At 38.9% G+C, this 72,089-nt stretch overlaps 4 protein-coding genes across 6 annotated transcripts; 2 read left to right on the forward strand and 2 right to left on the reverse strand.

Moving 5' to 3' along the window:
* Positions 1–4,382: 4,382 nt before the first annotated feature.
* Positions 4,383–55,601, reverse strand: LOC117292501 (transcription factor IIIB 90 kDa subunit-like). The gene is made up of 18 exons (XM_033774570.1): positions 55,182–55,601; positions 53,539–53,739; positions 52,611–52,688; positions 47,395–47,568; positions 40,373–40,404; positions 37,778–37,850; positions 31,141–31,290; positions 30,650–30,743; positions 28,513–28,639; positions 24,960–25,062; positions 18,791–19,333; positions 17,553–17,614; positions 13,762–13,843; positions 12,179–12,237; positions 10,887–11,019; positions 8,910–9,040; positions 8,230–8,428; positions 4,383–5,825 (listed from the first exon to the last, which is right to left on the reverse strand). Exons 2-18 carry the CDS (start codon positions 53,729–53,731, stop codon positions 5,779–5,781), a joined length of 2,280 nt encoding a protein of 759 aa, XP_033630461.1. The 5' UTR covers positions 53,732–53,739; positions 55,182–55,601; the 3' UTR covers positions 4,383–5,778.
* On the forward strand, positions 32,023–37,033 carry LOC117292511 (BTB/POZ domain-containing protein 6-B-like). 3 transcript variants are annotated; one of them, XM_033774583.1, is made up of 3 exons: positions 32,023–32,128; positions 33,218–33,848; positions 34,871–37,033. In XM_033774583.1, exons 2-3 carry the CDS (start codon positions 33,346–33,348, stop codon positions 35,901–35,903), a joined length of 1,536 nt encoding a protein of 511 aa, XP_033630474.1. In that variant the 5' UTR covers positions 32,023–32,128; positions 33,218–33,345; the 3' UTR covers positions 35,904–37,033. The 3 variants fall into 3 exon arrangements, with proteins under 3 accessions (XP_033630474.1, XP_033630490.1, XP_033630481.1); XM_033774599.1 differs by lacking the exon at positions 32,023–32,128 and adding an exon at positions 32,175–32,224; XM_033774590.1 differs by lacking the exon at positions 32,023–32,128 and adding an exon at positions 32,234–32,378.
* A 1,325-nt stretch (positions 55,602–56,926) lies between the features above and the next one.
* On the forward strand, positions 56,927–61,265 carry LOC117292528 (sodium/calcium exchanger regulatory protein 1-like). Its single transcript, XM_033774612.1, has one exon. It carries the CDS (start codon positions 57,558–57,560, stop codon positions 57,981–57,983), a length of 426 nt encoding a protein of 141 aa, XP_033630503.1. The 5' UTR covers positions 56,927–57,557; the 3' UTR covers positions 57,984–61,265.
* Positions 61,266–68,758: 7,493 nt separating this feature from the next.
* On the reverse strand, positions 68,759–70,869 carry LOC117307251 (fatty acid-binding protein, brain-like). The gene is made up of 2 exons (XM_033791983.1): positions 70,481–70,869; positions 68,759–70,111 (listed from the first exon to the last, which is right to left on the reverse strand). The coding sequence occupies exon 2, from the start codon at positions 70,063–70,065 to the stop codon at positions 69,658–69,660; it is 408 nt and encodes a 135-aa protein (XP_033647874.1). The 5' UTR covers positions 70,066–70,111; positions 70,481–70,869; the 3' UTR covers positions 68,759–69,657.
* Between the last annotated feature and the right edge of the window lie 1,220 nt (positions 70,870–72,089).

The raw sequence follows: 72,089 nt of genomic DNA on the forward strand, positions 1-72,089 counted from the left end.
TGAAAATGGGAGGGTAGTAAATGACTATTTTGGGCTTCCAGCCTCAGTTCGATCACAAGTGTTGTATGGGGGGAAAATCAAGATGATGGCATTTTGATAATATCGGTTGGGATAACTGCTGGACCATTGTAGCTTTTCTGAAGTCCATGCACAAAATAAAACATCTTCACCTTGCACATAGGAAATGAGTATTTCACATTTAGATTAAAAATGCACTTTGCATTGGGTTTGGGAATTAAAGGGAAAACATTTGACTGCGGTCTTCGCTAACTTTTCTATACATGATATAAGTACTGCTTGTGTATGTACAAAACTTATTGTAAATAATTTTCGAAAAAGATGCAAGAAATTATACCCATTGAAATCTTGACGTATAAATACAATAAATGGAAGGATGATTTCCAACATGAAGACAGACATTCGAGAATACAGTCTAGTTTATATTTCGGAGTATTTGTTTACTGCCATTTATTGACTTTTCATAATCATTTAGATTATGTACACAATCAGGGTCCAACATCAAAAGGATTTATAATCATAAAATACTTTGTTCCAATCCTGATACGAGAGTGAATGCCAATACCAATCCTCCAAAGAAATATTTCCATCAGATACCCACAGTAAGTGGAGAGCTCTGGCATTCCAACTGGCATAGGATTTGATCCAAACACCAACGTAAGGAAAATGTTAGCCAATACTCCAGTATTAAATGAAAAGCAAAAACAATTTGTTGAGATCTCAGTAATGCAATGTTTTTATAAAACACACTTTTTATTCATAATGTTAAATTCTATTTTACACTTTATCAACAAATATTTACACCTTTTAAATAGATGGAATACATTTACAAAACAGTTCACTAACAAGTCAGGTGGTCACCTGCTTGACAGAAAAAGTCATATCCACTTCCAGGGAAAGAAGTAATCTGAAAATTTTGTGACAAAATTTATAAATAAATTCTTCCCAACAAAGCGTAAGGTTGAACCAAGACACTGGACACGTTTGGTAATTGAACTCAAGTCAAAGTTGTGAGATAATAATGAAAGGAAAAAACACCCAAGTCTTTTTTCTAGGATAATTGAGGAATTTCCTTTACCATCATAGTTTAATAAAATACAAAGTAACTGTGTTTTTCCTCCTAGGATGGTTGAGGCATTTCCTTAACCATCCTAGGTATAAAAAATGCATAGTTAGTGTGTGTGTTTCCTAGGATAGTTGAGCCATTTCCTTAACCATCCTTGAATAAAAAAGACTAAGTGTGTTTTTTTCTCCTAAGATGTTTGAGGCATTTCCTGGAATATCACAGGATGTTTTTCTCATAATAGTTGATGCATGCTTTCCCTTTTTACCAATTACCAACAGTGTCCACTGTTGGTAATTGTCAAAGACCAGTCTTCTTACTTGCTGTATCTCAACATATGCATAAAATAACAAACCTGTGACAATTTGAACTCAATTGGTTGTCAAAGATGCGAGATAATAATGAAAGAAAAAACACCCTTGTTACACGAAGTTGTGTGCTTTCAGATCCTTGATTTCGAGACCTCAAAATCTTACTCAAAAATTTTCTTAAAATCCATTTCGTGGAAAAAAATTCTTTCTCTAAAAAAACTACATTACTTCAGACGGAATGTTACTATCAACAGCTCCACATAACTCGTTACCTAGTAAGTTTTTATGCCAACAATTATTTTGAGTAATTACCGACAGTGTCCTGAGCCTTTAAGAAAAACAGCCGTAACTTTCAGCAAAAGAAATAAAACTATCAGGGAAGGTCTACATTTTCAGAATTAAAAATCAATCACACTTTTCATGATTTTAATGGAAATAATCCTGAGCAAATTTTCTAGTGTAGTTTTAAACAGAAAACCCCAAGCCTATACCCAGTGGTGCTACTCTAGCATATTCACACAGACTGCCTAAGGCCAGATTCATACTTCCTGCGAACGTGAATGCAAAGCGAATTTGACGTCACAAATTCTCATGAACAATTCACAAGAGTTGCCCTGTTTCATTGTTTATAAAGGCCTTATGATTGGCAACTTCCATTAAAAACCTTTAAACAAAAACTTACTATTTATTTAACCTCTTTTCCCTGGTGGAGTCAAACAAAAGCAATGAAATTCAGAAATTGAGAAAAGGGGAAGTTTTTGTGATGTGTTTTCAGTTTTGTAGCTGTACTCAACTCATGCTAAACCTTCCCAGCTGTGATGTTAAATTCCCTTTGCATGAAGCATCAGAGGAACTATGAACCAGGCTTTACTTTAGAATTGACTACCTTTAAACTGCTTCCCTGCCTCTTACAACTTGTCTCAATTCAAATGCAATACTAACGGTCATCTTCCTACTCCTTCATGTCCTCTTTGCAAAAATTATATCAAACATTTTTTTGTTAAACCTGATTTTAATGTACCTGTTTTTTCCTAGTGAAGTCAAACAAAAGTAATGATATTCAGCAATTGTGAAAAAAAAGCCCTACATGGAAAATGTGGTGATAAGTTTGGAGTTCTTCTATAGCACTGCGCAAGGCAATAAAATAAAAAAACATAATTACAAAATTGTCGGCCGAGGAAATATATACCTATCACTTCCTCACAAACTTTTCTCTTCAACAAGATATAGGGTTACATCAAGTGAAAGGGTTCGATAACCGTTCATATCTAGTGCACATTGTCCGTCCAACATTACTCCTCAACTCTTACATTCATTAACCCATATCTCATCCTCTCTGTGGCTCACTCCCCCTCCCCCCCCCCCCTTCACTAAGAGCAAGCGATGCCCGGTCTTTCACCCCCTCTTCTCTGAGACTACCCAGGCAAGAAAAAAGAAAAAAATGACAAAAAATCTCCCCTGTCATCATCGTGCCGAGGGACTTCATGTTTAGAATGGAGATGACAAGCTCGCAATGTAACCCATTGTAATGTATACTAATGAACTAGTGCTAACATACATGAGGCTGATTCACTGGTGGTAGGGAGGGGGGATTATCTCATGTGATGCAATCTATATTCACTCAGCGAGCAACCCCGGTTTCCTCAAAATTAGGCCACTGGGCCAGTGTGTATACACGGTGACTCATCCCTCTCTTTATTTGGTTTCTTTTTCATCCCCCACCCTCTACCCGTCTACAAACCCCTTAAAGGCACTGGACATGTTTGGTTATTGTCAAAGTATTCTCACTTGGTGTTAAACCCAACATACATGTATGCATAAAATAACAAATCTGTGAAAATTTTGACTCAATTGGTTATCGAAGTTGCAAGAAAATAATGAAAGAAAAAAACACCATAGTTGCACAAATTGTGTGCTTTCAGATGCTTCAGGTCTGAAGTACTTTAAATCTAATATTTTAATTTGAGTTTGAAATTACCCCTTTTTCAAAAACTACGCTACTTCAGAGGGAGCCGTTTCTTGCAGTGTTTTATACACTCAACAGCTCTTCATTGCTTGTTACCAAGTAAGTTTTGATGTTAGGAAATTATTTAAAGTAATCACCAATAGTGGCCTTTAACTTTGGGTGCACAAACCCCCTGGGCTCCCTTTCTGAGTAGATTTATTCTTAATTTCTTTTGAGCTGGTACAGTTTCTCTTTAGTGATTAGTGGCGCTTTCTAGGGTAGATTGGTTGATTTAGTGGTCGGATCTGTCTAGCCGATGTCAATTCGTTATACGCACTGTCTGGATCATATAACTCATATCACATTCGATCAGGTTTTTAGAATAATGGATTCATAGCACTTGGCTTAGTGCCAGAGATAATATCAACTAGAAAACCCACTGCCCCCCCCCCCAAAAAAAAAAAAACCATGAAGAAATAAATAATATAATACAATAATACAAACAAAGACAAAATGACAAAATAATTAACACAGGATATAGTGGGGGATTTGGATTGTGGTTCAACGACATCAAGCACGGGGAAAATGTAAATAAAATGCAGAAATTGTTTTTCCTGGGGTCATCGAATATCCTAACTAAACATAAAGTTAACCATTGCAGCTTGGTTGGGCTTTTCTGGAAAGATATACCAAAACAAATCGATCGGCAAAACAACTTTTCAACAAGAAAAGTGAATGTAATGTTCATGAATTTGTTTGCTACCTTCCCTCCTAAGAAAATGAATAAGACATGAACTTGTTCATTTAACATGAATGACTCTCATTCACCACGGAGGGGTTCCTGCGTGGCTAGAGATGGTTGATGTGAACGATTAGCAATATCAGGGATGAGAGTCATTACTAACAAAAAAGTCTGAAAATTTGATACAAATTCAAAGGTATGTTGAAATGATGTCATTTCTACCGTTTGGTAACCCTTGGAAACAGTATCCAAAGCACTAGAGAATAAACCAATGAGCAGGATTTCTTTATTTGTGGAAAAAAATATTGTTTGATTTTCTTCACCAGGCAGACATAAAAAGTCTGAATTCAGCCAAAAGTCTGAACAATCTCATCCCTGCAATATGTCTGCCAATTTGGTTGCCGGTGTTGCATACTCCAAAGGTGTTGAGATGTTTTCTGGAATGCTTAAGGCCCAATGAACAGGGTTAATAGTCAAAGCAGTTTGATACAATGTGTAATGATGAATTCCTATTACTATTTATAAGGTAAATGGATAGCGTTGCATACATTATTTCTCCTCAGCCGCTTCAGGAAAATAGGTTAAAGGAGGGGGGGGGGGAAGTGGAAAAAAGAAAGCAAAACAACCTCTGGCTATCAATTTCAGAAAAGTAGAATGTATGAATAAATTCAAAATTATCCTAAAAAGGCTTGTTTGGTGCTCATAGCCACAAGTGTATTGGCACACTAGCGTGCAAATTTAAGTGTAAGGCAATCAATACCTACACATACGCGATGTAAACGCTATTAGCACGCACGTACAACCGTTGAGCCTTTATAGGACGCAAGGACTTAACAGAAATTTAAGCCTACAAAACAAATTTGCCTACATTATTAGGCTTTTTAACAAAATGGGAATAACAGAATAGTGACTCAGTCTTAAACAGCTGTTTAAAACCTTTCAGGGTCGTGGTCATGCGATTAAGGACCTTTCGGCTCGGTCCTTGTAGCCTACTACTCCCTTACTCAAAGAACAAACAAATTCAATTCTTATTTTGTTCTAAGTCAATCAATCTGAGGTTTAATTTCATCAAAACTGTCTTAGGACCTCTGTAAACTTTTGGACAGGCTTTGTCTGATCTGCAAAATTTGATCTTCCACTATGCCCTTTGAGGGGCCAAGTTCATACAGCCGTACAGTGCATGTCATAAAATATTGACATGGCAAAATTGTTGAGGCAGTATTATGAGAATGGTTTACATACGCACACTTTTGGCTCAACACAGAAAAAGCTGGCTTCACAAAGAAAAACAGGCAATCTACCAAACATGATTCTGCTCAGCACAGAAGAATTTTGCTCAGCAGAAATAACAGGCAACCAACCCATACAACCATGTGTTGGCCATGTGTGCTACATACTGCAGCACGACCTGCCTACTCCCCAGAGAGCTGAGATGGTTTATAGGATGAAACTTGGTGGGTATCCATGCTCTACAAATGTCCTTTAGTATTAAGGGAGCAAATACAAGATGCCTTATGTTTACTCAATAAAATAAGGTGGGGTTTCTTCTTCATCGCACCAGGCCTCAAGATGACGATGGCTGGCCCAGCGTTACGATGGATGGACTTCAATGGATGATGATTCATCACAGTGTCTGCACCTGGTCCAACTTCGGCGGCTGTGCAACAAGCCATTATTGGAATGGATGTCTCGCTGGCCGTTATTCCAAATCATCCACGTCATACGAGTCATGGAAGTCATCAATACCTGTGAGATAAATAAAAAGTGGGTTCTTCATCATCAGAGAGTTACATTAATAAACACTCGGGGTGCTAATAATCTGAACGGTAATCAGCGGCAGCGTGCCGTGACTACATCAAACATTCCGAAATGTGGGAATCCCACAGAGGCAAGTTTTAAGATGACATAGTGTTGATATTAATCCGCTGGAGGATCTGATACATACGGGAGTGCATCCATCTCCGGTGTATTTCCAGTGGTTATTAATCTTTAACGTGTTTTCATAATTTACATTCCTGGTACTGTTTGATCATTTCGGATATGACGTAAGCCTGACTACAAAAATATTCTAACAATTGACCGCTATGATTGAAACCAAATAAACACTACCTTGCCAATATAATACATCATGAAAACATGACCCCTTTGACTCTTATTCCCATCTGATATTCCTTATTGCATGTTACCGTTTTAATGAAAGAAAAAGCTATATATACGTGTATATACATCTATAAACAACAATAAAAATAATAAAAATAATAATAGGTTTTTATATAGCGCTGTATTACACACCTAAGGACATATCAAAGCACTCATATTTTGTCATGCAAGATATGTAGAGCTCAGTTTTTGAAATATGAGACCTATTCAATGCATGTACCTCAAAATATATTTTGTTACAACATTAACAATACTGTACATCCTGTTTCCCATCTCGATTACCCCTACTCCCAGACAATCAATAAGAACATAAGACTCTAAAAACAAGTGTCCTTTCTCATTAAACAATTCAAAAGACACATGATTCCCTCCACATACAAGATGCTTTCCCACCCCCCTCCGGCGACCCCGCCCCCATCCTCTTCTCTAGTAATAAGAAGTGATGTTGAGCCACTCGCATCCTGTCTTGTACTCCCCCTCAGGGAGTATGTGTTTCCCAAACCCTAATGGAACTGATACACCTGTCGGACAGTGAGACACTAGGTGAGCATTGACGAGGAGAGAAGATTCATTAATATTGTCTGTGGTAGATACGTCACGGTGGGACGCTTAAAGAGGAGACAGGGGATGAGAGAGGGAGAGAGGGAGAGAGAAAGAGGGGAACTCTTGGCACTGGATGGCCGGGGTCGTTCGAAGTAGAGCACTGCGATCCAGTTTAATAAAAGGAGGCAGTATTTCATTGACTGCTGCTTCAGGAATCTGAATAAAAGAGAGAGCTGCAATGGCATAAATCAAAGTGATGGAGATCCAAATGTGCTTGGATGATGAACTCCAAGGGTGCACAGTGGTTTTTCATGGCTGGTTATTTTGTCATGAAGTCAATCATAAATAAGACACATTATAAGATATTTATAGCAATAATAATAATAACAGCATATTCCCAGCGGTTGCAAAGTGTACAACAAAACAAATGAAAACCACAGAGGCAAAATATTTTGAAAAAACAAGAAAACAAAACATTTTATACCAGGAAAATTACACGGAGCAAAGTAGATATACACAGAGCAAAGTAGATATGGTGTTGACACAGGCCAAATTCTATGAAGACACATTGTATTTGCTTTTTATTGAACAAAAGCAACAAATAAATGGTGATTAACACACTAAGACTACAAGGGTGTTATTATCTATGGCATTTGGCAACAGTTATTACACAATAAAATATCAGTTATTACAGAATTCTTAGTTATAGGATGCAAGATATCATTTCTCTTTCATCCAATATTGACCATCAACAGAACAATAAAAACAATGATATTGATGTAAGCACAAAACAATAAATTCATTCAAAGCTACAGGTTTCTTTGCCTCTTGTCTCAGTTGTCAGCAAGTTTAGGCAGAGGATTTCTCCTAATAGCAACCGATGTAAATTCCTTCAAGATCCTAATTATCAAAAAAGATACACCATGAATGTATAATGCACTGTATACATGAATGTACAAGTAAATGAAGCTCCCTGCGCCCTGCGTTGAGGGTTATTAACTCCATGGTCTCGTAGTGAAGACACCTGCTCTAGAATGTGCAAGGTTACAATAATAATAATAAAACTATTAGGCATCTATAGACAGAGCACTCTTACCACAGCGCTGTATAAGAAACTAAACAATGAGCAAAAAATAATGGCACTATTAATAATGGGAAAATAGTTCGACAAAGCAATCAATCATTGCGAAGAAAAGTTTTGAGATGTTTCTTGAAAACGTCAAGGGTCTCTGCGAAATGAATTTGATTAAGGGTACAGTTCCAAAGGCACGGAGCATGTGCGTAAAAAGCATGATCCCACACAAGGTAACGGGCTGGCTCCACACTTCTAGTGCATCAGTGCCTGTGGACATTTTGAAAAGAACTTCAAAAAAGAGTACAGTTAGTACAAAAAAGGCGAAAGAAAATGTTTTTTTCATTTTTTTTTTTCTTCGGTAACTTGGATTACCTCCTCGTCCCATGAGCTGTGCAGCACTTTGCAGAGTAGATTCTTCCTCATAGTATTCCCCTCCCACACCTTCTATGCAATCAGGCGTCCCCATGGCTGAAGCATATTCCACTGGACCGGACTCTACCACTATGTTGGACGGGGCGAGGCTCTCCGGTTGGACTCCCAAATCGAGCTTGATGTGCTTGATTGCTGGCATCTAAGTCAATGAAAGTTTAACAGGAAATAAAAGATATCAAAAAATAAACCATAATGGAAAACGACTTGTATTTTTTTTTATGCTTTGGGTTGAGCAAAGGATTTTTTTTCCTCTGAAATAAAGTTGTATCCTCTGAAGACCATCCCTGGCTGCCGCTTCCCAGGTTGTATCATCAACTCAGGTGTGATCCCTGGCTACACGGCAATTAACTTTTTACTTCTGACTGGAACCCTGAACAAAGAGATGTTGAAAAAATATGGAGATCGCCAACATATGACTAGATACATGTACCTCAGTTGGTAGAGCGCTGGCATGTTAATCTGGAGGTCATTGGTTCAAATCCCACTCTAGTAATTTGTCTTTGTTCAAGCTCAAATCATTTAAGAAACCAAAAGAGTTGTTCCAATGAATGAACCACAACACTACCCGGCTGATAACAAGGGGTTCTCATCAATTGGTGATGAAAAGCTGTAAGTTTTACCTTGCTCTTGGCCGAGGCACCCAGAAGTGGTCTGACTCTCTTGTTGGCAGATACTACCGGTCTCAGCGGCAGTACATTCTTGATGGGACTGTCCAGGACTGTCGGCGTGGTCGGAGTGGCTGGTTGCTGGACTGAGGGGTGAAAAGACACGACAGTGGTTTGTAATGAGTGGATGGTACAACTTAGTGAATAATAAAGCCTGTAAATACACCAACTTGCTTAGCACAGAAAAGTATTGCTTGTAACAGAAATAGGCTACCAGCCAAAATTACATTCAGTTAACATTGTTGTGACTGGTGCCCCACGCAAATTGTGCTTAGTAAAGAAATTCGTCCACAGTATTTTCTGCTTTTAAACAACTTTATAAAATTGGCCCCTGTGCACTATTATTGATCTATGAATGTTTCCTAACAGTAAGATACACAGAAACACAAGCAGAATATATATATATTGACTAGAGCGCTAACTTGCTCTGCGTTTAGAAGCCACCCGGGGTGCAGGTGTGTTGCGTAACTACGGAACGGTATTAATTTTAAGAGAACAAACATTGCCGCGTTTGTTTTTACCGTGTGCGCTTTTACGTATGCGACTGCCCCTTTGCTTAAGTCCATGCTGCCTAAAAGTTTGTGCTAACAAAAAAATAAGGCATCTCATGAGAAATCAACTACGTTTATTTCTATAATACTAAAATAGTAACTATAACAACTTGGTTACAGCTTTATGAAATTGGGCCCTGATTAATTTAGTTAAGCATTTGCATATTTAACAGCAAAAAGTTTAGGCGGCCATTATTTCACCTAGGCTAATTGAATTGATACCGTAAACCGTAAGTTCGACTTGAATGACGTACTAAAAAAAGTATACGCGCCTCATGACGCTTGCAGTTTTGTACGCTCATCAGCAGATTGTGCGTTCACATTTGCAGCATTTTTTTGTTCGATGACACAAAGAAAAGAACAAACGCACTATCATGCAAATAGCCGTACATTTGCCGAACAAAATTTCAATTTTTTTATTTGTTTGTACATAAACATGGATGCGCCCACACCGCTTCAAAACCTTAGTGCGTGTATAATGGGGTGTTAGCGCTCTAGTCAATATATTATACAAATATTGACTGCTTCGAGTGCTATGGGTAAAACTATGACTCCCGAGGTGATCCCCGGAGCGTTCTATTTTCCCGAGGCGAAAATGCCCCAAACATTTCTAAATACTGTACAGACTTTACAGACCTCACCTGAATGCTAAAATCCACGGACGAAGCGAATACAGATTTCAAAAACTTTTCACTGTGCTCTGCATGTAGTGTCATGTAATCCGAAATGGTTACAGACTATTAATTTATAATCCTCGTACACGCAACGGACGTCTGGGTACTGCACGCTGTGTGCTAGTCTTTCAGACTAGCGCACGGCAAACCGATGCGCTATCACACGGCCGTCGTCTAGCAAAACTAAGACATATCATGTGACGCGCTCTAAACCAATGAAACGGCAGAATATTGGTGAGGGGTGTTATAAATAGCTCTGTGGTTAAACTACACATTCTGATAAACAAGGTCAACACATGTAGATTTGATCAAAACGGTCGCAAAGCTGAGCCAATGTGAGAAATAAGGCATTAATTTTAGAAGTGTGGGTAGCTACATCACACCTAGGTGTGATGTACTGTAAGTGTTATGGAAGTCAGTGTACAACAAAATTAACAATATCAGTATTATACTCTTCCATGATGTGCTCCAGTTCCCTCTCTATGCACCTCCTAATCCATAAGTACACAGGACCTTCGATCTTAATGTAACATCTTAAAGGATGCTAAACTACTCTTGTAATGAAATTAAGTACAATTCACATTTTGATAAACAAGGTCAACACATGTAGATTTGATCAGACCTGTCAGAAATAAGGCGTTAGTCTTAGAAGTGTGGGAAGTTACTTCACACCATAGGCTTGGTCTCGGGATAGTGGAGTGTCTCACCTGATGTTCTATTTAGATCCCTCAGAACTTCGTAATTGATTTTGCTGGATATCTTCTTCTCTATAAGAAGTTTCTCGATGGCTTCTCCAGCGGTGCTGGCCTGGATTTGTGGCTTCCGGACATGTTTCTTCCTCTTCAATGAACAACAATAAATAATTTACCGTACCCGCTGATAAGAATATTGGATTAAAAAATGTCTCTAGCTACCGCGCAAGCTCAGTGGTCTCGTGGTAAGGCATCTTCTGTGGAATGACAACTTAGGTTGTTGGTTTGAATCCCACCCGAGTGATATATCTGTGGAGTTTTTACAAAGGACTTGGGAAAGTATACTATTAAGTAGGCCCCCTATACAGTGTGGTGTATGAGAAAGAGGAAAAAAACCAATTAATATAAAAGCAGTACTTGCAATATGAATCAAACATTTCTCAAAGTAGAATAAAAAGCAACAGTAACAAAACAAGTATTAGTTTGAACTGAATATATAATGCATGATCGACATGTAGAGGACACTCATTAAATTACATGTAATACAAACGAGACATCAGTTTTGGTGAAAATGTGTCAGCTTCACAAATAATAGCAGGATACCAGTCACAGAAGTTCATTCTTTTGAAGGGGTTCGGGCGGGGGAGTGATCGGCCATGACTTGGGCAACACTGAGGCAAATGTCCAATGACAAAGTAACACAATAAACTCAAATAGATAAGTACCTTTATGTAAGATACATGTATGATAGTTAATGTACAAATAAAGAATTTTACAGCACTTCACAATTTTATATTTAATATACAGTCAATAGAACAATTAAAACAAACATTAAGACAGAGTGAACAAGGCAAGAACAAACTTCAAGAAGTACATTCAATTGTGAGCCAAATAGACAAAAGGAACAATTCTCATTTGTGAGAAGTGACAGTGAATACACAAATCATGAATATATTGCAGCATTATACAATCTGTGACTGGTCTTATACCATGTACGTACATGTACATATGAAAGTCAAGTGCAGTTATCAGACAACAGCCTGACTATCACTGGGAGACTTTTGGGGACTCTAGGTGGCAGAAGACTTACATGGTAAATCCACTGTTCTTGGAAATATGAGCATGCTCAGAATGACGTAAACAATGAAAGTTTACCTTGGAATGTCTGCTGTTAACTAGCATTCAAAAGTCTCAGATTGATCGCAGAAATGTAAAGTATTGTAAACCAACCTCATGCACCAATAATTGCAAAAATGAAATCTTGATGCAGACTCCATCCTCCACAAATGTTTCATAACATGTTTTACCTTCTTGGGTTCTTTGGTTATCCCTTGCTCTTTCTCTAAGGCTTCTTTTTCCTCTCTTTCTACAAGAAAGAATTTAAATTGAAAATATTTAATGAAAAGAGCTAACATAACGACATGGCATTTCACAATTCACTGTTTCTATATCTTCATTTATATCCAGACATTACCAGACACAACTTGCCGACTGTTGCCTTTTACAATCAAGCAGATTAAACTAGACAGACATTCAGTGTTCTCAAAAAAGAAAACTACAAAGTACCACCAACATATTATGAGCACTCATGGGCGCCCAGTTTCCTCCAAGTACTTAATACACCACCCACGCCTTCCCCCTCCGAACACCCACATTCCACTTACATACATGTATGTTTGTAAAAAAAAAAAAAAAAAAAAACTTTGGACTTGGGAAAAAATCAATATTTCTTTGAAATACCATTGTAGACTCGCTTCTTACAGAGCCAGACGAACCCATGACATTTATCATTCAATAAGTTCTTCTGATGCATACTCTAGCTTCATTTCCTCACAATCCAAATGCAATAAATGCTTCAGATTGAAAAAGTCTGATTGCATTAGTACTTCCCCCCACCTACTTTCTTTTTACTAACCATAAAAGCCAACAGTGTGGCGATACACTTATTCAAAACAAATACCCCGGTCTACTCACTGAGCACTCAATGGAACCATGAATGTAGCAGTAGAAATGACCGGTGGGATAACGCGGAGAAGGTTAAACTCGGCGAGATGGGGGCAAATTACAGGCTTAATTTGTTCTTGTTTTTATCCCTGCGGGTTGTTTATCCCCCAGGCTCATTCTAACATTTGAGTCAACAATGTTTAAATGTCACTGAATAATCTGAGCATTAAGCAGAGCTACTGTGCTGAACTGGAACTAGTTTTTAAAAGAGGTATGATGCTGCACTGGACAGGCATGATAGTACTGACATGTTTTGGAATCAGGATATCGAATCAATGTCTTAACTCAAAACCAAATCTAAAAGCTGACAATGTTAACCAACTCTCATATTTAAGTTGTGTATTAAGTAAAATTATATTTAGGAGATTCAAAATTAAATCAAAGAGATCACATACAGAACACGCATTTCACCACAGGAAACACCGAGTTTCATAAACATTTCTGAATCCCTTGTCTTGATCATTTATATATAATTACAATTTTTTTTTTTTTAAAGCAATCAGATCAATGGCAGCAGTTTACGCCAACATGATCAAAGCTGTACCTTATCTTTGTTCATGGCAGGTATAATAAGGGTACCAGTTGCAGCAGGTTTGTCAATACCACCAAAGCTGTACATTGTCTTTATTTATGTCAGGTACTACTTGCAGCAGTTTTGCTAACGTTACCAACATCGGTGCCATCTCTTGATTTCAAATACAAACTTTGCAATTACCCAATAACTACCAATGATATTCCGAGCCCACGCCATCCCGCTACCACCCACCACTTATCATCTAAAAGCAATCTAGCCCAACATCAAAAGCACCGCCAATATAAAAACGTCTCTACAAGTACTAGGGAAATGTGATACTACTCATTTAAATTTGCTACATGCAAGTTTTACCTTTCATGATCTTGATGTATTCGGCATTCTCTTTGGTCCAGATGGCCGTCTTGATGGCAACTTCCTGGGGGCTTAGTATAAACTGTGAGCAGATAACGTAAATACACATTAATGGGTCATGTGTCTTAGAGAAACATCCCCCCTTTCGTATGTCTCCATGCAACCCTGTCCCTCATTTGCAACTCTCTTTAAAGGCACTGGACACGTTTGGTAATTACTCAAAATATATATTAGCATAAAAACTTACTTGGTAATAAGCAACCGGGACCCCTTCTGAAGTTACTTAATTTTTGAGAACGGAGGTAATTGCCTCTCACTAAAATTAATTGCCTCTCATCTAAGAAAGGCTTCAGGCTGCAAGGGTGTTTTTTTTCTTACTTTTTTTCTTACAACTTCAACAACCATTTTCGCCCAAATTTTCACAGGGTTGTTTTTCTATGCATGCATGAATGTTGAGATACAACAAACAAGAATACTAGTCTTTGACAATTATTATCAATCGTGCCCGTGCCTCCAGCATGTCTCTATAGATGTTTAATGTGTGGAAACCTCTAGTAATTATTGTGATTGGGCTGACTTTCACTTAACTAACATCGTAGAGAAAACGCCACCGGCAAAATAAACCTGTGAATAATTTTTATTTCCCAGGTATACTTGGCCTCCTTATTCAAATTGATTTGAAAGTAGTTGTGACCCTTCTTTTAAAATATGAAAATTTGAATCTTATTTCTATTCATTTTGCATTATGAGATTTCTGTAGTTCATGCATCAGGGGTTTTATTTTTGGTTGGGTATCTTTCTGGAAAATATTACTTTTAGAGCTGGTAAAGGGTCATATATATTTTTTCTTTCATCCAAATCTCAAATGTCTATTCAAACCCCTATTTATCCCATACAATCCCTTTTTCACACTCAAAGCAATTAAAAGGAAATCCCCAGGAAAATTTTCCTGACCTTTTTACACTTGAATTAAAGACACTGGACACTATTGCTAATTGTCAAAATCCAGTCTTCTCTCTTGATGTATCTCAACATATGCATAAAATAACAAACCTGTGAAAATTTGAGCTTGATTGCTCGTCGGAGTTGCGAGATAACTATGAAAGAAAAAAACACCCTTGTCACACGAAGTTGTGTGCTTTCAGATGCTTGATTTCGAGACCTCAAATTCTAAACTTGAGGTCTCGAAATCAAATTCGTGGAAAATTCTTTCTGGAAAACTATGTCACTTCAGAGGGAGCTGTTTCTCACAATGTTTTATACTACCAACCTCTCCCCATTACTCGTTACCAATTAAGGTTTTATCATAATAATTATTTTGAGTAATTACCAATAGTGTCCACTGCCTTTAAGCCTGGAAAAGGTCATGTCTGTCCTCCTTTAAGATGCTTATTATTTCTTCTTAATAAACAAATTAAAAAACATTCACATCTGCCAGGCCGACTATTTAAAGGATATCTGCCTACATTGGCAGACAGGCTGAATTAAGAATGGTGGTGTAGTTAAGGAAATTGTATGTCCTGGTACAATTTGTTTCTATAACTAAATGGTAGCATGTTGAGGAACACTGGAAGCATAACGTAAACACAGACGCAACAGTACACCAGTAATCTGTCCTCAATAATCGTGCTTGGGCATCCATCCTTGTTTCCTACAGATGGGTTTTGTCTTTAGAAATGTTTGTGTGGACACTCTTTTTGTTAATGGAATGCAAATAGTTTTGGGAGTAAACACGAGTATGAGCTTCAGGATTCCGGGAGCCAAATAAGTATGTTTATCTTAATTATAAGATTTCTTAAATCTGCAAGAACGTATAATATATATATATTTTTTTTCATAAAAAGGACCATACATTTCCTATACAATAAATCATTAAAGAGCCATGTTTTTGTGTGAAAGTGTTGCATTTTCTTTGTACAAAAACACAATTTTAAAGGCACCAGACTTTTTCACCCTCACGGCTTTGGTTTGGTTATAGACCCTTCGGAGTCAATTTGGGGGTCAAAATGTACACAAAGAAATTGGCTACAAGAAAAGCGGAAATGGTAGACGGGCATTGTTTGGAGGTGCGTATATTGCCAGGGCCTATGTTAATTTATAAAAGGGGGCGGAGATGGCCGCCCCACAGTAAAGGTCTTGAAAAAGTAATCTCTTTTTACTATAAGCTTTTAGTCTGTGAAAATATACAACCACTTTAACCAATGGGAGACTTTCCAACGCTAGGTGGCAGCAGACTTACCGGGTAAATTTCCATTGGTTATGTAGTTCTGAACACGCATACCTCTGAGAACAATGGCTTTACCCCGTAAGTCTGCTGCCACCTATCGTCCCAGAAAGTCTCCTACTAAAGTTTTGTTTCGTCTATCTCCCCCTCCCCCATCATCAATCTGACACATCAGGCGAGACAGGCTTGGTTTTTTAACAGGATGATGGCATACTAGACAAATAACTGATGATGTTAAACATGAGACTGTGAGCGTGAAGATTCACCGCTGCCCTCATACTGTCACAATCAAGCAAGGCTGGAGAGGTGATGTACGATTATTAAGATGGTATGCAAATGGGTCAAGGGATGCTCTTTCATATCGGAGGAGTTTGATGGGGTTGGACTAAGTAAAGTGGAGTAATTTTATGGTTGGTTGTCTGTGGTGGGGGGGGGGGGTATGCAGTAAAAGTACTGTTTAGTCAGGATGAAATAGGATGTGGTGGGAGTTGGGGTTTACAAGTATGTGTTGGAGTCAATTGGGGATTTCAGTAAAATGTGTGGCTTCTGACTAGCTTCTGACAGCCAGCAGGGATAAAAAGCTCAATTGGTAGAGCGCCAGCAAGTTAAACCTGAAGTCATTGGTTGAAATCACGCTCAAGTGAAATTTTCTTTGTCAAAACCAAAATGTTTATTTTGACAAAGGTGAAAGATGCAGGGCATGTAGTTTTCAGGACAGGAGTTTGTAAAGAAACTTGTTTTCAAGCTCAGAGAGACAATTAATGCAAGTAAGGACACTTTTCTTTTTGCTTTGATCCTTATTTATTTTCACTGTTTGTTTTAGACTGATAATCAAACTCCCCCCCCCCCCCCGATTTTTATATATTTTTTAATGTGAGCCTAATTGATGATTGAAAACCAATCTTTGTTTTCACTCAACATAGTCGTTAAGTAAGCTGCTTGTTTGCAGTTCCTGTGGTCTAGCGTGTGTATGTCTCAGGGATCTTATTAGACGATGAAGGAGTGTATCTCTCACTGTCTCACAGATGCTTTGTATTGAGGATGCTACAGCTCTTTACCCCTTGTACCATACAAATTTATCAAAACTAGTCCAAACTTTGCTGTCTCTTAACAAAAGTTAACCAAAGCTTGCCTAAACCTTGTTACATACCTCGCTCAATATGTGAGGGAGGGAGGCCCCTCCCCCCATTTTTTGTTGTTTAAATATTAATAATAATCTCATATCCTAACACACTCTTCCCCTCCTGTAAAGACAGTAATCTTCTAAAACAATTCATAGAATTCCAGAATACAATGAAGACAAAATAGGAGGGGGAGGGGTACATGCTCCCATCCAGCACCGATTGTTGTAACATACACTTTGTTCCTAGTTGTAAGACATTTGCTCTAACAGTGAAAAGGTTATGGGTTTGAATCGCGAATCGCACCTGAGTGACTTTCTTGTGGATTTGTTTTCACAGAACTCGGGAAAGTACTAAGTACACAGTGCTTAATGCACATCAGTGTAAGGGTAAAAAACAAATTATACTGTGAATTTAATTTGATATGAAAAAAACATGAAACGAACCATTTCTATTTCCCTGTCATCAATACCAGTCAGATCAAGCTCACCAGATTCTTCTTCCAAATCTGGATGAGGGGGAAAAACATAAAGGAGTAAACAAATAAACAAATCTTGAAGCAACAAAAACAACAAAACACAAAGCAGTTATAAAGATTTCTAAAAGGCCATTGAGTAAAGTTGCTGGAAATTGGACAAAAGTTTATATACTGAGCAAGGACACACACCTCCGTACATACATGTAGATACAACCCCCCGCCCTCCCCCCCCCCCCCCTGAAAACAGATGCACGCACCCAAAAATTGTTTATACTCTACGCCCCTGAACAAAGGTATACACCCCGAAAAACAAAGCTACAAATACACCCCCCGAAAAAAAAATATACAACGCTGAACAAAAGATTCGCACCCCCGCACAAAGATATACATCCCCAAACAAAGATATAATTTGTCTGTGCTAAGCAATTGAGTTTCACAACTTGGACAATTGGCTGCGGGGTGAAGCGTCAACTTATTAGCTGTCAATGAACATTTAAACACAAAAGACCAACCATGCAAATTTATGGATTCCCAAACTGAGAAAATCCACATCCGATTTGTCCGCTTCTGGGAAATACTGTAGAAGTTTAAATAAATAAAACGACTTAGCCTCAAAGGAAAGGACAACTTGAGTGAGTTAAATCAACCCCCAGTAGAACAACACTGTATAACAGCTACTGTCAAATCCCACTGCTAGCCCTTGGGGTATACAAACATGTAGTATGGTCAATGTGTTGACATAACGTTGAAAGCAAAATAAGAGGTAAGAAAATGCCTGAACATGGCTGGGTACTAAGAGCTCTTGGGATCACTTAGCCAACCTACAGGTATCCCTGGCTTGGGTCAAGAAACGCTATACTTGTTATAATTGCCTCAAAAAACCTGTATCTCTAGGCTTGCATAACTCTCAGACACTGACTCTAAACTTCATGTTTGCCAATAATAGCAAAGATACATTGAAACTTGTGCTGAGCAGAAGAATGCTGCATAATTTCTGGTATGAAACAATAACTCAATGGTCTAAACGTTTTATATAATAGAAAGATTTTCATACAAATGCACAGTGAATTTGAATGCCTTTCTTTACGGTTAGATGCAACTACAAAACATTATGAGACTGCCAATAACTACTCACTCTGTTTGGGAGACCAGTTTATTCCCATATCAAATAAAATTCTGAAATTCATTTAATTTCAAAAGTCTCACCTTTGGCTTCTGGCTGTTTCATACATTCCTCAATGGTTTCTGTCAGGCCTAGGGACAAGGCAGAGGGTGGCAGACCCTTGGCCAGGTCCCCTCCATCACCCCAGGGTGGGGGCATCAGCAGGGAATCTAGGACACCCTCCTTGACTCCCTCCTTGGAGGCGGAGGAGAAGGAGGAGGAGGAGGTGGGGACGGTCTCAGCCGGAGCGGGGTCACTCTGCCCTCCGGCGGGCCCGTCGTCTGACCTGGCTTCTCCTTTCAATTGATCCAGATTGGAGGGGCATTGAGTGGCTGGCTCGCCGTGACCCAATTCTCGGCCAGGTTCAGTCTTTCCAGCCGGAGCATCAGTAGCCCCGGCCGGCGATGATGCTGATGATGATGTTGAGGATTTGGCTGGAGATTGTTCCTGGTACTTGTCTGGATGATTGCTTGTGGCGGGGCAGGGAGTGTGATCTCTATCGAATTCATTAAAGTCTCCGCATGAGATCTCGTCGAAGGCTTCACTGGCTTCGTCGTAATCTGTAAATGATGAGGTTGTGCTTTCATCTACAGGGGCAAGGAGATCAGAGATATTCAAAATATTTCAGGATTCAATTTCGGCTTGATTCCCCAGTCGAGTATCTCTTCTCCTAAAAAAGTATCAATTCAAATTCATTATTCAGAACTATTTATACACTAATCGCATACTCGGTTAGCGTTCTCGTTTACTCGCATACACAATTATGCATTTGATAAAAATTAACAAAGGCAATGTAGACAGTAGGCCTACAGGTTGTAGCAATAACACTAAAACACAAGAAGCAATAGTTTTGCTCAATATAAGTAAGTTTTTATTCCATTTGTTTTTCAGAGTCATACCAATTTAAAAGTTGACACAGAGAAAAAACGGGGACCCCTTTTTCAGAAGGGTTACAATAAAAAGTCTGAAATTTCTCATGTCCAATTTCACTGATTTTCTGACAGCAAAATAACAATATTTGTTGTATCTGGGCAGCAGGTACACATACATGTATCCACCACTGTCAATAGACAAAAGCAAGTCACAGACCATTTCAACACGAACAACAGGGTTCATTCATCGTTCAACACTTTTGAACTCAACAACACACAAGTTTTGTTTTGTTTGTTTAACATTCAATGGTACAAATGTATATATCAAAACAACCCAATTTCCTGTTGGCAACAGAAAACACAAAGAAAAAACAAACAATACACTACCCCTAAAGGGCCCTCCAAACTAAACCCAAACAAAGCGGCCAGGTGGGTTCTTATCTAATATTTGTTGACACTTGTTTTGTCATTAGACACCTAATAACCACAGATCAAGCTTGACATAAAGGTTAGTACCAGTTTGTTTACTTTGCACAAGGAAACACAAGGTCCAAGTTGACTATGAAAGAAAACTTGAGCGATTCAGCGGAAGGGACGTTGAATGAGTAGGTCATAGAGCAAGGTAAGAGCAGATTAACCTTGTGGGAAAATGTGTTCTTTCTCTACAGTTCGAGAACCTGCACTTTCAAGATACAAACATTTTCCTTGATAAAAAAAAGGTTGATTGTCTGGTAAATTCCCACGTCCACCCCTGAAAAAAAATGTATTGATATAAAAATAAAAATGCCCCCCCCCAAAAAAAAAAAAAATAAAAAAAAATAAAAAAATATGGACAAAGGAATTAAATATAGGATTTGAGGCATTGCATCTGTGCATGGTGAGATATCAATGTATATTTGGTTTGCGGTAACAACATGTGAGTGTCTTCTTGCTGGGTAGATATAATCTTTCGAGAACTTGTTATTGCTGTATCTACTATCGCGGAGTAGGAATTTAATAGGAATTTATCACAAATGACAATAAATTCTGCAGCCCTTCCCTGCTATCTCCCTGTTCCCTAGAGGATCAATTTCTGGATACTCATTCAAGTTGGTCTGTTTTTATCTACCAATCTTTTCTCTTCAAGTAGTATACTGTTTCATCCATTGAATCATAGAGCTAGGAAAAGTTATTTGATGAAATTGACCGAGCCTCCTCCTTGTTATATAGTGGAAACATTTTAAGCAAGAGTTTCTGCTAAAGCAGCGCTATAACAGGACAAAGGTATTTGAAAAAGGGGGATTAGTGGGAGGGGGAGTGTAATAATTTGACCGTCTTCAAGAGAGCACTAAGCTACATGTGTACCATCCATTACCAAGAGCAACATCAAATACTTCACCTCACCCAGACTTCAAATGAGAACAACCCCATAAGATGACAATCCATCATTTTGTGCTGAGCTTCACCACAAAGGATCATTTTAAAGAAAACCAATTTACTTTTAAATAAACTTATAACCACTAAACACTTATATTATAAAAAAATAAAAAAAAGCTGCATAACATCTACCTTTAGAAAACCATTTATTCTCGAAAGAAAGAACCAAAATGAAATGAAGAGAAAATGACAGCCTGCCAGGGGCTGCAGTAGCTCTTAGCTGTCCGGATAGATTTATGAGCTTTCAGCTGAGGGTAAAACATTTCTTGCGGCCCTGGGGTCCCGGTATGCTACTCCAATAATACAATCCTAATAAGTCTTCATTAGGTCTTGTTCATCTGGAACCGGAGCATGCTTGTTTTGTTTTTACAATGCCTAGTTAGGAGTTGAATGATACCTGAGAAATGCTGGCACGCTTTTTACTGAACCCTACAGAGTTCACTAACACTAACACTGACTGAACGTCTAACACACACAGGCAACATTTGGTTTAGGCCAGGTTTTTCAAAAAAAGGAGGAAGAGGGGCTTTTTATTTTTTATTTTTTATTTCAAGATGGCCGCCATTCTTTGTTAAAATGTCAAATATCCATTGTTTTTTCTACTGCTAAAATACACAAAACATAAATGAAACAATTTAGTCGAGGCATTCAGACAAGACATTCAGATCAAAAATAAAACAAAAAAAAAAATAAAAAAGGAGGCGGCCTGTAAAAAGGAAGCGGGCGGGGACGCGAAACATGTTTTTTTTTTTACTTGGCCTTATCGGAACATGAAGTAGGAGAAGTCTGCTCGTCTCCTCCAGGAAGAAGACATTGGAATGAAAACCACTTTGAGGAGGCTCGTAAAAAACTGAAAGTTGTAAAAAAGATATATAGCGATCCTAAAAAGGGATTTTTTTGTTTTAATTCCTCTGAGGGGTCCACTGAGTCTTGTTTTAAACACAGAGTTCAAATCAATATGTATGGGACAGGGTTTATGTTTTGTGTGATCAACCATATAGATGAAATAAACATGTAAAAATTGTGTAGGTGCAAGCTGTTTCTCGCTTTCCTTTCACACACAGCGCGGCCAACTCACCAACAGCGCCTGCATCGCCCGTAACAAGAAACGTCTTGCACCAAGACTAGCGCCTAGTATCCGAAAACAAGCAAAATAAACAGAGCTCCAGCTGGTCATTATCAACCAATTAAACACACCCACATGACGCGCTCTCCACCAATAGGAATAGCGAAACTGTCTGAGGTATTTATGAGTAGATGTTTTTTATACTTCAAGTCTGTATAATACCTTTAAGTTCCTCACAGATGATAAACGATAAATATGTTTGACGGTCACAAATTTCACATTTCTTATTCAACATTGTGCACACTTTTTCTTAAGGACTAGACATGGCAGATTGGAGTCAAATCCGATGTTGAAATCTGGAGGGATTATGGTGATTTATGCATCACTTGCATGTTGTTGAAACAAGCAATGGTGGCTGTAAATAAATGTATGTTTGAACACAAGCTGGTAGGTGAAGTATTTAAATACTCGACCTACATTATTCTCAATTAATTCAAATTAATGAAGTTGTACATGTAATTTTGCCAAAACCATCAGTATCCGAGATTTGTGTGACTCAATATACAATTAAATGTACATGAAATAACAAGCCTGTGAAAGTTTAAGCTCATCCATCATCCGAGTTACAATAGAAGAATACAAAAAATCCAGTTGCAGGCTTTCACTTTTTTGCAAACATTGGGTTTTAAACTCATGGGAACAAAACTTATTGTTTTATTCAAATCCCAAAACTGTATCATTTCAAGCAGAAATACATGTTTTTCAAGGGAAGTTTTCCACCATGACCATCTTTAATACCATGTACATGTGTAAGTAAAGTGCAAATCTATGAAAGTGTACATTTTCAATCCTACCAAAGCTGTGCATACCCTTTAATGTGGAAAGATTTAACACCTGTACAAGAAAGTATGCCAAAAATGTGAGCACGTATTTCTATGAAATGTTTCACAGTTTATTTTTGTAGCGTCCTGACCGGCAAAAATTCTTTATTTCAAAGACCTGCAAGGAGATGCAGTTAGTTTCTCTGTACAGGAACCAGTGATCACTAGTAGTTTTTATTAGTCTCCAGACACCACTCTGGAATCTCACAGACCAGTCCACACCTGCTGAAACAACTTTTAATGGTCCTAATTCAGCCTTGTGTCAAGACTACTAGGTCACCGTGATTGATAACCACATCCTAAATACCCAGCATAGTTTTACGCCAGTAAGCTGAAGACATAACCAAAGTTATTTTGGCAACGGATAACGTAATTCCAGATTCTGTCTTTTTTATTTTACAATTCCAACTATTTTACCACTTGACGCAAACAACGTAAGACTTGTAGACAAATTTGACATCAACAAATATTTGTTCTCAAAAGCGCTGAAGCACAAGGCTGGTTAAACTACGTGTACTTGCATGCCGGTAATTCCTGCCTTTTGCGAGCAAATTTGAAAAACAAATTAAACCTCAGTCTGATTTACATTGGTGACTCGTCTGGATATATTTTTTTTATTCCGTGCTCTCTTTCACCATGATTACCCTGGAGTTTCTATCAAAATGTTACTGGAAAAAAAAAAAAAACCACCGCATGAGTTTTCCTTCAGGCCACGTTAGTTTTCCCTATCAGGGAATGTCATGTGGGAACCTCAATGAATGAAGAACTGTGCCCCAGAAAATGTGGTGATCTATTTCAGTCTGCGTAAACAGAGAGTTTTTTAATCTAATACAAGTACTGAAGGCTGAACAACACCTTTTATTTTTTCTCCCTTACAATAAGAGCTCTTGTTTTATACAGAACAGGCCTCACATTTCATCTTTGAGAGGCAAGGCCGTTTGCATTTTGCTAAGTGTAATTCCATTGGAAAGACTGAAACTTTTGAAAGGGGCACCAAGGCCAACTCAATGGGGCACCAAAACAAAATATTTGCGAAGCTGTATTGTACCCAGGTAACCTCACAACTTAACAAGACCTGCAGACCTACTTTAAGGAAGTCCAAACCTCCGCTAAAAGAACAGCAAATACGGAAAAATGTGTTCGATGGGTAAACAAATCTTTCTTGTGTGATAAAAATTCTGAGCTACAAGATCTGTGATCTAGAGAAGATTATTTTGAAATTCAAGTCACGATAAGGAATGAAACTAAACTTAACATTCGCAAGAACAGACTTGCAACAGCAGGAAACACAAATTTGCTCAGGCTAGGCAATATTTTTTGTTTAACAGCTTTTTCTAAAATTGCAACCAAGTAACCTCACAAACAAACAACACCTGTAGTCCTGTGTTTTTTCTACTTTTAGAACTCCAAACCTCTGCTAAAAAGGTGCAGCAAATACAGAACAATGTGTTGGGCATTTTAACAAATATTTCTTGTGTGATAACAATTGAGCTACAAAACTGGCATTCTAGGTAAGATTTTTCTGAAACTCAAGTCATGATAAGAACCTGATAAGGAAAGAAACTGAACCTCACAATCGCAAGTACAGACTTGCAAGAAAACAAGATAGTAGATACAAAGATAGGCTGATCTCATAAGGCTGTTATGCAGAAAATTTCTTGGCTAACCAAGAAATTATCAGGGTACCAGTCACAACATTTTTAACTGTGCATGCTGTATGGTACTATTCAAGCTGGTAATATAAAGCTGCTATCCTATAGTTCTGCTGAGCAAATATCTTTGCTCAGCAAGAATTAATTGGGGTACTAGTCACAGCAATGTATACAGTACACAGTGTTGTGGCTGGTAATTTATTTTTGCTTAGCAAAAGTATTACGCTAAGCAAGTTTTTGGGCTTACATTATTTATGAAATTTGGCCCAGATTACAAACAAACTTGGCATGAGTTTCAAACAGATGACATCCTGAAGTTCACTTACCATCACCTGAACATTTCTTCATCAAGGCTCTTTCGATCTCCTCCTGCATTGAGCTGATTTCTCCGGAGAGTTCTTGGAATTGTTGTTTACTCATCTCGGTCAGCTACAAAGGAGCGACAATAAACAAGTCATGAATTCACATGTAGGCCTAAACAAATAAAAAATGTACCATAAATACCAGGGGCTTGATGAAATTTACACCGGACTGCAGGCCAGAGGCCAGTGTTTATAGGTGTCGAGCCAGTAAACTCAAGAAAGGACAAGTCGGGTGTTCTTGTGTTATACAATTGAATAATAATACCTCACTGATTAAATTTATTTTACAAAAATAAAATTAGATGACATTTTAGTCTGATAAACATATATTTCACACCAGACAATGTTAGATCAATCTTCTTTTTGGTGCTTGATGTATCATCTGTTCTCATTTTTGTTCGTCTTGTAAAAAGAATTTTGGTCCAGCAAAACTGTTGAGCTACAAGCCTCACAGTGATCAGTCTTTGACCCCTGACTACACACTGGTTGTACAGGGCCCAATTCATGGCTCTGCTTACCGCAAAATTCTTGGCTTACGACCAAAAATTCACCGCTACTCGTGAAATGCGCTTGCCGTAAGCACAGAATTCCCTGCTTCCGTAAGCGCCGATTCTGTGCTTTCGGTAAGAGCCATGAAATTGGGCCCACGTTGTATGAACGAATAAGGAAACATAAGTTCTGCTGAGCAACCTCAACATTTAGATAGACCTTTATCATGCTGCCTCCATCTTGGTCATGTTCCTCATATCGGATAACAATAATGAATGCTAGGCCGTGTCCGAAACGGTGACTTCGGCTACAGCTACGGCTAGATCGCCCGCGTCTGCCTATTCTTCAACACTGGTAGACGCGCTGATCTAGACGTAGCTGTAGCCGAAGTCGTCGTTTCGGACACGGCCTTAATAAACATTTTGAAAATAGGAACCAGACTATTTAGTTCTTCGAGCCTCGGTTTGGTAATATTGTTATCAATGGGAGAAATTCAAGATGGCTGCACCATGATGAAGGTCTATTGCACCTTGTTTGACAAACAAAATTACCAGGTGTACATTCCAGCGCATTTCTTGGCAGGCACTGGCCATTTATACGAAACTCAATACATAAAAGGTCGACAAATTCTAAGATGTGATCCCTTTCTTATCCAAAACAGATAAGAGGAGTACAATGCAATCTTCACAAAAATGTGAGATATTGCTTCTTCTTTTTCTCACATTAAAATTGTGCCAGCAGGAAGTACCAAGTCTCTTTTGTAAACAAGTGATGTCACTTTTTGCACAGAAAAAAATTGTACACATTTGAAACAGAAATCTATGGAGAGACAACTATCCAGATTCATGTTTGACTTCAATTTGCAATAATTTACAGCTCATTTGCCATGGTCTGGTTATGCTGGTATCTGCTGGTATTTGGCCCCGGGAAAAAAAATACAACTCCATCAATCACACTAGCTGAACACTGGTGCAGCCGCGTCATTATATCCGGTCCCATGCACGATAAAATATTTATGGTCCCCCAACTTCATAACACAAAACCTGATGCAAAAAAATATATATAAAAAAATGTGCCTGCCACAGAAATCTGATCTGGCGAAATAGAAATTAATGTTCACTAGACTTCTAGTCGTCACGTGTATGTTGAATCATGTGCGTGTTGTATCCGGATACTCTAAACCTATCCCCCATGAGTTGGCCACAGTGTTATAAAGCACGCCTGATGGTGCACCAGACAGCTAGGAAGAGTCATGGTATAGAAGGAGGGGTGGTAGGAATTTCTAGGCCACCATTGCCGATTCAGATTTTGTATGTTTCTTTTTATTTCTCCTTTTAGTAAGGTTTTAAGTGTACATATATGAAGTGTGGACCTGAGAACACATAATGTAGGGACTTGAAACACTATGTGGACTTACATTCGTCCACACAGTGTTTTTGACAGTGTTGGATTATGGGATTTTCCTTAAGTGTACAGAACAATAGAATGTCCACAGAGTGACTGCAATACAGTGTCTGTGTGTTTTCACCCAACATGATATACAGAAGGACCTTAGATCAAAAGAGGTCCACATAATGTAGGGACTTGAAACACTATGTAGACTTACACATGCCCACAAAGTGTTTTCTACGATGTTGTGTTGTCCACAGATTGACTGCAACACAAAGCAGTTAGGGTTTGTATGTGTGTATGTTTAGACAGCCATTCTGCTCTGTTGACAGGAAGTCCATTACATCGGTGAGCAGACTCCGTCAATTCATCCTCATTGATTGGTAACCCAACCTCAATTTGACATTTCGGGCATGATTCGACTCGCATTTCTCACCGCTAATATACAAATTCCCAACAGCTCCATCGCCAGACGCTTAATGTGCCGGGGACACAAAGCCGCATAGCCCGAATAATCCGTCCAAAGTGACTCACACGCTTTGACAGATACCTGAAGAATGTTCCGGCATCGTTATACCAAGCCTAATTCCTATCACTGTTTATTTATTTTGTGAGGGGATATATGTATCTAACTTACATGTACCCCCCCCCCCCACCAACTGTGGTGTGGTTTGTTTCAATGACAAGCAGTAACATGATTAGGACGGCCCAGCGGACTGCACTTAAATTCATGCCTGAATTTTTTTCACGGGTCGACTGGATTGATTATCACTCAACCAACAATTTCGTTAATCCTTTCCCTTCATAGCTTCTCCCCCCCTCTCCCCCGCCCCCACCCAGGCAATTCAGACTCTGTGTGAATATTAAGACCAAGATTGATTCGATCGTATTGGGAATGCTTTCAAATGTCTGGCATTTAAGTAATTGTTCACGGCAAGCAAATTCACATTTCATTTAAGGAAAACAGAAGAAGCAAAAGTTCGGAAGGGGCGGGAATAAGGTCTAGACATCCTGATGTCGAAAATGGTAGACTGGAATATCACTGCCACATTCCACATCAATCCTGAGACTTATTGACTATTAAAGCATTTTTAGGAATGTCATTCTAGAATGGAGTTTCTTCGGTTGACTTTCCAGTCAAGGGAACTCGGCAAACTTCCCCCAAGCTCCCATATACGCCAAGCTGGCAACTGCCAATCTCTCTCATAAAAACATTGGTTTAATGTCTATGATTATGAATTGCACAAATCAAGAAGTAGTGATTCAAAAACTAGGCGACAATATTTATTCTAGTCATTGTAAAATCAGCGGTTAGCTTAGGGGATTTGAAGCTACAACCTTGTAATTGGAAGTCCTGAACTGTCCACTGTACCAAGTTTACCTTCTTTCAAGCCCCATCCAAGGAGTACTGGGAAATAACACAGCAGCAGCTTAATATCCACAACAACAAGTACAACAGCAACAAGAAGCAAGAACAGGAAAGTTTAACATAACAAGTATGTATTGACCCCTTGTGCGATGTGGTGCACAATGACTTGTACTTGAGTTAATGTCAGAGGTTTTTCTATCTGACGACACAACGCCCCCCCACCCCACCCCACCCTCCCCTCCCCTCATCCTGCCCTTTAAGTCCACCTACCTGAGCAAGCTTGGCCCTCCTACGACCCTTAGTGAAAGACGGCGGGTCTTGCTCTTCCTCCAGATCGATCTTATTGAATTCATCAATAGTCAGCTGGCCTGATGGAGTCTCTTCAAATTCAGTCAGTCTGGAAGAGAAAGAAGAACGAAAAAGTTAAAGAAACCCATAAAACATTCCTACATGGAGCCAGTTTCTGAATCTGTTATGGATTGACAATTTTGCAAAAACATGTATGGTCGCCCAATGTGTTTTCAATGGACTCATTGCATATGACTGAGGCCAAATAGCGCCCTCACTGAGGCCAACAGGGGGCATGACCTTAGCGCCCCAGAAGCATTTTTGCGCTTGTGAAGGGGTCTATTGTTTTATACACTTTTTGTTATCTGTTTGAATCGTCACTTTCAACTCTTTTTAAAGGTTTTGTCTAATAATTTGTTTTAAGAAGTTTGCACTATTTACCATAAATACACATGAACTGTTCGCATTAATTGGTTTACTGTACTTAACTAGATTACATTTAAAGTACATCTCATAATAACTGTGTCAGTGGTTATCAGATATTATACATCCACTCAAAACATCTTTGATTATAGGTCTTTAAACATAGCTCCGAAAACCTTATAGAAAAAACAATTACGCTTTGAGAATAAAGTGTGATAAAGTGCCATATAAGAACTGCGAGCTATTATTTGTATTTGTACACTGTACATTAGTATATGTGTATGTGGTCATCTTTAATTAGGGAATGTGGCCAGCCCTTAAACAGACTCAACAATGTATTTCTAAAACACAACATAAATGCCACTATTATTAGTAGCAATTTACCGCCTGGTTGCGAAACACAATCTTTGTTTTCCCTTCCACTTCATCAATGTAATCACAATGAGGCTCAAAGACAAAATATAGTAGGGTCCCTATACATTGTACATGTAATTTTACAAATGAACATTCAGTATTAATAACTGCTGCATACAGGGAACATGACAAAGATGGCTAGAATATGATATGATTATCTAAGGAGCCAATTGTCTATCCTTGCAATACAGCTCCAACGTGTCCATTTCCACTACCCCAGCCAGTCATAGTTTGCCAATGGGCTTAAATGATTCATGCTTTGTGAATAATGCATTTTATGTATTTCCACAAACACAAGTCACCCCTACCCTCCCCTCAACAAAAATTATAAATAAAACACTCACAACCCCCCCCCCCCCCCACCCCTCCCCATCACACACAGAGTTATTACTGTGGTATTAATTCTTTCTTTTTTGAAAACTAAAAAGTACAATGATCTTTCAAACTTAATTGGCCCTAACCAATTTGAGGTCATCCTTGCATTTGATATGGTGTCGTTCCGTGGCTTTTTATTCATTTTACAGTTTGTTATATGGTTAATTAAGAAGCTCTTAAAATCCCACACAACTCAATTTGTTCTTAGTACTACGCCGAGGGTGAATTGTCAACAATTGTCAAACATCTCTTCAAAGCATGCCGCTGTTTGTACATTGTACTTTCAAAAGGTGTTTGGGTATTTGATGGATCAGCAGATAATTGATTCAGTCATGAAATTGTTTCACAGAAAGTGGTGATGATAATAAGAAGTCGTATTCACTGAGTAATTGCAATCCTTTAATTTATGACTCAATTCAATTTTCAAATGACACAAAAAAAACCACTCACTCATGGATAGAAAATAATTACGGGGAGGATAAACTTATGAACAAAGGGGTACATTGTAGAGGTGGGGGCAGGGCAAAGTGTTAGCCAGAGGGTTCACTTGAGTGTTTTTGGACTCCCTATTTAAAACCAAGACACCCTGTATTATCTGTCATTTACGTGTAAATTCATTATAAGTGAACAATTTAAAAAGCCCAATTTTTCTGAGAAAGAGACTAGTGAATTTCAAAGATGTTGCCAGATCATAAACCATCTATTTGACAATTAAGAAACCATTATAAAAAAAATTAGTACTAATAAGGTGCTCCTAGTACACTACACACCAAAGGTCCAGCGGTATCTGAACTGTTTTTTTTGCTTTCATTATTCAATATAAGAGCAAATTCAGGTTCCATTTCCTTTCAGAATAAACATATTTCTATTTATCAAAACAGTTGATATTTAGTGGAAATTTTCTTACCTTTTTCTAAGAGTAGCATCACAGACTTTGACTACTCGAATAATGTCCTTCTGTGTTCTGTTGAAATTGTGTAAACGAGCTGCAACCAATAATGCTGCAAAGACAAATGTTAATTTCTAATTAACAAAATTTAAGTTTTTTTTGTATCATGACTGAGTGAATAAAATAAATTTAGAAAACACATGTTCACAAAATTAAAAACATGAATCAGCATTTTAAACTCAACTTAAGACGATTTTTAAATTAATTGTTTGAATTTCTTTTATAGGTCTATTCGTATGACAATGTCCGTGTGTAAACATGGAAAGAAAACTTTTGACTGTGTCAACGGTTAGGAAAATATTAACAAGTGCAGTAGTTATTTTGCTGGGTTTTCTTACGCAAAACTTTCTACTTTAAATGCATCTTTAAGAAACTGTATGATGTGGCTTAACTGTTACACAGTGTGGGAAGTTTAAAGAAGTCTGGGAACCAAATATAATAAGACAAACCTGCGCCACAGAGCCCTGAGGGCCTTCGTCCCAAGTGCATCCAGTCACGCTTCATCCTTCCAACAAGCCGTAACGCTGTCATGGAAACTTCATGTACCTTTTCCGTTAACTCTAACTTGTGAGCAAACCGGTGGATGTATAAACAAGGATCTGGAAAAAAACAAAAAAAGAGAAGACACTTTGAATAAGTGCTACATGACAAAGGCCTATAAGTTATGAGCAGGCCACAACCACATTGCCCATGGTCTTTGCCTTAATGCCCCTGCAAAAGTTTCCCATTGACTTTGTAAGATTTTCCAATGGAAGTGCCCTTTACAAAATGAAATCAGCCTTGCACTTTCAAAAATGAAATTTCAGGCCTGAAAGATAATGAGTTATTCCAGTGCCACACAACAACAAAACAATGTACAAAGTCTTTTTTTTCTTCTTTTTTAAACGAATTTACACATGTTTTTCATCACCCGGTAGCCCCCAAAATTATAAGTCCTTTCATTTGTGATTGAAAACAAATCAGAGCTATAAATGTTTAGAACTCAGAACCTGTTTAATATAAAACCATTCTTTATTCATTAAAACAAAAAGGGTAAAAGAATGTACACACAACCCAGGCTGCGGTCTTGCCTAAAAGCCAAATCACATGCAGGGTATACAAGATAAACAATATAAAAATTACATTCAAACATTATAATTGTTTACAAATTTATAGCCAAACATTTAATGTGAACTACTATACATGTAGGCCTACACTAAAATGTTAACAATTTCCCTGTCCAATCATCCTACCCTTTATGCACAATTACGCATACAGAACATGCACACCACATAGACACAGTCTCCTCATCTGACACTGTGCCTATAATGGACCACCCCTTTCACAATAATGGACTGTCCTTAAATTTCTCTTGGACAGGGCATTGTGGGAAACCAATGGCTGAAACAGCAGTGGAAACAGGAAGTGAGTTTAGGATCAGGAAGAATCATATCATAAGTAAGCAATCCTTTTGTTTATTTAGTATCAATACTTTACTTACAAGTAATGAGTGTGGAAAATAAACAAATGACCTTGCAGTGTGCATTCTTGCAGGTAAATGCTGTTACTTATTTAAGGGTCATTTGTGTATTGAAACTGAATGTGTAGTACTGTAGTAAGTGTAGCAATGCCAAAAGTTTGACATTTTTATGAGGGACTGTACAGTTTAATTCTATCACTCAGAATATGCCAGCTTGTTGAATAAAAGGTGAGGTTTGTTAGGTAATTTCCTTCCTGTATGGTTTAAAAAATGCACTATATATCCTTCATCATTGTCGAGTGTGCTTAATTATAGTCAAAAGCCTTGCATTTGTTTTGCAAGGTGCCTGGAATTGGTCAGTGTCAAATGTACAATAATATTGCATTCATGCATGACTTATGACATTATGTTGAAATGATTAGAAATGAAATATAACAACAACTTTATTGAATTGATTCTTGTTTGTCCACATGAATAAAATTATTACAAAGCCAATCTGGTCTCTGAAGAGACATGAACATATGATAATGGTATGTACTGTATATTGTATGTTTGAGTCTGAGTGTGCGTCTGTGGAGGAAGGAACCATAGAGAAGGAACGAACGACTTCATGTCTGAGTAATTTGAACACTTTCAAGATGTACTCGCCCTTGATCATACAGTATTTGTAATTTAAAGTTCCCCAAAGTTTAACTCAGACCATCTTGCTTTGAACTAGGGTACATGTTAGTAGAAAGGACATATAAATCACTCATCCATTTTTGAGGCTACATGATGTGTTCATAAAAAATGTGTCTGCCGTACAACAATGACAATGACTACGTAAATCTGCTTGTTGTTACATTATCTGACTATCAATATTACTTGCAATAATACATACACCCACGTTCATGGATTTATTTGTTGTTATAAAATGGGAAAGCGCGTATAGCCTACATGTACGTACAGTAGGTTAAATGCCATCATCATGTCTGTGTCTGTTTTTATCAATGTCAATATTTAACTTGTTCTTGTTAACCCACCCAATTACACTGAATTTTTTTATTTGTTCCTTTATTTACATGTAGGATCCAAATACATGTAACAAATTGGCCAGTTTCCATGTAATCTTGAAGACTGAAAGGTCTGCTGAAGGGTGTGAACGACCAGTCTCATCAATCCAGCACAGTCAGTCAACTTGATGTAATAACCCAAGATGGAGGCACTGAATCTGGGTGAGCCAAACATTCAGAATCTGAGCGGCGGCGGTGGGGAAAATCTTGAAGTGGACAACCGCCCTCCGAACAGCATGCCGAAGCAACATTCAGCCTCCAAGAGTCCCAACAATGCCCAGGGCATTTCACAGACCACTCTGCCGATCGAGATCCCCTCCTCTGACGCCCGAATGCCCATCCAGGATATAGTGCAGCCAGAGAGTCCCATGCTGATCACGCCGCGACGCCCGCTTGGGCAGAACTGGCAGACCAAAGGGGCGACGGTACGGGAACGCAACGCCTACATGTTCAACAACGATCTCATGAGTGACATTAAGTTTCTGGTCGGACCCAAGAACACTGCCCAGCGAGTGCCGGCACACAAGTACATCCTTGCCTCGGGGAGTTCGGTGTTCTTTGCCATGTTCTATAGCGATCTTGCTGAGAACCAATCGGAAATTAACATCCCTGATGTGGAACCACAGGCCTTCCTCACATTGCTCAAGTAAGCCAACCATTTTGGGGGGTTTTACAACCAGGGCCCCATTTCATAAAGCCTGTAAAGCACAACAAAATCTTGCTAAGCAAAATCAGGTTACCAGCCAGAATACCTTACAGTTACCATTGATGTGACTGGCACCCCACTCATTTCTCACTTTAGCCAACAAATTTGCGAAGCAGAATTTTCTGCTTTAAATAAGCTTTATAAAAATTGGGCCCTGTATAATGATTTCCAGAATGAAAATCGTGACTAATTACTGTTCACAGAGTTTCAAACAAAACATTAGTACACCCCCTTCGGCGACAGCAATTTTTTCAAAAGTTTTTTAGAAATTTCATACATCAATGAATCAGGATTTTTTTATTTAACCACAAGGAACCTTCTTTCCCAAGGCAATTATTTTCTTTGTAATTGTACCCCCACATTACATGACTCATTCAACCACAAAATGCACTCCACTTAATTACTGCCGGGGAAAAAATGGAGGAAAAAAAGAATAAAGCAAGTACATGTTTGGCATCTTGTTGATCATTTCAAATGACTCACAGTCTTGATAAACTGTAGCTGGAACTCTTCCAAGATAGATAATAAATAAATAAGAGATCATAATTATAAACATACAAAAGAATATAAAACCCCCAAAGGTGCACAGATTATTTTGCCAAAATTGTCTATAAGGTTGGTTAGTCTAAAAATGGTGCAAATTTAAAACAAATAAACATCCAAGGGGAACCAATAAAATAAAGTTTACTTTACATGGTATAACCCTATTGTAAAAACAGGCTTTGAACTTTGCTTTTAAAAGAGGCCATCTATCAAGGCAAATATAAATTTGTATTGGAACTTTGCAAAGGGCACAACCGCAAAAGCCTAGAGCACCCCAGGTTATTGCGAGGCCTGTAAAGACTTCAGTAGAAAATTGTTATTATGCCCCTACAAGAACGAAACTCAAGGCCTGGTACATGGATGTCAGGTTACATTAAACAAACTCTTCTATAATTATAAACAATCTTTGTTTCTTCCAGATACTTGTACTGCGACGAAGTTGACCTCACACCTGACAATGTGCTAACCACACTCTACGCAGCCAAGAAGTACATCGTGCCTCACCTGGCCCAGGCCTGTGTCAGCTTCCTGGAACGAAGCCTGAGTGCAAGGAACGCTTGCGTACTCCTGAGCCAGAGCCATCTATTTGAGGAGCCTGACCTGATGCAGCGATGCTGGGAAGTCATCGATGCTCAGGCTGAGGTGGCCCTCTCGTCGGACAGCTTCTTGGACGTTGACTTCAAGACGTTGGAGAGCATCTTGATGCGAGAGACACTCAACGTCAAGGAGATTGTGCTCTTCCAGGCGGTCTTGCGCTGGGCAGATGCTGAGTGTAACCGTAAGGGGATGCACCCCAACCCGGAGAACAAGCGTAAAGTACTTGGCAAGGCGCTGTACCTGGTGCGCATCCCCACTGTGCCGGTGACTGAGTTCGCTAATGACGCTGCACAGTCGGGTCTTCTTACTCTCATGGAAACCACCAATGTGTTCCTCTACTACATGGCCAAGAATAAACCCAAACTGCAATTCGTCTGCCTGCCGAGAAAAGGCCTGCAAACCTGCAAGGTCCATCGGTTCCAGTCCTCTGCCTACCGCAGTAATCAATGGCGCTACAGAGGCAGATGCGACAGCATACAATTTTCCGTGGACAAGCGCATCTTCATCGCCGGTTTTGGACTTTACGGCTCCAGCTCTGGAGCGGCAGACTACGGCGTCAAAATCGAGCTGAAGCGAAGCGGCAAGGTTCTCGGAGAGGCACAGACGAAGTTCTTTTCTGACGGCTCAAGCTGTACCTTCCCGGTGATGTTCCCCAACCCGGTGCAAGTGGAGCCCCATGCATACTACACGGCCAGTGTTATACTCTGTGGTTCGGAGCTGAGCTACTTTGGTCAGGAAGGACTGACTGAAGTCACTGACCACAACGTGACATTCCAGTTCCAGTGCTCACCGGAGAGCACCAATGGAACTGGCGTTCAGGGAGGTCAAATCCCAGAGCTTATCTTCTATGCATAATTAATGAGGACTGACCTATGAATAATGAATATTAATAACCTGAAGAACCTGAGTCTCAGTGTCTTACAGTAGTGGCTCGCTAAGTACTGTATATTGTAGGATCATCGTACATTGTGGTTATATACAGTGTACTGAGCACTGAACAGTACATAGAATAGACTAAATTATTGTGTATCTTAGTAACTGCATACTACTCGCACACTGTTAACAAGCTGTCTCAATAGATGTATTTTTGTGATAAACAGTCAATGCACTTCACTACGCGGATTCAAATCTCAGTTATGTTTACTATTTTATAGTACCCTGCTGCTGGGTTTGTATTGACTTAGCGCACAGGAAAATCTCAAATTTGATCTGTTTTGGTCTGAGATGATGGGATAACAGCCGTCTCATAAACGTCACTCGGTGAACTACAATGAGAAAATTAGAGGTTTGCAAGAGAACAGTGAAATCAAAGAGATATTTTATCATAGAATGTGTTGAAAGTTTTACAGTTCCAAACACACTGATTATTTTGTAGAGGTTCAACATGTAGTTTCTCTTCTCTTAAAGGACAGGGTAGTTTTTTACACTGCACTATGTACGCGGCGTAATACACGTGGACCTACACTGTACATTATTTATGCTGCTTAGACAGCCACAATTGTATTTTGTTCACAAGATGTAGAGAAGCAAGTATCCGCTGGTGTAAATGAACCAATTCTACCAAAAGCCCAGCCAGTACATTGTACATGTACATGTACAAAATGTATGCATATTACATGTAAATGCACAGTATTTAAGAGAAGTCTTGAATGCAGGCACACACTGTACATTTTATGTTGAGATCTACTTTACATTTTGTGCATACTACAGTACATGTAAAACTCTAGAACTACTTCTTAATCCATGAAGAACACTGCTCATTAAAAAAAAAACATTTGCTTATTTGTAGAGAGCAAAAGAAATGTGAATGTTGTTTTAAACAGTTGCATGCATGACGCTTATTGTTATGTTCAGTAAGTGACGTAACTAACTTTTGAAAATGATTTGAGATGCCATAATAAATTATGATCAATTTTAAAGACACTGGACACTATTGGTAATTGTCAAAGACCAATTTTCTCACTTGGAAACCTGTGAAAATTTTGACTCAATTGGTCTTCAAAGATGCGAGAGAATAATGGAAGAAAAAACATCCTCGTCGCACAAGTTGTGTGCTTTTAGATGCCTTGAATTCGAGACATCAGCTGTGGTCTCTTATTAAATTCAAATATTTTAGCGAGAAATAACATCTTCTCAAAAACTTTGTAACTTCAGAGGGAGCCGTTGCTCACATTGTTTTATACAATCAACAGCTCTCCATTGCTTGTTACCAAGCAAGTTTTTACGCTAACAAATATTTTGAGTAATTACCAGTAATGTCCAGTGCCTTTAAGCGGGCAGCTTTAGTTTTCAAGATGATTGAATACAACTGCAAGTAGTATAAATGCTGTATAACTGCCATACCTTTCAGTATTTAAATCTTAACAGGAATGTTCGTGCATGATATGTGCCTACATGTATGGTCCTTGATTGAACTTGCTCATACTGGGGCGGATTTCACAAAGAGTTAGGACTAGTCTTATCTCGAGTTAGGACAGGCCTTAAGTTTTTTCTCCTAGGACTAGTCCTAAGTCAGGACTAGTCCTAGGTTCTTTGTGAAATCGACCGCAAGTCTGTAAGCAATTCCATTGGTCTAAGTTAATGGTTTCATTCAGTAAATATGAAAGGAATTTCTTTTACATTTACCACAACCAAACATTTCTAACACTTTCAAATGAAATTTCTTCGAATTTGTATTACATTTTGAGCATGAATTACTTTCAATATATTGTCAATTAGCACAAACTCACCTATAGCTGGGACATTTATGTGTAGTTCTTGTGATAGCTTGAGGTAGGTCTTCCCAAGAACATAAACATTAACCTGTCAAGGATAGATGTGGAGGCAATCAGTTTAGAAAATACTTTATTATCCCAAATGTCCTTGCAAGGTAATTTTACTTGGATCCTTCCTCATTCTACCAAAACCCAACTCTATTATGGTAACCTCAACACCCAAACTGATGGACACTGATGGATTTATGTCTGGCCCAAATGTAACAATTAGCCCAATTAGAAACAACAGAGGCAATTGCTTTGATTGCCTATGGAGGAAGAACCTCCATGGATTGCCCCAGGTCATTGCCTTGATGCCCTTGAAATTTCAAATTTTCTCATAGAGATGCCTTTTACCAGGGAGAAAACACATTGATGCCCTTGCCTTTTTGAAAAAAAGCATCAAGCCTGATGAGACGACAATCAACAGGTTTTTAACAGATGCTTCCATATGGCCTTTACTGCCCTCGTGTTCACCTTGGTGCCCCTTCAAAATCTTTCTGAAATCTTTCCAAACAAAACCTAGACCCCTCTGATGGAATAAACTTCAATGTCTGCTTTAGATTTTTTTTAGTGCTTTGGGTAAAGACTAGGCTAAACTTTGGACTTTTCACTACTATCCTTTAACAAAAGTAATGATTTCTATGACACCTTTGGGCATACAGTTGACTCTCACTATAACAAGATCCCTGGGGGACTAGCCTGATAACCTCTTTATAAAAAGGAACGTTATTATAAGAGGACAACAAATAAAAGAAACACAAAGCAGAAATGAAACTTGTGACTTCAGAACAGATAAGCAGAACCTCTGTACATGTATATTAATGCTCTTTAACCCTTTAGTCACTGCACCGCCCGAGTTTGCTGAAATCCAATTTCTCAAGATTCTTGCAGTAAATTACTGGAATCGTAGTTCAAATTTTAAAAGATAGCCATGGCTTAATGTGTATGCACAATTTTTTACCCTTTCGGTAATATTTGTATAAAAGTACAAGTTCTCATGGGAACAATAAATGCCTCTCGTTAAACGGCTACGGTAATTGTTATGGCGAATATTTGTGTGCACGGATAAAATGAACACAATAGCTTTTCAAGGCTTTGGTCTGGCTCAATGCTCATACTGATTAAATGCGAAGGCGTTAATTTTCGACAATATCATCATAAATGATGAACTTTTTCCTGTTTACTAATGAGCGTTTTATTTTTCGTAAGAGCTAAACTATTTCATCATCATTAGCTTCGACAAGTCAACTGTGAAGGGAGAATTAATAACGATCTATAACAACTAGATATATTAACAAATGCGTAGACCTACTAATGACTATCAAGTTTTCTTTTGATGTTCCTTTTTTTCTACAAACACAAGCTAGCGAGGTTTCCTCGTACCGCATACAGTGTATCGCTATATGCGGCTGGGCGGTACAGTGGCTAAATGGTTAAGACTAGGGTAAAGTGTATGTTCATGTAGCTTTGACGCAATGACATGATTAAGCATTTTATACAGGCGGTTGCATTTCCAGGATAAAAAAAAACAAAAAACGTGAATCTGGCCTTTTTTCTGAGAATAACAGAAGACAATTCTTATTAATAATTTGCTGTCAAAATTTTCTTTACTCGCTGACTCATTCAAATGTGTTCATGTGCGAGTTGTTCTGTCTCCAAGATTTTTTTTAATTTTTTTTTGTATTCCTTTTTGTCTTCTTTTCCTCATTCTCGATTTTTTTCTTCAAAGTTCTGTACTACGAATGTCTTTTGCTATGACTCATGGTCATGCTTTGGTCACATGCACGGGTGTATGGATTGTGGTTGAGTTTTCCCCAAAATATATATAATCAGCAAGTATATGAGCGGTGCCAGTCTGGCGTCTTATGCCGGGGACAGAACAAAATCATACCCCCAAGTGCAATGACATGTAAAGGTCTGCGTAAAGTTCATGTACTGAGGAGACCTTTTTTCGGTGAATTACCAAAAAGAAGTATCTTTACAAAAAAAATATATATATTTGTAAGAATACAGACCTGGGCTAAATTTCATTGAGCTGCTTTTCAAAGGCAGTGTACACTATTGGTAATTACTCAAAATAATTATTAGCATAAAACCTTACTTGGTAACGAGAAATGGGGAGAGGTTGATGGTATAAAACATTGTGAGAAACGGCTCCCTCTGAAGTGCCATAGTTTTCGAGAAAGAAGTAATTTTCCAGGAATTTGATTTTGAGAACTTGAGGTCTCAAAATCAACCATCTAAACGCACACAACTTCGTGTGACAAGGGTGTTTTTTTCTTTCATTATTATCTCGCAACTTCGATGACCGATTGAGCTCAAATTTTCACAGGTTTGTTATTTTATGCATATGTTGAGATACACCAACTGTGAAGGCTAGTCTTTGACAATTACCAATAGTGTCCACTGTTTTTAAAGGTGCTTAAAGGTGGGGGTTTTTTTTTGCCAAAAGACCAAACAATTTTTTGAACATACTCCGACAGATGACAATGGTTCCAAATGGTTCTTTTAAAACAAAAAAAAGAAAGTTTTTTTACAATATTTAACAAATCTTATTGAAAATCTTACCTGAAGTAAATCGCTGAGATCTAGAAGCATATCTGAAGAAATTACATAGTTAAGGAACTCATTTTTTTCAACTATTATTCATCTTTGACATTGTTACTTCTTCTATTGATGCACCAGCCCCTCTGCTCTCTTTTGTTCCCTCATCCATTCCTCAAACCTCACTGAAAACAAAACAAAAAACCAAGGCAATTACTTTGCCCCTTTGGCTTCACCGGAGAGGCATACAAATCGTATTAAAAGAAAAATTGGTAGAAAAAGAGGCTATTGCATGTCTTTATCCTATTTAAGAATAACAGTCATCACAATTCTAAGAACAAAAAAGGGGAATAACTAAGAAATGTCACAAAACATACACAGTGACTCAGTACTCACTTGTCAAACAACGTTATGTGTCACTAAAATCTCAGTGTACAATAATATATCGAACAACAAACACGAAAACAATCAAAACGCCTCATGACTAACTACATGTACATGTATGCTCATCAACCCATTGCTCAGACCTGATGCTTCTCGGAGGCAACGAAGCGATTGTGTCCATGCCACCTGGTCATTGCCTTCATGCCCTTGAAATGCTCCAGTAGAAATTTACAATTTCCTCATAAGATAGGGTGCCCTTTACCAAGGAGAAGATGCCACTGTGCTCTTGCCCTTTCGAAAACAAAGCATACAGGCCTGATTGCCTATCGACTTAACAGCAGAATTATACATGTCACTATGCAACACTAAGTAACACTTTCCCAGAAATACCACAAAAAACAAAAAACAAATCTTATAAAATTCTCCTCCTTAAAATGTCTATGATTTGATAAGTGATGATGGATCTGATACTTCTCCTGAGCCCATGTTTGAATGAGTTGACTTTAATTACTATCGACTCGCACTCCATGGCTAATCCATCAAGATGCTCTTCATTTTGTCCAACACTCAAGTTCGTCTTCTTCTCTGAGATGTCTTGAGGCAGGAAAGAGCTGTGGTGATAACTGATGCCAATAAAGAGCTGCACCTGTGTTTTGGTTTTTACTCAATTTATGCGTTGTTATTATTTTGTTGGGCAAGTTGGTGTCTTTTAATAAGGCATATGGTTAATTGGTTATGACATCAATAAATGAATTTGTGTTGGATGAACTTGCTGATGAGAGGCGAGATCAGATTTATTAAATTTAACTGCTATTCATCAGATAAGAAGCTTTCCACTCATCACCTGTTTTTTTTCCAAAATTGTGGGGCATTCTGGACCCCAATTTCTTTCGAAATGTTTGGTCAAAACACGCTGAATAAAAACAATGTCTTTGGAATGTTTTTCACCTGGTGTTTTTTGTGTGAAATGATAATAACAATGAGTTTTGTGTATTGACCAAAATGTTCACATACCGACACACATTTGTGCGTATCGACCTGATATGCGAGCTTGTGCATGGGGGGAAGCATGCTCATCTCAACGATATTCTAACCCTCTTTAAATAAATAAAATTATATCTTTAAGGAAAAACACCTACGTTCAGCTGATGTAAATGAAGCAGGAGTAACTTAAAAACAGGAAATGAAGTTTTACTAGGATTGCATAATTTGCATTCGACATTATGGAATTTTCTTTTTAAAATAGACACAAAAAACAACACCTAGGCTCCCCTATTTGTCACATCGGTGTATAAGGCCCTAATCCAAATGAAGCTATTAAAATTAGGATACAAGAAAGCCCATCTGTTACATTTGATAACTTTGATAACAGTTTTTGGCAATGCTCCTGGCACTAGTTACATCGTAATTGAAATAAAAGCTGACCTTCGAGAAGCCTTGCATATTATGTGAGTGTAAGTCAAGGGAAAATGGCAAGGATTTTTATTCATCTATTTCCCTGTTTGGAACAAAAGCCCTGCAGATTACATTGTCAGGAAAACGAGCTGACAAACAAATCAAATCTCAAAATAAGCATTAAGAGGGTGCTAAAAAGATAAAGTTCTCCAGTATGACGATCTTTAAACCCTGTAGTGTAATCAGAGCTGTGCCTTAACACAAGCTTAGCAATAGTAAAAACCGCTACAGGCTAGTAAACACTGCCATGCTCTTATTTTGCCTGTGGACTACTAACAACTGTCCATCTAAAATGCTCATTTCTTCCTTATCAGGTCTGGAAAATGTTTTAATTTTTAATATAGTGGTTGCATATTCATTTGACCAATAAACTGGTTATGATCATACCAAGAATACAGACAGGTAAAGTTTTGACAAAACGGGTTTGAAATTAAAATAAAAAAAAACCTGGGGCCGAGTAGCAAAAGCAAGGCCTGGTAATTTATGTGTAAATCAGGCCTGGAATTTCACGGAGTGCCTCCATTGCCCTGGTATTGGCCATGGTAAAGTGCCTTTTCCAAAATGGAAATGGGCTTGCCCTCTCGAAGATGAAATTCCAGGACTGGTAAATCTGAGAACATTTATAGTCTCAAAGTCGAGCAAAACCCCTTAAAATTAATCCAAACAAGTCAATGTTGTAATAAGTTGCTTGAATGAGTCTCAGTGTTTCATGAGCCTGCATATTACAGACTCTGAGCTTGGCTACTCATGCGTTACTCAACATCACTCCCTGGACGTGCCACAAGATACAAACATCCAAGGGTGGGTTGAGTTCATGCTGAGGCAGGCACGTTCTCACATTTGTTATTGGGAGAAGAAAAACATCGTAAAAAAAAGCTGTTCCAAGAAAAACAGGGCCTCTTGGGAAAAAGTCTGATGGGAAAAATAGCGAGATGTGAGTGAACTTGTGCTCTTTTGTTAAATGTTTTGGCCGCAGGCAGGAGGGGGAGGGCGGCTTATCATGCTTTTTTTCCTTCTTTTGTTTTGCAGTGTACATGTAAGTGACAGGGGATGTTTTCTATGGAGGATGCTTCAGATGTGGATGACAGCCTAATGAATAACAGTCTCTTAAAAAAAATACAAAACTTTTTTTTTTTAATTCTCTTTCCTTCAGTTTACATGTATGCAAATGACCAATGACTGGAAAATAAGTCAAAGGTTGAGGCCTGAGAGCCTATAGATCATTGGGGTAGATTTACCATCTTTACAGGGGTTTAATTTTTAGAATACCTATTTCCTCATCGATAACCCGAATGAAGTGCAACAAACTTCCTTCTTGGCATGCTGGGTCTGAACCAAAGGGATCAGGAGCAGCAGCATCCCAAAGAACCCAAAGACGATGCCTGTCATTTTTAACCCACCCACTCCAGATATTCTCTGCCACTTGTTTTTGTGTGTCCCCCCCCCCCCCAGAGGTCTTCAGATGGAATTTGTCATCAGTAAAATAACATTATGAAATGATTGCTCATCCAACTGGAATCAATCTGCAGAGATCCTGATATTCATTAGGATAATCTGGGAATGATCCGCTGGATTTACACCTCGGCAGGTGGTTTACTTAATCCAGTGATCTCATCACGTCTTCTCTTCCGTCATGGCAACAACCTATTCCAAGCTTTATAAATGTAACACAATGAGAGGTTGACTCCAGTTGAAACAAGTCTGGTACCCGGCTGACCCAGATAAGTGTTATGTTGATAATATTTGTCCGCCAGGCTGCAAGTGTGTGGGTTTTTTTGAGGTACTAAAAACTCTGAGTTTAAGAAAAATCTGGATAAATCTCATGGGTGTTTTATGTACATATTGTAGCGGCGGTGCCGATCGATCGACTCCACTTCGGAGCAACGCTTGTGGCCCAGACAAGCCGATCGTGTCTGCTCGCCGGAGAGGGCGCTCTCTGGCTTAGGGTTTCTGTTTCGTGTAATTTTATGACTTGCTGTATGTGAATAAACCTCCAAAGAAACGGACAGGAAAGGCAGTTAATTGTACCTTCAATTGTGTCATTAAACTGTGTACAACGCATCATGGTCAACGCTACAATATGAATCTTTCATTTCCGTTATTCAATTTGTACCACGAGTATCTCTGCTGTATCTCTGCTGTGATGGGATCTGGTGTATTTTTAGTCTCCACAAAAAGGGCCCATCTAAATTAATCAGCTCACATAATCCTTTGTTTAAAGCAAATTATGTGATCTGGAAATTTAATCTGATTGGCACCCAGCTCTGTTATGCTTTTTTATCTGTTCTTACTTAGCAAATAATGTTTGTGCTTACTACCTACAATGTAATGTTATGATCACGACCCAATGTAGCCTGCAAGCATAATATCATGCTAAACACAGAATAGCCTGGCTTAGTTAAAACAAGTTACCAGCCAACATTTCACAAAATTAACATTGTTGCCACTGCTCAGCAAAGAAATTGCCTGAGCAGTATTTTGTTTCTGCTTAACAGAAAGAAACAAATCTGGGCCCTTGAAATAAGGCTCTGCAGAAAAAAAAAATACATTAAGTAGAGCCTGGGTAGCATTAAGGGCTGATTAGAACAGTCACGCAAACATTAATCCTTCCTTAAGGGCATGGAATTAACGTGAGAGTGAATGCCAGACAGCGTCACAACCACAACTTCATCACATCTGGGCAAAAACGAGGGAAAAAATATTGTATTTGTACTTTGGTTTCTCTGATTATCACTGACACCAATGAACAAGACTGCGAGACTGCAAAACCAATTGTAATCCACTACTGCTCCTTTGGGGTAACTTTAGGTGCACTGGATTGTTTGATGAGAATATTTGCCAATTTGGACTTCAAAACCACAAGAAATTAATCAAGTACTTTTGCTTTTCTGTATAAATAAACCACATTAATTCCTTAGCTGTGTCTGTGGTCTTTTACCTTTTTTTTTTTTTTTTGCTGGAGGCAAATTTACACAGGGTTCAAGCTAACTTCAATGGCTAAGCCACCACATTATGCAAATAACACCAAAGGGTTTAACTGATTGCAACCAAAGTAAATAACAGCAAAGTGGACATCCATAGACTGGACTTCCGAAGTACGTGGAACCCCTCGGGCATTGAGGCTTTTCCTTTTTTTATTTTAATTGAATTGAAAGGACAATATTTTGCAAGCCACAGAGCAGACCAGCGAACTGGTTCAGTTCGTGTGTCAGACTAAAATGGGATTTGTGACTCCAGTAGGTACTGGCCTATATCTGTAGTGAAAATCAATTTACATGCTATGTGAATGGGGTAATAATAGAGGGCTAGATGACGTGACCAGATTTCTGATGGATATTCAATGGTGATGACTTGACCTTAATTATAATGGCCCTGTCAGACATGGAGGGGCGACTTCGTATGTCATGGAAGGGTCAATTTGAAGGGGACAGTCTGTTGATCAATTAAACTAATTTAGTTTAACTGTATGTTGAATAATGTCAAAAGAGAAGAGGGTGGCAACCTCAAAAGGGGCTTAGTGCAGTAGGCTATGGCATACATGTAGTCTGCTGACCTGGTCTTGGCCTTTGTGCCCCTTTAAAAGTTTCCAACAGAATTAAAGATTTTCCACTCGAAAAATGAAAAACGCCCCAGCCATCTCATAAAAGGAAATGGCCTTGCCCTCTCAAAGATGAATTTCCAGGATTGTTAGTGCGAAAACCTGAAAAAGCCTGAAAAGAACCCCAAGTCAATGTATAAACAATGAACAATAAGCTACATGTATAATCCAACAAACATAAGCTATGAGTTAGTATTTCTAATAGTGGTAGCTCTTGGCCCTAGAATCCATACACACTTCTTTTTTTTAATGCAGCTGGGGAAAAACCAACCCCAAAACTCAGCAACTGTACTTGCAGAGGTGAATAACCTTCAAACATCCAAGCAGGGTTACTGTGTCTCGCTGTTATTGTGTTCAGGTCTTTGAACTTCAGACACAATACAAACTGGCCTTGAGATCTCACTCACCATGACACGCACACATCCTCACAAAGTTTGTTTTTGTCTGATGTTGTTAAATACCCCTTCCAAGAAAAGACTGCTTAAACTTTAAAGTCCTGGCGCAGCCTTGCATTGTCCACAACATTCTAGATCTACAACGAGTCCTGTCAGTGCCATAACTGGGCGGAGCCTCCCAAACCAACCACCCCCATCCCCACTCTGAACCCTTGCCCCACCCCTGACCCCAAGAAATGAGATTAAAAGAAATGCACAAATCAATTAGCCATTAAAAACCACTGATGTGTACAATAAAACTCGTCTATACTAACTGGGCCTAAAGATTATTAAAAGTGAACGAATTAGCAGCAAAAAATGGGGGGGGGGTGGGGGTTGAGAACCATGGTAAAACTAAAGTTTTGAACTGCAGGACCTACGTGTAGTCCACCATTAAGCCTGGGCGACTAGTGTCAGAGTCGCGACTATATTATGATTGAGGCGCGGCTAGTCGAGTAGTAAATATCACTAGTCGCCCTATCTACCCAGGCCTAACCAACCAGCCCTATCCACCATGTACATGGTGTATGACTTGTAAATTGACATTTACAGCTTGTTAAAAATAAGTACTTTACCGTGACCATGTAATAGTCATTGTAACGAGACTAATGCAAACCCAGGATGTGGAAGTGACAGTTTCTTCTTAACTAGAACAAGACACTAAATAAAGAATTCCTGACTCTTTGATGACCTACTCTCAGGAGTTTAAGACATTATTGGCCTTTGGTTAAAAGCAATGTCCACACACAAAGAATAATTCCTAATTGGAATACACAATGTGAAGCGTCGGTAACACTCCTCAGATTTAGCGTGGGTAACGCTTCTCAGATTTACATTTTGGGTGTTATCTTTTACATTTATAACCACACTTACATATTTCTCAAAATGCTTTATTCTATCGAAAGCTGACTGAAGGTTTTCATTGCCATTAATTTTAAGAATGATTACCAACTGTGTACCTTCCCTTTAAATGCTTTCTGAGTAACACTTCATTTCATACACATTAAACACTCAAATTCTGAGGGTTATCAGAAAAGTTTCCAACGTACTTTACCTGTAATAAATTCCTTTGGGGTAATACATTTATGATTTAGACCATCTTCGAGTCTTCACTTAAGTTTCTTCAAAAATTTTGACATACAACATTAGCGACGGGAATAAATTTCAAAGGATACGGGGAGTACCTTCAGTCCTACACACCAGGTACAGACAGGCGGCTACGATGTGGCTGGTCTTTCGCCCTCTTGTGAGCTTCTTGGAGACGGCCATCTTAAAGAAGTTATAGGCTGTGTCTAGACAGTGCTGGTTCAATTGCAACTGGGCACCGAGGCCATTGATTTTGCCCTTTCCTGTAAAGTGTACAAACAAAATTGTACCAAATTGAATTAACTAATTCTTACTGTATTAATGCAGCTCTAGTATGAAATAATGCTGGCACTGAAAAACAGTGTGATTTTGAAATAACATTAATACAGTACATGTATGTAAATTGTACACAGATTAAAGAAAAACCTGTTCTGTACATAATATTTTATAATTTGTAATGGACAAAGGTAAATCTTTGAGTAAGAATAAAGCTGCATTCTAAGAAGAGTATTCTGAAATTCGTACAGTTTATCCCTAGACCAAATATTAGACTCAACATATGATGGTTCAACAAACTTCTACTACACCATGTGCATCTTATAGGCCCATCATAACATTACAGGTAAAGGTAAACCGTATGATTTATTATTTAGACCTCTCCAGGGTTTTAACCATGCACAACACAAATGTTACATGTAACCTGCATGTAAGTGTGTAATTCTTGCCAAAAATGGGGTGCATACTGTACTGTGTAGGGCAAACAAATTTTGAATCCATACATAATCTGAGAAAGGTTACTAAAAGTAACATTCTCAAATTAAATTTTTGGGGGGACAAAACCTGATACATTTTTACAAATAAACACACTTTTTTGAAGTGAAATGTTACTAAAAATACTTGCTTTAGGGGGCCTACATGTATACATGTACATCAAAAGCTACTGTAGGCTTCTATCACAAAGTTATTATCCCAAAGTAATTTTAAAAGTGATTACAAAATGTATAATACCTTCCCTTTAAACAGTAATTAATTTGCTTCACGGTTCACACTTTGAGTGTTGTTTTTTAATTGCCTAGCTTCCCTTCTACAGTAACAAAAAGAGCAGTGCAACATTATTGATGAGCTAATTAAGTTTCATTTCAATAATCCCAAATGCAAGCAGTCGATTACCAACGCTTCACAGTGCACCCATCTGACAGCCACCATTGCACTGACCTACTTATGGGTGACTTTAATTTTACCAGCAAACTTTGCCCTACAGCCAAACTGCAGACGACGTCTTCTGCATTTCCTTGGGCGCTAATTGGAAAAACGCTCTGGTGCATGAATGCATGGGGGGGGGGGGCTTGTCATATGCCAGTGTTTCCAGGCGGTTTATTTGACAAAATATCCATTTTCACGATGCATTACGTGTCGCCACCAGTTTTTTTTCAAAGTACATGTAGTGCATGGTGCTCCTTACATGCCTACGCCAACATTTTGTGTTTTGGGGAGAAAATCGTAGTTGAAGCTAACTCGTTTTTCACACTGCTGTTTCAGAGACTGCTTACATGTTTTGGGTGTTTTTTTACTCAAAATTTATAACATTGAAATAAAGCTGACTTTCTTCATTTGTACAGAACTGTCAGAACTGTAAGTTCTCAACTCAATCTTGCAGTGTTTTATGAGTTATTTGTTTCCAAACACGTGTCACTTTGTGAAAATGGAAAAACTGCAAAGTATGTCGCTTCATGTATTGTAAACACTTGAAATTTAAGGCAGTGTATACTTTTAGTAATTGTCAGAGACAACTATTTTCACTTGGTGTATCTCAACATACAAGAACAAACCTGTGAAAAATTTTGCTCAATTGGTCATCAAAGTTGCAACAAAGTAATGGAAGCAAAGTTGTGTATAAAATTGTGAGCAATCAGATGCCGGTGACAATTTTTTTTACTAAACTGAGAACAACAGGAATAAAATAGTCAGGACCTTTTTTATGAAACTACTTACACTGCGCCTTGAACACCCAGCAGGGTGGATATGTGCGCATTACAAGTCTTATAATTATTATTATTATTACTGTAAGACCACCAATGAGCAAAAAAAGGGCGAATTTGGCAAAGACAATTGCAATGGTCTGTGGATGCAAAAAAAATCTCCAAGACCAATCAATGTAATGCCTAAGGGGAGGCAGGGGGACGCTCCACAGCTGATTTTATATGGGTGTCCCAAACCACGATTAAACAAAGTACAAACTCCTGAACCGCTCAATCTTGCTTGGAGCTATCAGACAGGAGAACTATTTCATTACGACGGAGGAAGTACGTGACTTTAATGGGTTACATGTACGTGACTTTCACAGAAGGTGTAAATTTCACACGCACGACAGACGCCAGCTGCAAACTATATTATACTGTGAATCGTATACATGTATACACAGTATTGTACGTGTACGCAAATTCAGTGTGCTATGTAAGCTTCTAACTGTTTATTAATTAAAATCAACCCTGGCATTTGTTTTGTGTTCATTGCATTCTGTATTACGACACATCTTTGGATGTCAATATAATGCATCAGTGATTTGTGAATGCATATTGACATAGTAGTTATTTTTAAAGAAACTAATTAGTTTGAATGCGAAAGCTCACTGAGGGTGCTGAAGCTCTTGCCAGGCTACCAGTACCAACCCTCTGCAGAAATATCAAAATTCTGTCTAGATAGCCTATGAAGATTCCCCCCCCCCCCCAAATCAGTACATTATTGTAAACTAGGAAACAATTAAATTATAACTCCCCAACACCGATGTTTGGACTTTAGGACGTGGTTGCTGGACATTTTTTATCCAAATGAATTGAAACCCAAATGTGCAGTCTGGTCTTGCACCCTGATAGATAGATAGATACATAGATAGATAAAATGGTTTATTAAAAAACTGTCCTCGCAGCACAAAGGCTGAATTACAACAATTTTACATAAATTTAAAATTTGAAATTAAATAGAAGGCAAATTGGTAATAAAAAAATATATAAAAATATGTTAAATAGTTAAGCCACTCACCTAAATTTACACATATTGAAAATTGCACATTGGAATTGAATTACTTTTACTCAAAAATGGTGTGACAATACAACAAAACAACAGACAAGAATTGAAAATGTTATAATCACGAAAAGCAAGCAAAACAAAACCAATTAAAATCTGAACATCAATCAGATAGTGTGTGCACTATGCATTTTGGGGACTGAAAATGGCCTCTAGTTGCAGATTGTCGCAACATACTCAATACATGTACATCTCTGTTTTAAAAAAATTTGTAAACCACATACAAACTGTACTGTACCTCATAAAAATAAAATTAACAAATAAAATATTTAAAAAGCTCAACTTTACAAGTAAAATGTTCCCTCAATAACTACCTTATCAGCAGGGTTTCAGTTCAATGCAATGACCCTTTGAATGCTGACGACCCCCCCCCCCCCTCCTCCCCCCTCTGATATTGTTTACACTGTTAATATTCAACATCAATATCCCAAATTCACTTCCATTAAATTTGTACATGTACGTGAACACCAACAATATCTCCAACCTCAATATTGAATTGAATGCCGGTCAACATCCCCCTTCTAAAAGTTGTCCCCTGACAGAGTTCTCCCCCCCCCCCCCCAACAAAGTAATCTTTTGTAAAGGTTTAAGCGCAGTGACAAAGTAATTTCAGTGACGGCTTAATATTGTTTGTATGCAGCCTGATGTTTTCAGAAGAGTGAGTGATTTTGTATACTAAAAGTTAGTATACTAAAAGTTAGGGTTGAAATTTAGGACCTTGAACAGTACATTTTACAAACAGATTGTAAGTGCACAAAAATTACTGAAAATTTTAACACATAAATTATGTAGTAGCGTGAATATACCAAAACCAAGTAATAAATTGATAAACCATGTACTTCAATTTTAAACAAGTAATATATACCATCACATCATCTGAATAAAGTTAAGTAAACAACAACAATTAAAAGTGGGGCTCGAAATTTAAGACAACTTAAAAACAAAATAAGGTAATTAATCATCCTAACACCTCTTATAAAGTAAAGAATTTATTTTTAAAGAAGGGCTTGAAATTTGAAGATAATTTCCTGAACAAATAAAGTACATTTTAACAATTATCATTTAAAAATTTAAAAACAAGTAGGCCTGAAATAAAATAAAATATATAACCATCCTGATTCCTATCACCCCAATAAATTACTGAATAAAGTAGGGATGACTCTGTCAGTGGGTGAATTTGTTTGGAGACATTGATCTATGAGAGGGGGCAGCTTTGTAAGTGAGGGGGCAACTTTGCCAGGGGGTGACTTTGTTGTGGACGACTTTGTACATGTAGTGGGTGGCTTTTCTCGGGGTGGGGGGGGGGTTTACTGGTTTCCATTGAATTAGTGTACAAGTACACTGCCACTTTTGACTTATTACTTAGAAGATCTGTACAGTGCATGCCTAACACTAAACAGAATTGTTAAGTTGGATTTAAAGTTTTGATTGAATATCATGGAAAGCCATGAATGAGATGATAAAGGATGAGTAAAATATTGATTACTTCATCCCTAGACTAAGGCACCAATGCCTCATCCAACAAACAACAGTCAAACTGTTTGAATTAGCTGGCGCCATAAACCAACTACATCATAGGTGCGCACATTAAAATGTTTCCAATGAACCTTGGCGATTACATACTTCCATAAAGTGTAAACAGGATTCTCTCTTCCAAGGCTTTTTTTTTTCAAAATTGCGGGACATTCTGGACCCAAATTTTGAAGTTTGGCCTACATGTAAGAATACAAGGCTGAAATGGTCAAACAGTAGGAGGGTTAACCCTTCTACAGTCTGACCATTTAATATCATCAGCTGTGGTTTTGATTGATTTATGAACTACACCAGCCAATAATGCATCATGTGGTAAGTGCACCACTGTGCACAGGAAGTTACATGTGTACAGTTTGCTACACAATTGTGCCACCATACACAATACTTGTGATTAATACATTTGTATTGACCAATCACAACCCATTGCACAACCAAAAGTCTGACACTGTAAAGTCTGACATGGGTGCGCGTATGCTTGGTGCGCGCGGCAGAGTTGTGCGGAATGGCATTGGAGAGGCTGAAGTGTTCTTGCTTACACATGTGCCGTGGGCGGAGCATAATGGATCTGTGGGTGTTTTTTTTGGGGGGGGGGCAACACACCCTCAATCACATAATTGGGACATGGTAAATGTTACCAAGAGTAGGGAGGGGGTAATATAATTCTGGTGAATTGACTGAAGGTTCTTACCTGTCTGAAGTGTGATGGCTCGCGACTCCTTCCCAAATCCATGTCTGAAATTACCTCCTAGAGAATGGCTTTTCCCACCTTTATTAAACGAAACAGACTTTGGTTAAAAGGGTCTGATACAAGTAAAATGTAAAATGGGGGGAACAACATCACTCAAATGATTCAGTGGATGAAAATCACATTTCCTTTTCATGCCATTTTTTGCTGAAGTAGTCTTAACAGGTCTTGAATTAACCCACGGCACAAAGCAGCAATTGCTGTCGTGACCAGTCAGTGTGTTGCCCTTTGCAAAGTTCCAATGACAGTTTCCTAAGTAATAGGAGTGCCCCTTACAAGAAGAAAATTGTAGTGCCACTTCTAGTCTAGGTTCAAGGCCTGTCTTAACTACATACAGCAGGTAGTCTGTATTTAAAATGGGCATGCAATTAAATCTGTGAAGAACCAGAGTTTTTGTTTAATTGCAAATAATTTTTATTAGAAACAATGACTGCAGTCAAGGCATACACAACTTATGACTTGTAGACAAGTCGTTAAATGTTCGTCGAGGTTATACATGTAGAGTTCCGACTCTCTCCACCATTCCCACAACACTGGGGATAGTCTTGCGAACAGCTTCGGGCGAGAGCAGTATACGATCGCGTAGACCTTAACCAGTACGCCACCACCACAACTCGACTATCACCGTGATCAGACCATTAACGACTTGTTCACAAGTCTACCACAAGTTCAAAACTGTCTTCCCAGAGCGCTGTCTAGTTCAGTGTTGAAAAGCATCCATATTTCATATGAAATAATGACCAGTGAAGTCCAATTGGACTCTGTGTTATTATGAGCTAACTTGTCCTGCTGGACTAGTCACTAAAAAAGTTAAGTGCAAACACTGCCTCTACCCATCTAAGTGTAAAAAATCTCTATATTAAATCCTCACCTTCCGAAGAAACAAATTGACCCACCACAGAGGTCCCTCCAAGGCTATTCTCCGCAAAGTTGACTTCTGAAACAATAAAGTTGTCCTCGATAACCGATCCACAGTTGACACAAACTGCGCTCCCGCGGGCCTGGTCCGTGTCTATTTCACTGCCACCACATGTTTTGCACACAATGCTCTTCGTTTTCGACATTTTGATTCCTGGAGAAGATATGAAAAAATAAATATGAATAGACTTAAACATATAGTTCACAAATTCATATTGTTTAGTTTTTGTTTTAGAGTATTTGAGATTTTTTTTTTTTAAGAGTCTTTTTTGACAATTAATGTTACCAACCAGTCAAGCACATTATTGTACCATGAAATGCTAAGTGTTTTATAAGCTCAAATTTTGGAATTTAATTTCCAAATCACGCCACCACTTTTTTACTAATTTTTACAAAAAGAGATATCTCTTTGAGGTACATTAGATACTATCTTATTTCATATTGAATGAAAAAGTGGTGGCGTGATGACAAAACTTTTCCCAAAGTTTCATACAAACAGAAACTTCCGTCCCCAGTCAATATGGAAATCAATGACTGTTACATAATCAACAACCCATAATGGATCATCAACGGTCACATGACCACATGGTTTTCGCTGGGGACTAGTTAGCATGTTTAGTATGACCGCAGATGTCAATTTTATTGGGGGAAAGGAGTACTATTGCTGCTTACCCTCCAACATGCCTGGTGATGCTCATGTTTGTTGTTTGTTTGAATAATCTTCCCATCAAGGGAACTCAATAAACTCCCACAAAGGGATTTAAACACCAAGCTGGCAACAGCCAATCTCTCTCATACAAACATTGGTTTAACATCTATGATTATAAATTACAGACGTACACAAATCAAAAAATTGTGATTCAGTAACTAGACGACAATATTTATTCTAGTCGTTGTGAAATCAGCGGTCAGCTGGGGATTCGAACCCACAATGTTGTGATTGCAAGTCCTGCAGTCAAACCACTTGACCACGGCGACACGCTAGAGAGTATGCAGTGTTGCTAAGACCTCCATTGTCATTGACCCAAATAAAAATAAAATTTTGTCTTCTTTTTGTTTTTTGACACTTTGTTCACATTCATGACATTCACCCAACTCAAGTGCTTGGATTTGAATGATTTGTAATTGTGTTAATCTCTCATCAGCATTCAAGTTTACATTGATTACTCGACAGGATCCTTACTTAAGTGAGGTTTTTAGGCCAAGCATGCATGGGTGCTTGATTGTTGAGTGTAGATCAGACACAAAAGTGCATTCAGAAAAACAACACTCAAGAAACTGCTGACAAGGCAAAAGGTGCTGAAGACAAGACATTTTTGGCCTAAGCTAAGTTAGTCAGCCAGCATGGTCCATAAAGTGGTGAACAGATGCAAAATTTTAGCCCAATACACAGACATAAAGATTAAAGCATGCTTGAGAACAAACAAAAAATGGATTCCAAAACAATGAGAACCCTCCTAAAACAAATAGGCCGGTCGTTCAAGATGCACTATTTTGCAGCCAGCTGACCAGACCCGGCATTTTCATTTGTTGTAAAATATAGAAGCACAATGCTTTCGTTAAAATTGATGAAAACAAGTGCATTTTAATTGTTACCTGAACAGCAACTCCGTTTCAGTAAGAACTCGAGCGCACTCCCAGTAAAATAAGAAGAAACTCTACATGCAGGTTTTCGTTTTCATACATCAGCTGGATTGCGCCATGTTGAACCATAACATTTTATCCGTTCGTTTGTTCGTTGTGAATGTATAGCTCTCCACTGAGTAGATTCGTCCACTTTTTCAGAGGTGGTTCGTTGTTTGACCGGGAATGCTGTTTCAAGTTCATTTGGAAAAGGGGTAAAAAATAAGGCGTACTGCTGCAATTTCATAAATCTTGTGAGCGTAATAACTGGCTAAGCACAGAAACAGGCATATAAAATGACGTTAAGTTGACATTGCTTTGACTGGTGCCCCATCAATTTTTGCTTAGCAAAGAAAATATGCTAAGCAGTACTTTCTGCTAATGAAACTGGCCCTTTCTACCTCCATGCTATTCTACCTCCATGCTATAAACCTAGAGCAGAAATGTTTGCTTGACAAAGCTGTATCTGTGCAGGATGCCAATGTCAAAAGGCAATACGTGTGATATGGTATTTTGGCTACCTGGTGATTTAGGCCCCAAAGTTTTTTTCATTTATTGTCTTGTCTCGTTTGGGGGGGGGGGCTTAGTAACCTTTTTATTTGAGCAGGTGTTTCCAAATGGGCCCATTGCTTTTGCTTTTAACGATAACAATCGTACTTGCACCTTGTTCATGGCGGATTTTATTTAGCCCCCCCCCCCCCGCCCCCACCAAAAAAAAAAAAAAAATAAAAAAAACATTGTACATAATTACTGCCATCATCAGCGCAGACCTACATGAGATATTCATATTTCAAGAGATATGCTAGCTTTTCTTCAGGCCTTGAGACTTGAGAGCATATATAGTAGCCAGAACTCGTCCCTTTATGTGCGAGTTCTCAGCAGATCTCCTATAGGGATACCATGGAGGAAGTCTATTTCTTCCTCCATGGAGGTACCAAACCATCGATGTTTCCCATATTGATAGTATTGAAGATTCAGGGGCGTTTGATGTCAGTTTAAATTATTCGGACGGAGGATCGGAGAGAGCTTGTTCACATTTAGAAAGGCTCATACATTTTGCATTACAAGTCTGGATTGAGATAATGTTAGCGCTGGTCCGACCTTCTGCACGCACCCATCACCCGGCCGGCCGGGCCGGTCTGAGACTGCGTCCATTACCACGGCAGGTCACTCACTGCCACGCCTTCAATGCACTTTACAGGGATGAGAACGTCTTCTAATCGTGTCAAATTTGGTCTGCTATTACTGTTAGCAAAAATAAAAGCAGTTTATGTCCCCTTTAATCCCCAATATCCCCGCCCCCTCCCATCCACTTGAGCTGTCATCATCATCAACGAGCGGAGGCAGTGATACCATCAGTTCAAAGAGTTCAGTGGATTCATCAGCGACCACCACCAGTAGTTAGCAGTAGGCTGATAGCATGCCAGCCTCGTTGTTTGCTCAAGCATGTTGGGAACTCACCGCATTACCCAACATTAGCATCCGCCGCATCCGACGGCCTTGAACATACCCTCTACGCTGTCATCAATATAGTCATCCTCGCCACACTCGTGCCCGCCCCTTAGCAACGGCGCAATGCGCATGACTGCAAGAGGCGATTGATGACTGGTGGAGATGTGTTTGAGCTCAGCATGGGTGGTGACTTTTACAATGACTGAAAAAAAAAAAAAAAAAAAACACACACTGGAAGCCGACCTAAAATGCCCAACCATCGCGTGACAAGGTGCTATGACCGCCCACCGCCACAACTACGGACATGGAGTAGAGAGAGCTTGGCCGGACCGGTATGGCAGTTTGAGGGTGCTGAGTTTTGAAAGAGGCTGGGAGCATAGTCCTCCAAACATTACTTATTCATCAATGTTCTTCTCCACGACAAGGTTCGGATGGTTCCTGCAGTCGGAGGAAACAAATTAGATGAAACGAGCGAGCGGTTGGTAGCTCCTCTTTGAACGTCACAGCCAACGGACGGATAAAAAGACCGCATTTTCCAGCACGTGTGTCATTGTTTTAACGGATTCGACTCTCGCCGATTTGAGGTTTATCGTCGTCTTTATTATAAACCTCATGCTTCATGCATCAGTTTTCACCACCGGCACATCTGCACTTTGGTCGATGTACACCGTTCACAGTTTGACCGGGTCTAACCCAACGGTTACCTCTTAGCGGAAAACTGCGTGTGGTCTGTGCACCGAACTAGGTCACCAGACGACCTTTCCTTTTGCGATAGAAATAGAAAAGGCATCAGGCACAAGGTTTCCGGACAGAAACATTTACTCTACAAAGAGTATTCACCCCTAAGAAATTTACACGTTTGAACTCCTAATCAGAGGCTAACTCTACAACAAAATCATGGCGAACGAAGCTCAGCTGTTGAAATTCGCGGGAAAGTGGAAACTTGAAAAGAGCGAGAATTTCGACGAGTACCTGAAGAAGATGGAGGTGATGTTGCCGATGCGGGCAGCGGCCAAAGTCATGACGCCCACGTGCGATATCGACGTGCAAGGGGGAAGTTTCGTGATCAAGATGAACGTACCGGTGATCACACTCCACGTGCAGAAGTTTACCCTGAACCAGCAATTCGAGGACCTGCTGCCCAACGGGACCAAGCAACTGACCCAGGTCAACTGGGAGGATGGAAAGATCGTCCTACGGGAAGTGGACAAGGGGGACCCGCCTCACGTGGTCACTCGAGAGGTCAGCGATGCCGGCACGGAGATGACCATGACGTGTACCAAGGGAGACATCATCTGTAAAAGGTTCTACCGAAAGGTGTAAGCATCACCGGTCAGAAAGAACAAAGATCGATGTTCGAGAAGAAGAAGACAAAAAAACCTGCTGCACCCTGGATGAGAAAATTCGCAAAGAAATTTATATAGCGTCAGGGTTTTCGTTATCAGTTTCGCCATTCGTATATAATTCGTAAAAAGGGCTCTTCTTTCTAAAAAATAAAAAAAAAATAATAATAAATAAATAAATGCACTTTAACTTCGCGACATACTAAAACAAAAAGCTTTTTAAAAACACAAACACCAGGGAATTGTGGTAGGGGAAGCTATGACTCATAATAAATCACATTATACGCTCGCGGAGGTTTTCAGCACTGCCGACTGATGCCTACCCAAGGCCACTGCATCGCCTGCAATGACCTTCAACGCGCTCGGATATTGGATTGTGTGGTCGGTCCACCAGCTATCAACATTTTACCGGTACCTCGGCAAGTGCATTTCCTTCCACTTCGCTTAGCAATTACATAATTACTGGAGAATAATAAACAGAATTTTCTTCGGTGGCACCATCGCTGTGAAAAAGAAAGTGAACGGCCACGAAGACATTCGTAAGTTATTCATGGATTTTTCTGTTTTGTTTTTCGAGTACCTGTTTCTATAAAGCAGTGAAAAAATAAAAACCAAAGAAAATGATCAACGAGAGATTTAACTTACTCGCCCTTTTCCCGAATGAAATGTGTGGGACTATTCTGTGGAAATGTCAACTAGAATGTAAGTTTTTAATCGGCGATTCAATTAAAAAATATATACAACAACATTCACAATGGGGGTTATCAAGTCTCTGCCTGACCAAACTGATGTCAACTTCACATGCATGAATAACATTCTGTGTTCATTGAAACAAATTACAAAATTGCTTTTGATAATTGGCATTTTCCATTGACTAAATTTTAAGGTTGATACTGTTTAGTTTACAACACTGACAAATCAAAAAAGGGATTGGGTCAAAACTTGCTTTTTAAAAGTTTGCATTGCCCGTATTGTGACGACTTGAATCCTTGTTTTAGCAGTGGACCACGATCAGTATTTCCCCCACACATTCAAGGGGTAAACATTCTCAAATTACAAATCTGCAAATTGGATTATTAAACTGGCACAAACGGGAATTTCTTTGTCAATGTCAAATCCAGGTACAAAAGTGCAGGCTTTATATATACAGAGCTTGCATTGCCGTTGGATGCCGCGGAACTATATATGCAAAGCAACAATGCATGGGAATGGTATTTTTTTCTTTTTTCTTTTTTAAGTAACAGGCCTGTGGCGATGTTCCCTTTTAAAGCTTTATTCCAATGCCTCAATCTTTTAAAAAGTAACGATCATTGAGTAAAATAAATGCAAAATTGTATATTATTTTAGATTATAGAATGGTGGTGTTGTTCTTCATGTGACACTCAAAATTGAGTATAAACATTATAGTGACACGTGTATTATGTGTGTATAAAAAGCGAATCTATGTAAAGTTGTAAAGTATTGAAATATTAATTAGTCGACTTCATCCTAACACGTAGTAATTATCTTAATTATAGGTTTGTGTATTTTGTTTATAAAACCAAACGATTGCTCACCAAAAGGAGATTTTTTTTGCTCAAAAAAATGCACAATATGGCTTCTTTTAAACAGCTCAACCAATATTCATTAATCAAATGTACCTGCTAAAAAAAATATTAAATAAACTTCACACTGCAGAAACTGGGGTGTTAAAATGTATACCATAGGTGTAGTTACATACCGAAAAGAGAATCACAACACCATCAGGGTGTTAAAATAACACTATCACGCAAGCACAATTCCATTGGTGTTAATTTGACGCCCTATATCATGTCACTTTTGATTCTCTCTTGGGTATCTTTGTGTGGATTTTAACATCCAGGTTTTTGCAGTGTATAAACGCAGAGTTATTCCTGCAAATATTACAAAGCAAAATGTGAGCGTTATGAATGTATCTCAATAATTAAAGCCTTCAATCGGTGTAGTTGTAATACTATAATATATGCTAATTTATTCAAGTGATATTTCCAATGTATGTGATGCATTTTTGTACGAACCAAACACTGCAAAAAGTGGGGTGTTAAATTTACACCATTGTGCTGACAGATGTAGATACAAAAAAAACGAATTCAAAATCTACATCATAAGGTGATCAAATGACACCAAAATAACACTTATTTCTGCCAACCCATTTACATTGGTGTTATTTTTACACCAGATACTTTGTTTGTATCTATGTTACCACACCCTGGTGTCAATTTAACACAAGTTTTTGCAGTATAGAATGGGGAAGGAACTTGAAATTGAGATTAACTCAATAGAGAAGTAGGCCTACAGCGGGGGTAAAATGATATCATTGACTCACACACACTCTAAAAACTCTCGGGTCAAATTTGACCCGGATTCCGAGTTTGGGGAGGCTAACCCATTTTGAGGTCAAACGCTGCCCCTGAAAGTGGTTTAAAATCGGCTCCGACGGGTCATGCTGACCCACAAATGGGTCAGGTACCACGTGACCCTGATCCGGATCAATTCTGACATGTAAAAGTCGTGATGTAAAGTAAGACACCAAGTGGATATCACCTGCTTTTAATCTTCAAGATATCTCCAAATAGTTACAAAAAAGTGTGTCTGTTCGATTCTCCATCCTTTTATCAACATTATCTTTATGCTCGATACTATTATGCGGTATTAAATCTAAATGGTATGCATCGATGTATTCTATAACAGAGATAAAATGCTCATTGTCGCCCACTTGCATTAGGCGAATTCTATCAGCGCTATAAACGACATTTCAGACGGGGGGATTATTAATAATGCCATGACATAGTACTTTGGCAAGTCTATTCTGTGAAATGAACAGGAATATGCTGTCCACTCTAAAGACTCCCGCATCAGAATTGACCCGGGTTTAAGAGTCAGTTTGACCCGGAATCTGTATTCAAAATTACTAAGAAATGGGTCAAACTGACGCAAAATTCAAGTTAAATTAAAAAAAATTTAAATCAGTTTCCGGGTCAGCCTGACCTTAAATACAGGTCATGCCCACTATGGCCCAGAATGGGTGTAACCAACTGAAATGACTGTTTCTTTCTTCAGATTTATCATTTTGTTGTTCCCTGTGTTGTGACTTAATTTATTTCAAACCCAAAGAGGCTGATGCTGGGAATCGTTTGTATTACTTTTTTTATTACGAGTTATGTGATAGCGTATAGCACGCTTTAGGTAAGAAAAGAAATGTATGGTGAATAAAAGTGCATTTTGCTCCAACCATAAACATGCAGTGATTTGTTCAATACAAAGCCCTTTTACTTTTTCCTTCAGCAAATGACCCCAATTTAAGTTGTTTTGAGTCAGATTTGGGTTTTCTAACAACCTGATATGCCTATTATAAATTGCAATTTAATTCTAGCAATGGGTGAATGCATGCAACGCTCTCAGAATGGGGTCTCAAAGGTTCTATTTAGATAACCTACAACGATACATTCGTTTTGTCCCATGTTGAAGTTTCGGCTCAGAAACTAGGCTAACATTAAGAAATACGGTCAGTCAGATTTGTTGTTGTCTACAATATGTATGGACGTTCTTAAAATACTTCATAGTTCTTCTCTTTGAATGTATCAATTCTGGGCCGGGCCATAGAGATGTGTGTTGTGAAATGTCTCCTATTCCAAGACAATTTCAGTCCAGAAAACGCATGTGTGACACACTGGGTGCCAGACTAGACCGCACATCGTTGGGCTGTGCTAACATTCGGACCGAATAGCGTCCAGCAACAACAATAAAACTTTTCAAACTCGCAACCCTCTTATTAAGGACACTGTACTCGTCGTACTGAAGACATTTTATGTGTGCGGACTGGGTAATTATTGGCCATAGTTTGAGATAAAAATAGACACATTTGAGAGTTGGAAGTTTTGGTCCAATATCAACAAAATCGACCGTGCCGGCATGGTCAAAATTTTTAATATTTGGGTCAAACTTTTTCGGGTGATTATGGGTGTGCCTGATGGATACACGTGAAAGTAACGTCGAGGTTGGCAGGCCTTGAATTTCATCTTTGAGAGGGTAAGGCCGTTTTCATTTTGCAAAGGGCACTTCCATTGGAAAATCTGCAAGTCTATGTGAAATTTTTGAAGGGTACAAAAGCCAAAACCGGCCAACAGTTGCCATGCCTCATTTGCCCCACATGCCTGTAATGGTGAGGTCATGACTCGTTGTGGTATAGTGACTTGAATATAATGTGCCCCACTTTCATGACACTCTAGATGTGACGGATTGACAACAACGTAAGCCAATCTGAGATGATGCAGACCGTCAGCTGCACTAAGACCACGGCACCGTGCCTCCGAGGGGAGGCTGGCGACACCAACACCCTTGCCGTCTATCGCACCAATAGTCCCCCAAGTTTCCAGCAGCGTTCGCTGTCTTTTTTCTTTTTTTGATCAATGACGCCACATTACAGCTTGATAAACGACTATGTACTTGAATGACTGAGGATAGTAATGCAAAGAATGCGTGTATGCTGACGTGAGGTTTAATCAGAAAAACAACATGATTTCATAAGATGGTTGCTTTAATGTGAATCGTTTAGAATGTAATTGGACCGATGTATAGGGTTAACCATGCAGATCATCCAGGAAATTGGTCATGTTTTAGTAATAACCATCCTTCATCATGCAAGCTGCCAGACACTTTGTTCCGGGTGGTGTATCTATATCATCCAATACTGGTTCTCTCTCCCTAAAAACTCTCGGGTCAGAATTGACCCGGATTCCGGGTCTCAGTGGGCCTGACTGACCCATGTTTGGGATAAGGCTGACCCGGAAATTGGTCAGGCCCGACTACTGGACCCGGAATCAGGGTCCATTCTGATCCAATGGAAAGTTTGTTATCATTTACATTGTGCCCAATTTGGACGACAGCGGGCGCTCATCAATCTCTCAAGAGAAGTGTGAAAATCGTACATTCGTTATACGCGCCAGCTTCAAATTAATTTGAATAGCTTTTTTTGATAGCTTTTTAAATGCATGAAAGTCCACGTCTTAAATTTAGTGAGTTTTTTATAGTGAACATAACTATGGTGTCAATGCCTGAATAAAACCAGGATGAAACGTTACAAGCATTATAATATAACAGTTTAGTTACTATTTAATTTATATTAAACAATTATTTCATTCATATTTCACTCGCAGCTCCAAAACACATACTGACGTGATTGCCCACAAAAACAATTAAGCATGATAAATTATTGAGTATTCATGTAAAAGACAAACGATCAGAAGTTTTACAGCTCATTATCAAAATGCAGTATACATACACTAAGCTAAATAAAGATGGCGGCCGCTGAGCTAATAAAGGTTCCTGGCCCACAATATCGGTGCGATTTACACCCATAACCAGCTAATACAGTCGTCTCAAGCAGCTCTTTAAAATGTCTGGCTCGACTGAGGAGGAGCTTTTCACCGCGGCATCAGCAGCAGCATCGGGGGAAATCGTTGCCAGACACGGCATGCGTGCGAACATCCATCCCCTCCCCCTTTTCGTCATCGATTCTCGGCTCAGGCATGAAGGTGATCGCCACGTGTAAAAAATGTGCCGTCGTCTGCTCCGGAAGGACGGATCACCTGCCTCCTCTCTGAGGATCAAATGCATCCTCGTCAGTGTCTGACGTTTCCATGGTGATGAGATGGAGTGGATTTCTTCCCCTCATCTCTTTCTATCTCTCATGGGTGCATGAGCCCAGACGGACTGTACTCCTTTTCATAAGAGTGTCTGGCGAATTGTGTGCTCATCTTATGCATCTGTCGTGTTTGCTTTATTTGATTTGTCCCTTTTGAATTTTGAATTTTTATTCAAATTGACAAAAATCGTGACCTTAAGGTCAAATTGCAATAGTCATTACAAAAGTTACAAATAGATATGAATTGTTACAAATAGATATGAATTGTTTGTATGCTCTAAATGCTGCATTTTTATGGCAAATGTCGTTTAATAAACCATTTGTTCAGTCGTATAAGTGAAAAATAATAATTGATAATTCCTTCCGACCGTGTGGCAGCACCCGCCTCCCCGCCGTTCGTTGACCGGGCAGACTTGTCCTAATTTTCCCGCAGAGTAATTTTAGACTGGCTGTGAGCATTTCCGGTTTCCAGGCAGAAGAGACTACGGAACCAAACCATATCAAGAGACGCTGGCCGGCACTCTTTTCAGAAAAAGGGGGAAATTAAAGGCACTACCGACACCTTTGGTCATTGTCAAAGACCATTATTCTTACTTGGTTTATCCAACAAACATAATGCATAAAATAACACATCCGTGAACATTTGGACTCATTGGTCATCGAAGTTGCAAGAGAATAATTAAAGAAAAAACACCCGTGTTGCACAATAATTTGTGTGCTTTCAGATGCCGAAAAAGGACATTTTGGAGTGAGAAATTGGCCTATGACCTCCTTAGGCTGTTTGTCACAATGTTTTATACTATCAACAGCTCTCCATTACTCGTTACCAAGTAAGTTTTTTGCTAACAATTATTTTGAGATTACCAACAGTGCCAAGTGGCTTTAACAAGTCTGATGACGTAATGTATTCTTCAGCAGTCGCAGTTGTGTATTATGAGAGAATTCCGGTGAGACTTGAACCCTGGAGAGTTCCGGCGAGAATTGAATCCTGATATCTTGGAGAGATTGTCGACGATGATATCAGAATGATTGTCTTCAATCCTCTTCCTCTACCCCTTCAAGTAATAATAACTTATTAACGGGGATGAATTTCCAATGCTCAATTCAATTTTAATTTGTGGAGATTGGGATGAGAGAGACTTAGCCTTTTCTCACTCATGGCCCAAAGGCATCTAACATGATTATGGTGATGAGTTGAGACGCCTTGTAATGTAGGCACACAATGTAGGCCAATTATGCTGTAATTTTCCATTATGTGCAAGGAATCAATGAGATATAATTAAGAAAACAAATTCTACGAGGGTAATTCTATACGAATACATTCTCCGTGTATGACTTCTAGTTCGAAAACAAACTTCACCGATAAAACGCACGTATTACTTTGCGGGTCCCTGTGATGAAAGTACATAGCACCAGGACGCCATGGGTTTGATTCGAACCCGCAATCTTTCTTGACGGTGTTCAGTGTATTGCCTTTTCGAGTGGATAACCTGTTTTTTGCGCTGTGGGTGCGAATTCTGTTCAGGGTTAGCCTTGAACGTTGACAGTATTCCAGACGGAAACATTCCTCTAAATATTTTTTACAGTGAGCTTTTAATTTGAAACGACCAATTAACAGACAAAAATTAAGGATAACAATTCCGTAAGTGCTGCATGAGCAATCGACAAAAGCTGCTCATCTCGAGACCGCTATAATTTTTTTTTAATTTGCAATATTGGCTAGCAGATGAAAGGGGCTACCTCCCTCCGGACCACAAATCCCAAGATGTGGGTCAAGTTTAACAAGGCCCTTGAGACGGACGGCGTTTATAGCTGGACGTCTGCGGTGTCACCGCGGATGAAATATGGATTCAGGAGTGGTCTGAGAGATGGCATGTCTCGACCCCCCGTCGGGAGCAGCGATTTTCCCCGGCACACTGAATCTGAGACCTCTGCGTGAACTTTAGACTGCTCCCATTCGAGTTTCCCGTTGTGGTTGTTTAAGGAAGGATATTACAGGCTCGTTCCTTATGGCTTGATGTGATTTACAAGAAATGTATGGTAAGGGGAAAAAAGACTTAAACAAAAGGAAATGTGAAGTTTATGCAACAGCTGACCCCCCTGAATAATTTGCCTTGCGATATTTGTGTTTACAAATACGGGGAATAGTTCCCCCCCCCCCGCCCCATCTCGACAGTTAGTCTCGCCAATAAGTCGTGCTGCAAATTCAATTACACGGAGTTGCACAATAGCTCCCAGATACACTATAGGCTAATTCTCAGCCTCGGCGGTATATCGTCAGAGCCTGAAATTAATTTCATCGCCTTTAGCACCAAAATACACCACATTATAAATTGAACCACAGATCGTTGATTTTTGTATCTTCTAATTAATTTCTAATTGTTCAAAATTATAACTATTAATTGAGGTGGAGAGATATGAGTGGATAGGTGACCCATAAGGCTTTACCCTTTCAAAACAATGTGAAATTAATGCAAACGTTTTTAGGATATGTAGACGATCGCTTTCCAATCCCAAGGGACTATAGGTAGGTTCTTTGTGGGGATATGGGGATTATTTCGCTCGTGGCTTTGAATATGATATGGGGGGGGGGGGGGGGGGGTAAGTCAACGCGTCCATTCCCCGGTGAACCAGAACCGGCTTGAATGGGAGGAAGGCGGGGCGAAGTCAATGATCTTGCAGACTTCCCTGCCCCAAGGTAGCTTATATCATCCAAAGTCCAAAGATATTTCCATTCATAAATTCAACATTTACATAATAATAAAAAATAAAATATTTGAAGATCACTACAAATGGGCAAATCAGGTGCCGGTATTGGATTGTGAATCGACAAAAACTTAAATCAATTAGGGCAACGAGAAGCTTAACACCCAAGAAGATTGTCATGTACCATCGAAGTACACATCAAAGACGTGAACAAAAGGGGACAGAGGGCGCTACTTAATGTTAACAGTACTGTGCACTATTATCGAAGCGGCTGCAATTCGTTTTTGGATCGTATAAGTTTGTGTTTTATTTCGATGCATTTCCTTGTGTTACCAAACACTTCAATTTATACAAAACAATTACTGTGTGTACTTTCTGTGTGGTATCAATAATTGGAAGTCACCATCCTCAGTCTCAGAGGTGGTGAACTTTCTCTCGTTTTTTAGCTAAAGTTATAGTAATAAGACGTAAAACTAATGTACAACTATAGGTGTTTTTTGTAAGAAGTTTTCACACAATGGCTGGTTGCCACGCTCCACAGGAAACAAGAAAACTTAACAAAATAAAAGTAAGAATGGCCACTTTAAGCTTCCGTATATCAGACCTCCAGGACAAGGAAACCAGAAAACTGAAAACGTGGTCAATTTAAAAAAGGAAAAAAGTGGAAATAAAGTTAAAGAACCAGACATGGTACTCTCGTCATGTCAACTATACGTTACAGTACTCTATAAGAAAAATCAATGTACTAGCACTTCCTTCCAATTCATATTAGTTGGTTTTATTATTTCTCCTTGGTATGTATTTCTCTTTTTCATCATTTTCACATGACATAAACGTCCAAAGCAATTTTTTATAATCTTGGCGAACATTAATTGAATATATAGACATCAAACAACTATTGTCCCGTAGGTTGAATACCTAACTAGAAGTTTATAATAAAAAAAATATGGTAAATTCAGTTTTGTGATGCAGTCATTATCCAACAGATAAAGTCCTTATACAAGTGGCAAAAATTACACGTGCGAACAAAAGTAAAATGCCATATTATTTTCACTTTCCAGTGCAAATTTTGTTCAATCAAAAACATCGAATGACGTCACATTTCAAATTATGTGGACTGTAGACTTTTGTACAATGAAAGAATTTTAGATAATTCCTAAATTTCCACGATATAAAATCAAAACGGCATTTTATATCGCTATGAAAGATAATAATTTGTCAAACACAATGACATTTTGCACCATTTTCACATAAGGTTTGAGACTTTTATATTATTTTGTATCCACTTTCGTATAAGAAAATGAGTGTATTTTTAAAACGGTGTGACCTTTATATTATTAGAGCCCCTCTTAACTGAAACTTACTTATTAAAAAAAATACAAAACTTTAGCCAGGAGTCGCCGATGTTCAGACGAGGAACAATCCTACTCCACTTAGATACCAATCTGTTTATCAAACAGACATTGTGCAAATACAAAACCAGCAATGAAAGAAAAATAGATTGATGTGACACACACACAGCAGCTGAAGAAGGCTTTACTCTCAGATACGGCAAGATAATGAAGTATTATGATACTATTTCATATCAAAATAAAAAGAAGGGGGACCAGACTGTTCTAGGGCCTCGTCACACGTTACACGTGGCAAGGTACCTTGGGCAAACAGTTTTAGGCAAACTCCAAGACAAGGCAAACTATCAGGCCTGACACTTCACGGAGCCAATGCTCTTGAAATGCTCCAGTAGAAATTTACAATTTCCCTATAGGATTCCCTTTACCGAGGAGAAAAAAATGCGTTGGTGCCCTTGCCCTTTCGAAAACGAAGCATACGGGCCTGAAACATTCACACTGTTTGTTAACATTTTCATTTGAAATGTTCTTGGGGTATAGCAATTAAGGCACTGTAAAAATGTCCATTGGGCCACCGAAGGTTTGCCGTTGCATGCTTTACCTCGAATGTTTGCCTCCTCAAAGTTGCCTGTTATCATTGGCCCCTGTGACAAGGCATTTTAACGGTACATCCATTCTGCTCAGTTTGAGCCATGGAGCTATGACCCTAGCTCTATAGTTTGAGCATGGGGTTATTTCATGATGCTTAAAACGAATTTACCATGGAATGTCAAGGGGTCACCAGTCACAAAGAAAGTTTCGCTTTACGGATGCAATCCACCAATCGCCAAAATAAATCTTTAGAGCTTGTTCCAAAACCCCTGCTTTAGGGCTCCGGCTTCGGCCCGTGCAAAAAAAAAAAAATCAAAAATTAATAACCGGAGACCAAGACATTTTGGAAGTCCGCCTCCCCCCCCCCCTCACGCATGCCCCCCCCCCCCGCACATTGGCGTTAGATATAACTTACAGCAAATGGGATTGGTTTGTAACCGGTAGATCTAAAATAAAAAGGGTTTATTTGTCATATAAAAACGAACACATAATATTTCAGTGGATTGTGTTCCCCTTTAAGGTAACTCTATTCAAGTGACCTTTATACATCAGTGAATATGAATGCCATAAACAACTATTGGCTAATAATTATATTGTGTACTACCTGTATCTGTACACAGACAGACCATAGAGCAAGGAACAGACAGGCCAGCACATAAACACTTCCGTCCAGTGCATTATGCTCTAATAAAATGTTGACAGTAATAAAAGTGACACCTAATTAAACTTGGTAAGGCTTTGCAAATTAATTGTTTCTGTCAAACCTACAGTACGTATAATATTGAAAATATAAAAATAAAAGTCGCTTAGCCTATAGTTATAACGTTATCAAGTAAAATGCACAAATTGAGTTGACTAAACTGAATTATCAGATAACTAAGCTGTATCACGAGTCAACTAAACTGAATCATGAGTCAACTAAACTAACCCACGAGTCAACTAAACAGAATGATAAGTCAACTAAACTGAATCATGGGCCAACTAAACTGAATCAAGAGTCAACTTAACTGAATCATGAGTCAACTAAGAGTGACTAAACTAAATTATCAGTTAATTAAGATGTGAGTCGACTAAACTGAATCATGAGTCAACTAAACTAACTCACCAGTCAACTAAACTGAACCATGAGTCAACTTAACTGAATCATAAGTCCACTAAACTGAATCATGAGTCAACTAAACTGAAGTTTGAGTCAACTGATGAGCGGTTGTTGTTAAACAGGGCATGGATGGTTGAACCATATAGAGCCTGTTGTCAGCTGAGTCAGGAACCCTGAGGGAGTAGAACTAAACACGTTGTCATAGAAGTCACTGCCTTGAGTAACATAGGACTTGTCTAAGTCCTGCTTACTCAGTTTCAACCTTCGTGAAGACCCTCTTAGCGGAAACATCCCCAGACCTTAGTGTCAGCACTAACTGGCCATTGACGATCTCCCTGGTGAAACTCACATCCCGGTCTAGTACTCGAATTACGAGTTTAGCACCGTCCCACTCTGCCACCATGCGGTGATCATCACCCTCCCACGGGATAACATTCAAGAACTCCTCGCCGAGAACAAACCGCACTTCATGGGTTCTGTACGAGGTCTTGGTGACGATGGCGAACTCGTCTCCCCTTTGAGTGATCACTGCCGTGGGTTTCACCGAGCAGGCGGCCTTCCTCCAGGCCCAGGACACCCCACAAGCCTTCAGGAATACGTCAAAGCTCTTGTCGTTTGTCTCTAACTTCCACACGCCGCCGAAATCAACCGCCATTGCCGGGTTGGACTCCGAAGAACTATAAAGTACCCTCAAAGACGTCCTGCATGTGCAAATATATAACTGGACATGTTATAATCTGTTCAACATGTCTATAGTAATAGTATTAGTATTAGTAGGTCATAGCCCGAAAGCATAATAATGGGAATGGCAATGATTCACAACAAATAGATTTGCAACACAATCTGGAGTAATAATGCACCCAACCGTTTATAGGTAACCTTTCACTTTGTTATACCAAAGCGCCATTTCCGTGTGAAAAGCATATAATATTCAGTACGCACACTTCCCCACCTAACCACCATTACAGTGTACACACTGGAGGTCGAAAATATATAATACGTGGGAGGTTCCCACAAGTGCAACCAATGGTACAGTAATTGTATCGCATAAAATACATGCAACAGCTCACCGTTCATGATGGCCGCTAAAAGTACACGCCGGAAAGATCGTCTCGATTCCTCTGCTCTGCAATAGGGGCCAAGTCGTACCCCTGCAAGAATATCAAGATGTTCTACAACAGTATCCCTCCTAACCACGTTATTAACTAGAGGTGGCTTGCACCTTAGTTGGCAAATTCAACATGGACCATGGAGGAAAGAAAATGGACCTAGCCCTGTCTTGAACCAGGAACCTGTCTCGATGCTATGCTATAAATACACACACAGCAACCGTTCACCCGTGGTTCACCGTTGTGTGTGCACAGACCTATTATAATTCCCACGGAGATTGTCTCGCTGCTGTTTCGGATGTAACGGATTAATTCATAATTTTGGTCTGTTGTTTGCAATGTTTGTTTATTTATTCATACTGCAATACGCCACTAGCGTGTTACACTAAAGAATGTATTTTGCATTATTATTATTATATTATGCGCTGACATACATAAATGTTGGGCTACTGAGCCTGGCCGAATATTAATTGTCCCCACACAATTAATTATAATAAAAACTAATGATGGATGCAGCTAAGTATAGGCCTATAGGGCCTAGAGGCGTTCTGGGCCTTGTTAATGTTGTTTTTAATTCCCATATTTTAGAAATAATTATATGGCTTTAAAATTAAATTAAAGGAAAATGAGCAGATTCAACAGTGTAAAAAATATGTAACACGTTGTGAGGAGCTGAATATAATGGGATAGAGCTGAGGTCAAGGGCAGGGTGGTCATTGGTGAGTATTTATTTTTGTCCAAAGGGCCACTGGGATAAATTGTCCGGAAAAAAATAATGTTGGAATTATGGGAATGCCTTAGGGAAGTGTACGTTTGGTAATCACTAAATTAGCAATACAAACAACCTTTGGTTGGAAGCATTGGACAGGCAGCTTCCGATAGAATGAGCATGTTGAGAAACATTTCACTTTTGAAGTTGTGTGGTTTTGTGTAAAAAAAAAACCGAAATGTTTTATACCCCCAAATTTAAATCTGAGAAACGTTACTGTGACGAACATTTTCTGTCTTAAATTTTCATGTATTATTTGTTTTGCTTTATTAAAGGGTAATGTACTTTTGCCTCACAAAAAACACAATGACAACAGATTTACATTAAACTTACACAGTTTGAAGATTATGATAGTAGAAAGCTTCCCTTGAAATTTTACTTACTGAGGTGTTGTAGTTTGTGAGAAATGAGTAAAAGTAATAATTTTCGTCTCAGTTTTAGCATGTAAAAACGTATTGAGGGAACGCGTTGCCTTGGATCGGACGAGTTGGTCTTTGAAAAGCGTTTGTAACCGTTTGTTATAAAATGCATATGGTTAGAAAGATGTTTAAAAAGTAGAATACAGTGATCCACACACATTTGCCTCGAAATTGCGTGGTTTTCCTTTTATTTTGCGAACGAACACGGTCGGCCATTTATGGGAGTCAAAATTTTGACTCCCATAAATGGCCGACCGTGTTTGTTGACGAGGTAAAAGGAAAACCACGCAATTTCGAGTGATACTTGTGTGGATCATTATATTCTACTTTTAAAATATCTTTCTAATCATATGCATTCTATAACAAACGATTACATACGCTT

This window comes from Asterias rubens, chromosome 1, assembly GCF_902459465.1.
Source record: "Asterias rubens chromosome 1, eAstRub1.3, whole genome shotgun sequence".
NCBI classification, from domain to species: domain Eukaryota; kingdom Metazoa; phylum Echinodermata; class Asteroidea; order Forcipulatida; family Asteriidae; genus Asterias; species Asterias rubens.

Bases quoted from the DNA above. Each gene is read 5' to 3' on its own strand.
- LOC117307251 (XM_033791983.1), bottom strand. From the start codon at position 70,065: ATGGCGGTTGATTTCGGCGGCGTGTGGAAGTTAGAGACAAACGACAAG.
- LOC117292511 (XM_033774583.1), top strand. From the start codon at position 33,346: ATGGAGGCACTGAATCTGGGTGAGCCAAACATTCAGAATCTGAGCGGC. The intron at 33,849-34,870 runs GTAAGCCAACCA...TGTTTCTTCCAG, and splicing joins GCCTTCCTCACATTGCTCAA to ATACTTGTACTGCGACGAAG.
- LOC117292501 (XM_033774570.1), bottom strand. From the start codon at position 53,731: ATGTCGAAAACGAAGAGCATTGTGTGCAAAACATGTGGTGGCAGTGAA. The intron at 47,569-52,610 runs GTAAGAACCTTC...TACACTTTACAG, and splicing joins AGCCATCACACTTCAGACAG to GAAAGGGCAAAATCAATGGC. The intron at 5,826-8,229 runs GTAATCCAAGTT...TTTATCTCACAG, and splicing joins ACAGCTCATGGGACGAGGAG to GTATTGATGACTTCCATGAC.
- LOC117292528 (XM_033774612.1), top strand. From the start codon at position 57,558: ATGGCGAACGAAGCTCAGCTGTTGAAATTCGCGGGAAAGTGGAAACTT.